Source organism: Magnolia sinica, chromosome 18, assembly GCF_029962835.1.
Source record: "Magnolia sinica isolate HGM2019 chromosome 18, MsV1, whole genome shotgun sequence".
Lineage (NCBI taxonomy): Eukaryota > Viridiplantae > Streptophyta > Magnoliopsida > Magnoliales > Magnoliaceae > Magnolia > Magnolia sinica.
This window is the reverse complement of record NC_080590.1, coordinates 29,910,412-29,982,500: the sequence shown is the minus strand read 5'-3', so window position 1 is coordinate 29,982,500 and position 72,089 is coordinate 29,910,412. Positions and strand designations below refer to the sequence as shown.

Here is a 72,089-nt window from a genome sequence, read left to right as displayed (position 1 = left end):
TTGGAGACTTCATATTCAAACATTGGACTATATCATTCCATATACTCAATCTTGAAGGTGAGCCTCTTATGTACTTTATGCTCTCCCTTACATTATCTATAGTTTGGTCAATTGATTTCAACCCTTCTTGTACAATTTGGTTCAGAATGTGTGCACAACACCGAAATTGAAATATTTTTTCTTCAAAAAATAAATTGTCGGTTGCCTTGGACTGGTTATGTAAGAATGATATTACAGTGTTATTTGTTGATGCATTATCTAAAGTTAATGACGAGACTTTATTTTCAATGCCCCAATCTCGTAGACAGTTGTAAATGCAATCTGAAATAACTAAACTGGAATGGGGAGGTGGAAGGTGGCGAAAGTTCAATATTTTCTTGTAAAATTTCCAATCATTATCAACATAGTGTGAAGTCAATGAAATATATCCATTTCTTTGATTTTGCGTCGTCCACATATCACAAGTCAAACTTATCCTTGAAACCGATGTCAAAACTTCTTTCAACTTCATTTTCTCACTTGGGTACATCTCCATACACTCCCTCTTCACAATAACACGAGACACCTTCTCAACCTGAGGATTAAAGAATTTATTATATCCCATGAACACTTTACTCTCTATCATTTTAAATGGTTGTTTATCAATGATAATAAGCCTTGCATACCACTCCTTCAGCTTCTCTTTTTCAAACTTATGAGTGGTAAGTTTACATTCAAAAGCATCTCCTTCAGACTTTGTAAACGATAACAATTGTTGGCCTGAAGGTGGAATTCTAGGTTTCCTTGAACAACTTTGATTATATCTGTTTAAATGAGTAGTCGACCCCCCGGTATTTTTGTTGTATAGAGTTTTGCAGTGCAGACATCTGATCTTAGCAACATTATTAACTACTATTTCTTCAAAATTATCCCAGATAGCTGACCGTTTCTTTCCTTTACTTACGATTGAAGACCTTTTTCCCTCAACAATAAGAGGTAATGTGGCTGACGCACCAACAATAGAGGTAGTTAGGACTTCATCCTCACTAGTCATCTCTAAATAATTGAATATAAAGATATGAAATAATCTCCTCTAACATTTCAAGAATTTTATAAGTGGTGTGTTATGTGCGTATAAATATCCTTTAAACTTTCAATAATTTTTTAAATATTTAAATCAATCACTCATTCAATGCTAAATAGATTGTAATGCTTTCATTATTCGATTTAAATGCCACGCCAAAATTTCAGCAGCATCTCTCCTTATCTTTTCAGAATATATTAATCTTTTATTTGATTCATACATCAACTATCCACACAAAGCGTGGATATTTGATGAGGAAATAAATGTAAAAATATATCTAGAGAGAATTAGGAGAGATGAACCGAAACAAGCATGTGCATTTAAATTAGAATAAATGAAAATATTATTATCTATCCAACATTGAATTGTCTAAAAATGAACAATTTGATAATTTCTATGCATCCAAGAACACACTGAATCTATGTCTGGTAACATAGAAATCCTCAAATGGACAACTGATTATCCTATACTACAACTACAATAATAAAACAATTAATATCTAGGTAAACAAAAGAGCAGGCTGAAAGGATAATTATGATAGTTGATTTGTGGAGTTGAATATCATCCACGTTGTCATCATCCAACTAACTATTAACAACATTTATAAAAATAAAAGATATCCAATAAACTTTATATAACAACCTGCAACTTAACCTACTAGGAACCGTCATGCACCGTAATATCTTACGGCAGAGCGGGTTCTGAGGAGTTACAAGTTGGGCTTCTAGGAAATCATATAAATGAAGCGACAAAATATAAATTAAGCATACCAAATTCAATATCAAATCCATTAAATTAAGTGTCTTTATGGATATAAATATAAATTAAGACTAGCTAACAAAAAAAATAATATTGCGTCTCTCTTTTAGACTCAACGGGCAAATCCATGCTAGGACCCTTGGGCCGACGTGAAAGTGGGTTCCAAAGGAGCTACTGCTCAGAGAGCATGGCTAAAGGTGTTCCCTCTTCTGCCAAACGGGCTGTTGAGAGTTTTTAGAAAAATAACCATCTATGTAAGTTATTACCCATGCATACAGAATGAATATGATATTAACCTATACATAAAAATACATGAACAAGATATATAACATGTGTCCCATTATAGCAATTAACTAGGCTTATCCTTTTTGGACTACTTATGACCTTTCAAATTAAGTTTACTTTCGACTGTTAGCGCATTAAAGAAAATTTTCAATTTATCTTTTATTAGGATTTTAATTGTAGCCATATAGCATCATCTGTATCACTAGGCTAAAGCAGTCACATCAAGCACAAACACTATTGACATAAGGTGAACCATCTAAACACAACCCAATATCCATGAGATATAATCCTTGAACAGTTTTAACTTCTAATTCGATGAAGTTGGTTTGTTAAAATAGGATAATTGGATGATTTTCATTCTTAACCATTAAAAAAATATCCATACTCCGACCATCAAATAAGCCAAAGCTTTTGTTCATGATATGGTACACGTCAAACCCAAATCATAATTTGGGTAGTTTAATTTAGCTCACATGCTACCTATGCAATTTTCTGGATATTTTTTTAGCGTGTGTGTTAATGCATTGAAATTAGTAATAATTACTTACCATGGGAATTTCAAGCATTCAATAGTTTTGATAGGACAGTTTCATAAAAATGGAGTGGGCAAATGAAATAGATAAAATTTGTAGGGCCATTGATACATCACAGTTTCAACAGTCCACCTGAGCTTATAATCTAAATAAGTTTTGGGTTTATGTCCTAAAGTGAGCCAATAAAACAGATGAATAGCATTGATAAGGAACATACATCACGGTGGGATTCATGATTAGTAATTTATGCCATTAATATATCATAGTTTCAACAGTCCACCTGAGCTTATAATCTAAATAAGTTTTGAGTTTGTCCTAAAGTGAGCTGATAAAACAGATGAATAGCATTGATAAGGAACATACATCAAATTAGTCCATCCAATTTGTGGGCTCCACTGTAAATAGCTAACCACTACTGCTTACATAGAAAGGAGTTACGGCTTACCCGCAGCCGGACTGGCGAGTTGCGACAGGGGTAGGGGCGACTGGGCAGGGCAGGGACCGCCGGACAGTCGAACGGGCGACTGGACAGGGCAATTGCTGCAGTATAGTTGAGCAGGGGGTGCTAGACAGTCGAACAGGCAACTGGACAGGGCAGTGGCCGCAAGCTCATAGCACAGTCGAGCAAGGGGCGCTAGACAGTCGAACGGGTGAGGTGAGCGCTTGAGCGGTGCCGGACCGAGTTGAGAGAGGAGGGAGAGACTAAAGAGAGAGAAAGGGAGGAAAACCGGAAGAGGGGAGCTCAAGCTCGGGTTAGGGTTTAGGGGCGCCGGGTAAGGGAAAGGGATTAACAGAGTATAGGGGTCATGCGGCCGTGCGGGTAAGGGAAAGGGATTAAGGGAGTATAGGGTTTTTTTTTTTTTTGAAGGGCTTATATACCCCTGCACTAAGTCGAGCCAAGTTCAAGTTGGATTCGATTTGAGTCAAGTCGAGTTGGGGCAAGCTCAAACTTTGCTCGAACTCGTTTTTGAGCTAAAAAAATTAGCTCAACTCAATTTAAACTCAGCTTCGAACTGAGTCGACTCAAGTCGAGCGAGCCAATTGAGCTAACTCAGTTCGTGTACACCTCTACTGATGGGGCGTACCAGAGAGTTGTACTGATGGGGTGATCTGAACCAGTAATAGGACAGTTTAGAAATATTCAACCATCAATGAATGTCCATTATGTAAAAGTTCTGCATTCAGCGGAAAGATTATCTAGCCCTTAGAATTTTTGGCATTTGCTTGCCCTGGTCACGGCCCAACAGATGAAGGGCTTGGATCTCCTAGACGTGGGCCAGATGTATGAAATTGAGTTTACTCAATAGTTGAACGGTCCGAATATCGTAAATATATGCAAGTGCGCGGAAGCAGAGATTGCCAGCGGCACCCGCATTCTGTGAGGCCCACCGTGATGTATGTATTTCATCCACGCCATCCATTTGTTATCCACACCATGATCGAAAGCTCAAGACATAAGTTTTCGATCAAAGCTGATATTTGGGTTCTCCGGATATCTGTGACCTTAACAGTAGGGCCCATTTTGATGGGCATGGATTGGGTACTAAATCAAGACCTAGCTAGAGACGGATGGTCCTGTCATGGGATCTGTGGGATCCACTATGATGTATATGTTTTATCCACGCCTTCCATACATTTTGATAGATCATTAGGGCATGAGCACAAAAAGGAGATAGATTGAAAGCTCAAGTGGACCACACCACAGGAAGCAGTGGGGATTGAAAGTTAACTGTTGAAAACTTCTCGAGGGCATAGAAGTTTTGGATCAAGCTCATATTTATGTTATCCCTTCATATAGGTTTATAGGTTTATGTGACCTTATGAACATGTTGGATGGAAAATAAACATCACGGTGGGCCCTAGGAAATTTTCAACGGAAAGCTTTCAATCCCCACTACTTCCTGTGGTGTGGCTCACTCGAGCCTTTAAGCCTTCAATCCACCTCCTTTTTGGGCTCAGGATCTAAATTGAGCCATCAAAATGGATGGACGACGTGGATATAATATATACATCACAGTGGACCCCATAGATCCCTTGACAGAAACATCGTCTCTAGCTAGGTCTCGGTGGTGGTATACCCCATCTACGCCCATTTTGATGTATGCAATCTATATCCACACCGTCCATCTGTTTTTCCAACTTATTTTAGGGCATGGTCCTAAAAATGAAGCAGATACAAATTTCAGGTGGACCACAGTGCAAGAAATAGTGATCACAGATTCCACGGTGTGATAAGCACGTATCATAGATTCGAGGCGCACATCAGGTGCTTAGCACCGTGTGCATGCTATATTCCAAAAGCTGGTATGCTCATCAAGTGAGTAACACGTCTACATTTTTACCATTATACATTTTAACCGTCTAATTTTGATTACACGAGATGACCTGCCTAATCAGTACACCAATATTATTTTTGGTGCATGGCATGTCTGCGGTGTACCCTATTTAATGAATGTCCCGAATCTCTCAAACGTATTTTCCATGTAAGGATCTCTACCACGTTTTCTCCCCGGGGCGTGCAAGAATTGATATAGCTGCTCGATTCGAACCGATCAACTTTGACCCCAAGTGCTAAAATAGGTAGGTATGTAAAACTCTATAGTATTTCATTGAATTAAAGAAATCTGTCCTTTACTTAGCCACTCACAAAATGTCTACAATGATCAAGTGATAATCGAATAATGAGGTTCTTCCTTCGAAGATGAGTTATGATTTACATTTCACAAGAAAAGACTATTCAGTATAGCATTGCAATCAAATAAAAGGAAAAACTTACAATCAATCACTAAGAGCAAATGTAAGAATGTCTATTGAAAGGACTGCTGATATTAGATAAGGATCAAGTACAGTAAGTGAGCATAAATTTGGATTATAACTAAAAAAATTATCACTATTAGATTATCATTACTCCTAAGATTACTCCTGAGATAGATTGAGCTAAGATGAAGTGATAGGGTTGATTTGATTGTTGAATTTTGTTGTTGGTTTTCCTTCTAATATTCCTACAATGTATAGATTTTTCCTGTAACTAATTTTCAAACATTTCTCTTATTTATTAGATACAACATTTTAAATACTGACGATATCAGTCGATATATCCCACGATATATCTTGTATCCCACCGATATGAAACGCACTGGTAGTGCCGATATATCTCACCTATTTGATCTAGTAAGCATTTTCGATTTTTGATCCATGTTTTTGTTGTAAACCACGTTAAACTATTGTTAAATGGTTACAAAAATATGATTCTTCATATTTTTCATAAAAAATTATGCATTTGGAACTTCGATTTCGAGATTTAGGGGAGATGGGTCAAGTTGCGAAAAATTGAGAAAAATTAAAATTTCTCAATTTCCCGTAAATCATTTACAATTTTTGTATCGAAATACAAAATTAAACATGTATGTAACATAATCTAGTGATTCTTCTTTTTCTTTTGAATGTATTGCTTGTGTTTCCATACATGTCTTCTTATGTTTATAAATTATATGAATAGACTTTGAATATACTTGCATCAGTTCATTAGGAAAGCACATATATTAGGACCACATACAAAGGAAACCCCTATTATGTGCACTTTATTTTTTATAATTTTTTTATTTATAAATGTGTATTGATATCTTTTTCAATAATCCTTGAAGTTTTATTGAAAAATTTGACCAATTTTCTAATGTTTTCATGTTTCTTAATAACAACGATAAATTACACGATACAATCGATATATTCCATACAATAACCAATACGTATCCGTATCCCAAGGGTGCGATAAATTACATGATAACAATATTTAAAACATTGATTAGTTGGTTATGACAACTGAAGTGTTACCTTCTAGATCATTCTTTTATTACATTTCTCATTTTGAATGTTCCTCTTTACTCGGCCAAACTCTACTCCTCTCGGTCATGGTTTGCTCTTCGACCGCATTTTACTTCTGGATGCTTCAGCCGCACTACTTTGTTGGTCACCTAATAATGTGTAGCATTAAATATATGCTAGATATAATTCTGTAAAAAGTGCTCTAAATATCTTAGAACATCTTTTCATACATCTTATATCTCTCGTGTGATACCACATGTTGCCTCCCTATTAGCTTTTCTTGGAACGGTCAGAAATAAGGTACAACATTGCCATTCACGTTCTTTCTCATTTTGGGTAAAAGGTGAAAGCAACGTTGTTTGGTTGCTCGATGTAATTAATGTGAACGACTGTTGGTCAATGTGTCAATACCCCATTGATTTACCTGATCAAAGCTAAACCGCATAACGGTCTCTACCTTTTATCTATCAACTGTCCTTGTGACACGTTGCGCATAATCGTTGTGTACTAGGAGCCATGATTGCCCTTTCATTGATGTGCATGTATTATGGCCAATATATAAATACTACACAAGGTCGGTATTTACCTTCTTGCATCTCTTATTTAATCTTTCTTACGTAGACTTTTTCCTTCGTTTGATCTTCCTCTAATCACCATGGCTGCATCTTCCTCCTCTTATGTTCTAGTCTTCCACCAATAAACCTTCATCGAGGATTTAGTTGCACTTTCTTCAGGTGTCATCAATTACCTCCTCTTTAATGCTCTTGTTGAATCGAACAAGGCCTACTTTACATTTGGTTCGGCCTTTCATCCTGAAGTCACTCACGAACAACTTCGGGAAATAGAGCCATGTTTCTCAAGATGTCCTGTTGAGGTTTTGCTCATTCAGTTTACCACTTTTTAGAACTTACCAATGCTTTCAAAGCTTCGAGATTGTGGTAATAAGGCGTGAACAATAATAGAAGCCCAACCGTTGAGAACCAAAAAAAAGTTATAAAGGTTTCTTGGCAATGTTAACTTTATACGATGATTTATTTCTAATTGTGCAACAAAAAACTAATGTGTTTTCTCATTTGCTAAAGCTGAAATATGAAAACGAGTTCAGATGGAAAACAAAACATCAGTTGACTTTTGACAACATTAAAGATTATTTGTCCAGGTCACCAATGTTGATGCCATTAGTAAAGGGTCGACCACTCAGCTATATGTCATAGCCTCTATAGAATCGGTTGGCACTCTGCTAGCACAAGAAGACGATGACCGAAAAGAACACGTGGTCTATTATATTAGCTGAACATTGTTAGATACTGAGAAACAGTATTCCGCCATAGAAAAGTTATATTTATCATTGTACTTTATGGAACTATAAAATTATGACATTATTTGTTGGTCGAAATAGTCAATGTAATTGTAGTAACTGATTTAATAAAATATATGTTAAATCGAACGATTTTGAATGGCTGAATTGGTAAATGAGATGGTAAATGGATTCTCTCATTATCTGAGTTTAACTTAGTATATGTGCTACAAATGTTGTTAAAGGACAAGTCATAGCAAATTTTCTGACCGATTACCCTTTTGATATAGAAAGTCAACTTCCTTTGGAAGTATTAGATTTATATGTAGTCTATTGATCAGCTTGAAAACTAATATTTGACGGTTCAAGGACCAACAAAGGATCAGGAGTAGGGATTATCCTGATCGATTCATCTAGTAGAAAATAAGAATTTGTATTCCATCTTAAGTTTGATTGCACTAATAATCAAGCCGAATATGAAGATTTGATAATTAGTTTAGAAATGTTGACCGATTTAGGAGCAAAAGATGTATTGGTAATGGGCGATTCCTTATTAGTAATAAATTAATTAATTAATTAATTTAATTATACAAATACTGCCTTACAATCATATCATGCTTTGGCGATACAATTGCTAAGTAAAATCGATGAAGTCGAGTTAAAATATATAACTCGAGAAAATAATATTGATTCAAATGAAATTCCACAACATCAGGATTTTAGATCATCTAAGGATTTGAAATTCCATAACATCAGGATTTTAGATCATCTAGGGATTTGAAGGAAGAACAATAACTATTCAGAAAAGATCATTGACTTCGGTCTTCAAACGGGAATTGATCGAGGAGATTTTTCAGGTCCACACAAGCAATAATGATTAGAGAAATCCAATCATAAGTAGTTATGATCACTATAGACAAAGGTTGACCGAGACAGTAGCAGGACGACTATAAATTATATATTGATCAATAATGACCTATATCGAAAAGGGGTTGATGGAGTATTATTGTGATGTCTAAGTAAAAAGGAATTTGTGAAGTACACCGGTCGGAAGAAAAATGAGGCTTACAATTCAATGCTATGGGTATTTTTAGTCAAGCATATTAGCCGATTATAACCAATATGCTAAATGGTATGAAACATGTAAAAAATATGGGACGATATAACATGTGCACGTGACCGAATTGCTTCTTATTTTCAAACCTTGGCCATTTTGAGAATGGGTCATTAATTTGATAGGAAAAATTTATCATCTATCTAAACGGCATAATTTTATTATTATAGTGACCAATTACTTCATGAAATATGTAAAAGCAAAACCTATGTTGAGAACAAATCATCGAGAAATTATTGAGTTTATTAAGACTCATATAATTCATTGGTTTGGAATTCCTGAATTAATTACTATGAACTGAAGAGCAGCATTTTCATCCAAGGAGGTCAAGGCAATGATCGATTGGTATAAAATGAAATTGTAGCATTTATCACCTGATTATGCTCAGGCCAACGGCTATGCCAAAGTTAGTAACAAAGTTATTAAAAATAATTTTCGTAAAATAATTGATGAAAATCTAAAAGAATAGCATATTAAGTTATCAAAAGCTTTTTGGGCTTATGCAACTCGTTTAGAACAAGCATAGGGATGAGTCTATTCAGACTTGTATATGGACATGATGTTGTGTTACCTTTGGAGGTGATTATGCCATCATTATGTGTAATCTATTAGGCTAACTTGACCTTGACTGAGTTTATAAAATCTATGCTGATTGAACTCAAGGATTTATATGAAATATGGTTAAACGTCTTAAATTTCATTATGTCAAATAAGGTCAGGGTTGTTCGAACATACAATAAGAAAGTGACAAAGAAGACTTTTAGAAAAGGCAATATAGTTTGAAAAGTGATATTGCCTCCTGTAACTAAGGATGTTGAGTTTCTTAAATGGTCGCCTACATGGGATGGATCATTTACAGTGATAAAGGTTCTTCATGTATAAGCTTATATCTTTTGTGATATTGATGTAAAGATAATAAAAAATTCGATGAACGCTCGATTTTTAAAAGCATATTATCCCAATTCGTGGGAGATGTGAAAAGATCAAGTTAAATGATGGTTAAAATAGTCACAAATAATATACAGAGACCAAAATTGGTTGAAAGAAATAAGTAAGCAAAAATATATATTCTATTATAAGACCAAGAATAATAACAAAATGCAGCTAAGGCTGATTACATATCTTTATATATAATAAACAAAAAAAATAAAGAGAAAAAGAAGGGCTTGACTGGAATGTAATTAAGGCACAAGCAACCTTCATCTCATCAAATTCCTTAACAGTATGCTTCTTGATGAATTCAGATATTTGCCTTTGAGCCTTTTAGGACTTTCCACTTTACATAACATGGTCGAGAAAACGTAGAACTTAGTTAATACAGCGGCTAATGACATCGTCTTTATGCTCTACCTCTCTCTTCTATTTGCTACTCTTGTGTAACCAAGCTTGATAAAGGTTAATATGAGATTTGATGAAATTCAGAAGAGTTTCAATGTAATTCAAGCACTTTACAGGGTAAATGCACTCAATCTCCTAGAGGTTATCATCAACTTCTTTGTGCTGAACTTGAAGAATTTTTAGCATCACTTTAAAATGAGGTTGTTAAGTTCAGTTATTTGATAACATCGAGCCTAATCGTATTGATCGGAGAGTATATTCGTTTCCCTGTGAATAGTAACATGCTCATTTGCATGAGCATAAAGAGTTTTCAAATCTTTTTTGGTAACGAAATATGCATCGTAGATATGCTGAAGTTTAGTTAGGCATCTAGCAGTTCGTTCAAAGGAATATCATCCCTCATAGTCACCTGGAAGTCACGAACGAAAGGATAAATGTCGTACTAAAAGGTGGAGTGAGCAACAATATCGATGTTAAGGGAAAAGACTTCCCTCAATAAGGTTTGAGCTCGATTGATAGGAGACATATGTACAGCGACCATTAATAAGAGAAAGCAATAGCTTTTGAAGATTGGAAGTAAGGAAGCTTAAGTGTATATGAGAGAAAGCACTAGGGACTCCTTTATATAGACACTCAGATTGGATAATCATGCCTGAAGACAAGGCATTATGATGGTTAAAGCACCCCATTAATGACATGAAATGTTCCCTAGGAAGAGGGAACGAAGGAACTTACATCTTCCCATATGTGTTATGTCATCAATACAATTATGCCATGTACGTAGAAGAGAAAATGAGAAGAAAAATGCTAAGTATTGGAGATAATGCAAGAATAAAAGGGAAGAAAATATTATGACAGATTATATTAAAGATAAGAGGAAGTATAGACTGACAACAAAATAGAAACAAAGCAATTAAAATTCAAAGGAATAAAAAGAGGCTATCGCTTCTTGAAGCTTCGACTGCCTAACCTATAAAGAGCAGTTATGGTTTTAGCTTCTGAGTGTGTTATTTGATTAGTTAATGGAATGTGCTCTTACATATATCACCCAATTTATTGATTTCATCCTTTTGACCATGTCTGCGCTCATCCAAAAATTTCTCTTCTTCTTTCAGTTCTTTCAGTTTGTCCTCTATTATCAAGATTTGAGCCTTCAGATTGATTAGAGTTGCGTCTAACTCCTTCAAGTTATTATATAGAACAGAAAGTTGTTTTCTAGTAGTTGTGATCTCAATCATTCTGAGGAAGACAACTGAATGCTTATATTGAAATTTATCGACTACGACAATTGTGTTTTAATGCTCATGAATCAGACTAAAAAAATTCATAGAGTGCAAGCATTTTGGTTGACAAAGACTCATCAAACCAAGTAAGAGTTTAGTACCAACGAATGAGAAGGTTGGGTCTTTCGATTGATCCCAATGAAATGATGTTTGCGACACCAGTGTAAAAAAGGACTTGTGATTCCTCTTGAAGCTGTTGAATCTCTAATGAAGGTACAGGGGATTTGATTAATAAAATATCACGAGGGAAGGCCTGATCAAAAGAGGATAAAATGTCTTCCATGAGAAGGTCCTTGGAAGAAGAAGATATGGCATGAGAAGTATCGGCCGATGAGGCTAAAGTAGCAGAGGTGTCGATCGCAGAAATCTTTGTAGGTACAACTCGATCAGGAGAGAATTTAATTGGTTGAGATGTTTCCTCTTCTAATACTTCTACTTCCTCCAAATTAAGGAACCACCCTGTGTTCGTCGACCAGGATAGGGATACTTGATCGGTCGATTTTAGGGATGCTACAAGCTGAATGGAATATATAGGAATTACGGAAGAAGAGGTTCTCAACACGACCGATTCCACAACTCCCTGATCCTATGCAAGCGATGAAGTTATAGAGTGTAAAAGGGGACTGAATGACCCCACAGGCTGATACATTATTACCTCTTCTTGAGTTTGTCATTCTGTCTGATTTTTTATTCGATTAACATCGCTCATATATAGTCGCTTCCGAATTGAAAACTTCAAGTCTTTCCGTAGGACACTGAGTAGCATCGACCGAAGTACCTGCGATAAATGTCTCGACTTGAGGAAATCGCACAGAGACTCGCTTTTTAGAGGCTAAGAGCTCTCTAGTTACTGTGAAAAGGAAGTGAAAAAGTAAAAAATGATGGATTGTAAAATAATAAAAAAGAAAGGAATATGAACAACATCTACCTAAATCTGAACAAACAATGACGATGGTAAATCAGTCGACCATCAGTGAAATTTAATGGGATTGACAACCAAAGCCAGAGCTCGGTTGGAACGTGGAAAAGAGGGAGGATTAGGATAATATGACTTGAGAAATCGTTTTAATCTTTCATTTTCTCTTTGCCACTTATAAAATTCTATTGAAGTGAGCATCTTTGTGTCTCTTATATGCCTTTTTCATCTCCCAAGAATATTGTGAAAGGGGGATACTTGGTCAAAACTTGGTTTTGTAATATTTTTCAAAGGCCGCAATAGCCTTGGCTGAAGAAAAAAAATACCTCAAGCAGATTGACCAAAAGTTGTAAGAGATGTAGGACGGTGAGCTAAAAGAGGCCTGATCTCAAAAATCTTCAAAATGGTTGAAGGAGCTGTAGGTGTTGGGATTGAATTAGTTAATGAAATCACTTTAACTAGACTTGTAACTGTGGTATTCTGATGCTTCAGTTCAGGTTGGGTTAGCTCTAATTCTTATTAATACGAAAAAAGAAGGTTCAACCGTCTTTATTTTTGTTGGGGGATAGGACAGTGGATGTGACTGAATTTGTTTTCTTTGATCTTGTCTTCCTTTAGACAGGTGATACGGTCGACTGAGGTGGTGTCAATTTTTTTATACCTTCTTTGGTCGTCTTTTTTTGCCATAGGTTTCTCCAATTTGGATAAAGGAAAAAGTCGTCCAATGATTAATTCACGGGGGACCCACTAACCAAAGTCTCACCCACTAACCAAAGTCTAATAATAGTTTTTCCACTAAGAGTGAAATGAATCTAATTGTTGAGGACAATTAGTAAAGGGGGGAGAATGAAAGAGGATCTTATAGAATCGAACCCTCTGTGGAGAGTCTGAAATGTGTTGACCGAATCTGCAATTGGTCGATGAATTGGAGATTGATTACAAGTTCAGTGAATAAATGGAATAGGAATGCCATGGGCCAAACTAAATTGATGAGCAAGAAGATTAGGGAAATATTGTTCGATTATAGCATTGGCATTAATGCATGTTTCTATTGTGCGGCCATACAGAAGGTCTCTATGGATCAAATAAATTTTTCAAGTAGCATCTCTGAGGCTTGCCATCTCAATATCAGTCGGCTTATATATCTTCTATGAACCAGGTTAGGCTGAAATTATTATTTTTTAATCTTTAAATAAATAGAAAGAATGGTTGGACTTATCAATGTTGAAAGAAATGAAGAAGTTCATACATTCAATGAAGGAATGATTAATCTTGGGGAAGAAGATGTTATGGTAGCTAAAAAGAAGTGAATTCGACATCAGTTCGAACAAATTTAGTGAATTTGCCCCCAAAATATTCATAAAACCACATTTAGACAAGCTAGATAGGTTTGTTCAGAGTGGTGAAAACCCTTCGTAGTTGCCTCAAACTTACTGTAAGACAGGTGGTCGAGCACAAAGGCGGCAAAAGCAAGCTAATGTCCTTGAGCGAGTATCTTGGCCAGATGAATGTATTCCTTGGTAATTTGAAGAGCATGTTTTCAGAGCTGATGCCTTAAATCTTCAAGGCTGCTCGACCGGTCGAGGGAGCTGCTCGATTAGTCGAGGCCGGCTCGACTCAAAGTCCAGCGAGCTTAGTTTTTTGGGTGTCCGTGATGCTCGACCAGTCGAGGGTCAGGCTCGACTGATCAAGCGGGTTGCTCGACCAGTCGAGGCCCTCCTTCGACTAGTCAAGGTTACGCAGATCCTACGCAGACTGTATAAATTTGAGGCGGTTTCCAGACTTTTCCAAAGGAGGTGTGTAAGTGGAGTTTCCTAAACTATAAATAGGGATCCCTAGGGCTATTTTAAGGGATTCTAAGGCTTTCTAAAGGGGTTCCGAACATTCCTAAGAGGGTTTTAGGATTTTTAAAGGATGTAGTAAGGGTGAGATTCGAGGTTGTTCGAATCGGGTAAGTCCTCTCTCTTTGTAATTTCTATTTTTATAGTGGAGATCTGTCGCTTTGTGCCGTGGTTTTTTCCCATAAGGGTTTTTCATGTTAAATCTCTGTGTTCTCTTGTGTGTGCTTGGTGTCATTGGATTGCTATCCTAGATCTAGATCTGTGTGATTCCGTAGTGCAAATCCCCAACAAGTGGTATCAGAGCAATCGTTGGGGCATAGATCTGAATCTGAGGGATTAGTAATAATGGCAAGCACTAGGTATGATATTGAGAAGTACTCAGCGAAAAGTAATTTTGAATTATGGAAGATCAAGATGATCAGTTCCTTAATCAAGTAAGGCAAAGATGATACTCTTAAGGAGCAAAAGTCTACTATGACTGATGATGATTAGAATGCTATTGATAAGAAGGCCTTATCATCGATCCGTTTATGTCTCACACATGAGGTTCTCTATAACGTCATGAGAGAGAAAACTTCGGCTAAGTTATGGGCGAAGTTAGAGGATGTCTATGTGAAAAAATCCTCTGAAAATCGCCTACACTTGAAGCGGCAGTGGTATAACTTCAAGATGGTAAAGGGTGGAGATCTGGAGGCTCACATTAGCAACTTTAATAAATTAGTTTACAAATTACTAGATATGGAGGAAGTGATGAAAGATGAAGAACAAGCATGTATGTTGCTGAATTCTCTCCCAGCGTCGTATGAGTCATTCAAGGACACTATGTGTAGCACGAATAAAATCCTGAGTGTTGACACCGTTATCTCAGCCCTTTAAAGGAAGGTTATGAGAAAGCTAAACAGCGATATGGAGACATCTTATGAGGCACTGTGTACGAGGGATAAAAATTCTGAACAAGGTACTGGTTCTTCAGGTTCTAGATCCAAATCCAAGAGGAAGGGCAAAGAAAAGGTAAAATGATGAAATTGTGGGAAGGAAGGACATGTGAAGAAGGATTGTGAAAATCCTAAATCGAAGAGAGAAGATTTTGAGGCTTCGTACAGGGAGTCCAATGCTGCCACATCATATGGATTGAGTAGATGTGATGGTGATGTTTTGTCTGTGTCTTCATTCAAATGGTCATACGATGATCGTAAAGACGAATGGATGCTAGACACAGGCGCATCTTTTCACATGACTCCTCATCGGAGTTGGTTCACCAACTACATGGAGTGCGATAGTGGACAAGTATTTATGGGCAATGACATTGTCTGTAATGTTGTGACTATTGGTACGGTGTATATTAAGATGTTTGATGAGGTGGAGCGTACCCTGAATGATATGAGGCACGTTCCTGATTTGAAGAAGAATCTGATTTCTCTTGGTGTACTTGAGGTAATGGGCTGCAAGTACACATGTATTGATGGTGCTCTTAAGGTATCTAAGGGGGCACGGGTAATCATGAAAGCGCAATGACTCGGTAACATGTACAGGTTGATGGGCAGCACTTCAAAAGGTAGAGCTGTAGTGGATGTAGCGGATTCCACCTCTGCACGTGTGTGGCATGTTAGGCATAGCCACATGAGCGAGCAGTGTAGGAAGGCTGAGATGCGCGGATAGGGATACAGAGCAGGTGGAGCAGCCACCTGTGAGAAGAATCATACGGCATAATCGCGAGATATCGGTGAGATACATGGATGACTCTAATATCGCAGGGGATTCATCTTCTATTCAGATGGCTCTAGGTAAGCCTAGTGCTGAGAAGTGGAAGGTGACTATGGGAGATGTGATGGACTCGTTGTACCAGACCGACATATGAGAGCTGGAGGAGCTTCTAGTAGGCCGGAAAGCGGTAGGATGCAGGTGGATCTTCAGGAGAATACAATATAGATACAGGGCGAGGTTGATAGCGAAGGGTTATGCTCAGAGGGAAGGGAACGGCTTCTCAAAGATATTCGCACCGACGGTATAACAGGTGTCTATTAGATCTGTGATTGGCGCTGGTTGACCAATGTGATCTTGAGCTGGAAGGATGGATGTGGAATTTGCACTTCTGCAAGGGAAATTGGAAGAGCAGATCCACATGAAGTAACCAAAGCGGTTCAAAGTTAAAAGGGCTGAGAAAAGACTTTGCAGGAGGTCATGATATGACATGTCGCCTAGGCAGTGGTTTGATTCCTTCATGGTGAGTTAGGAATTAATGACATGTAGATAGCCAATTATGACATTTCTGAAATCAATGTACTGAAGACTCGGTTAAGTGGGACATTCAGGATGAAGGATCCGGGGGCTGCAAAGATGGTTCTTGGCATTGAGACTGGAAGAGGAGTAGACTTTGGTTATCTTAGGCAGAATACCTTGGGTAGGTATTGATCAAGGAGGTGATGGATCATGTAAAGCCGGAGAGCGTTCCCTATGCATCTCTCCTCAAAGTTTTCCTCAGGACATGTCCCAAAACAAATGAGGAAAAGCAGGATATCTCATGAGCCTTATTCGAATGCCGTTGGCAGTGTATGTCATGGTCTGGATTAGACCGGTTATTTCACAGGCTATCAGTGTTGTGAGAAAATACCCCGGCAAGCAATATTGGGTAGCGGTGAGATGGTAAGAAGACTGCATCTTTCCTTTTGAGGGGCACGTGGATTCAGATCCGGCAGGCATGTTCACCTAGATCGTTTTTGCAGAAAAGTTCAAGTTATGTGCAACTTCTTCGGGCTTGGTGATGCTGAGAAAGAAAGACAGAGTGTGCACGAGAAGCTTGATGTGATGCAGAGATAAGAGAAGAGGTCAATAAGCTACAAGGTTGAAGATTGAAGGCATGATGGAGATTGTTGTCAGAGCTGATGCCTTAAATCTTCAAGGCTGCTCGACCGGTCGAGGGGACTGCTCGATTGGTCGAGGGAGCTGCTCGACTAGTCGAGGCCGGCTTGACTCAAAGTCTAGCAAGCTTAGTTTTTTGGGTGTCCGTGATGCTCGACTAGTCGAGGGTCAGGCTCGACCGGTCGAGCGAGTTACTCGACCAGTCGAGGCCCTCCTTTGACTAGTCGAGGTTACGCAGATCCTGCGCGGACTACATAAATTTGAGGCAGTTTCCAGACTTTTCCAAAGGAGGTGCTTAAGTGGAGTTTCTTAAACTATAAATAAGGGTCCCTAGGGCTATTCTAAGGGTTTCTAAAGGGGTTCCAAGGGTTCCTAAAAGGGTTTTAGGGTTTCTAAAGGGGGTAGCAAGGGTGAGATTCGAGGTAAGGTAAACACAGACTTAGAGTTGTGTTTATATATTGGCCGCGACACATGCGCATTAATCAAAGGGCAATTATGATTTCTCATATGATACGATTCTATACAACGTGTCACATGAACAACTTAGAAGAAAGAGACAAGACTGTCTTTCGATTCAGCCTCAGTCAGGTAAAATCAATGGGGAGACGACATGTGGACCAACAGCTGATTGCATTAATTGCATTAGGCAACAAAAAAACGTAGCTATCACCTTTTTCCTGGAGGTGAAGCAAGGTGGGGGCAATATTGTACCTTATTTATGATCATTTTGGAAAAAAAAAAGCCAATAAGAAGGCGACATATGGCATTTTATGAGAGATAGGAGATGGATGAAAATATTTTCAAGATACTTGAAGTGCTTTTTACGGAATCATAGCTGGCATAAATCCAATGCTACACGTCATTGGGTGGTTGACGAAGTAACGTGGCCGAATTATTCAAAATTTAATGAGTGAAGAGAAAAACGTGGTTGAGTAGTCTGTGATACAGGAGGTGACGAAAAGATACAAAACTTGACCGACAAAATAGGAACAGTTATAGAAGAGAAGGATATAGAGAGAGGCCCTTTGACTACTATAACCGCTGGAATAATAAAAGAAGCATATGGAAGAATGAGCTATAACATAACTTTATAAATAGCAGAGAAATCCAACAGAGCATGAGGTCTTACACCAATCAAACCAAACAAATCTGTCAATTTACTTTATCTCAATCTATCTTAAGAGTAACAATGATCCAGTAGAAGTAATCCTTAATTGTAATTTAAATATATGCTCATTCGCTGAACTTGATCTTTGTCCAATATCAACAGTTCTTTTAAGAGGCATTCTTTGTTTGATTGCACTGGTACACTGAAAAGTCCTATCAGACAAGGCACAACCCATTCGCTCTCTGACAATGACCTGATCATTATAAATATCCGCAAGGGGCTGAACATGCTACCATGACCTGATCATTATAAATAGGAATTTTGATCGTACTGACCTCGTTGTATGGTTAAATTCCCGAAAGAGGTTTCACCTTCCAAATATTATGAGGGTGGTCTTCTGACAAGCTTTTGAAAATTATTCAGACCAAAATACCCTTGTCCTTAGTTCAATAGTTGTACGTAGAGCCGGGCATGTCTGACCCGATCCGGTGGATCCGACCCAATTCCAACCGAATGGACGGCCTGGATCAGTGCGATTCGAGTAGGGTCAGTCTGATCCAACCGTTCATCAGATCGAGTTCGGTTTAATGCCAATCTGGACCGATCCGATCCGATTTGGTCATATAGTATGAAGTTAAAATAGATTGAGAAATAAAGGGCTGAGGTTAAAATAGAGCCATTGGATGTTTGCATCATCAGTGCTTCTACTTTTTCCGATGGTATAGTCCACTTGAGCTTTGGATATGCATAAATTCTAGGTTCAACCCCTAAAATGATCTAGAAAAACGAATGGACGGTGTGGATCAACCACATGCATTCATGGTGGGCCCACATGCACACCAACTATACTGCCGTGTGTGGCCTAGATAAATTTCAAATTAATTGCTTATATCACACACAAGCTACTGACAAGTGACAAGTTGAGTAGCCAACGAGACTCCCTATTGAAGTGACGTCACCAGGTTCTGTGGGACCCACCATGATGTATGTGTTGTATCCACACCATCCATCAATTTGTAGAGATCATTTAGGCCATGAGACAAAGAATGAGTTAGATCTAGATTTGGAGTGAACCCCACCACAGAAAACAGTGTGAAGAGTTACTCCTACCGTTAAAACCTTCCTAAGGTCCACTATGATGTTTATCTGAGATCCAACATGTTCACAAGTTAAGACAAACATTAAAGAAGGGAAAACACAAATTTTAGTTTGATCGAAAACTTTTGTGTGCCTTAGAAACTTTTAATGGTGGGCATCACTCTCTCCACTATTTTCAATGTGGGGTCCATTTAAGCTTTGGATCTGACTCATTCTTTGGCTCCTGCCCTAAATTGATATGTCCAAATGAATGGATGGTGCGGATATAACACATATATCATGGCGGGTCCCACAGAACTTGGTCTCGTCACTTCGGTAGGGATTTTAGGCTCTAGCCTCTAGCTACTCAACCTGTCAGTAGGCAGTAGCTAATCCACGTCCCATGCAAGCTACACAGGACAGGCTATTGTAGTCTTGTAGATACGTGTCGTGCGAAGACGAGCGCATACACGCCTCGAGCTCCGAGTTGTACGAACGGCTCAAATTAGATCAAAGTTACATGGGCCCCACCATAACATTTATTTTCCATCTAATCTATTAATAATGTTAAAAATAACTCTGGCCTTCTAGCGATGGACGAATCTCTGTGCATTAATGGTCCTGGGCACACGTGGTTGTGTTATCATTAAATTGGAACCGTTAATCTATGTGGCCCCACCAATTTTTTACTAATCTACAAAAAAAATTATCGAAAATAAATATCTTGATGCCCATTTTTCAGTCAGAATATCGAAAAATGAAGAGAGAAATTTTGGATGGTCCAGAATAAAAGGGGAAAAATGATTGTTAACTTAATCGATTGATACTTCAATTTATGTAGATTGTGGAACCTGCGCCGTCTGTTAGTAGGGCCCTACCTTCATCGACTCTGTGATTACTTGCACGTTGGAGTGGAAACAGATCGAGACATGTGAAAGGCACAACATTTTAGAAACTCCTCAATGGATAGGAATTATGTCATTCCTCGTTGGAAATGTGATGGAGACGCATATACTTCTGTCCCACCAATATGGCATGCTTTCTCAGGATCCTCGTCATTCATCGGCCCCAAATAATTGATTGGTCCATTGATCAAGTGGGTGACACAAGTATGAGAAAATGGGTGGCTAAAACAAATCAACTGGTGTTCCATACTCATCATATTTACATAGCCCAATCCGAACGGTACCCAAACCGATCTGATTAAGTTTTCCTAACCGAGTCGGCCTCGGTTCGGGTCAAGCTAGCAGTGCATTGGATCAGATCGAGTCAGATGACCCGAACTCGGTCCCAGATCGAATCGAGTTTGGGTCAAGCCATGTAGAATCCGGACTGAGTCGAGTTGGACTCAATCCGATCCGACTCGGTCCGATGCCCAACTCTAGTTGTACGGTTTTTGTATTTAATGCTAAGAAAGTGATGTGTATGAAAGCCTTTTTTTAGCGTGGGCAAGGCCCAACTCGTGGGGCCCACATTGATGTATGTGTATAATCTATGTTACCCATCCTTTTTATCGTGTCATTTTAGGGCTAGGGCCCAAATATCAGCCTAATCCAGAGCTCATGTGGGCTATATAATAGAAAATAATAGTGACAATAGAACCCACTGTTGAAACTTTTTAGGCTCACTATAATGTTTGTTAGAAGTGGACACTGCCCAAGTCAGGACTTTTTGAGACCACGGCGAGCTAGCCGACAAGATGGATGAAATAGATCACCCCTTTGTAAGCCTCGACTCCTATTATTTAAAAATAATCAAGTTAATAATTACATTAACCTGACAACCACGACCCTTACCACATTACAACCACGACCCTTACCATGTTATATAGAGTCGTGGTCGTAATGTGGTAAGGGTCATGGTTGTCATGTTATATGGGTTGTGGTTGTGGTTGTCATGTTATATGGGTTGTGATTATCATGTTATATAGGTCGTGGTTGTCATGTGACGTGTGAAGTTCATAAGGGTCCAGGTTGTCATGTTATTAGGGTCTTGTTGTAATTCATGTGTTGAATCTAATATGTCCATTGGATTTAGAATTTAATTTAATGTCATGGGCCAAAAAATGAGTTATATCCAAAAACTTTATAGCCTCCAAAAGGTTTTCAATGGTAGGCTTTCAATTTCACTGCTTTCTATGGTGTGGTCCACATGAGCCTTTGATATGCCTCATTTTTGGGCTCATTCTTTTAAAGGATATTTCAAAATGAATGGACGGCGTGGATAAAATATATACATCACAGTGGGCCCAATAAGACCATCCATCTCTACATAGGTCTAGTTACCTTACCTGCGTACCGATTTAGCATTGAAAACCTTTTGAAGGCCATAATTTTTTTGGATGTAACTCATTTTTTGGCTCATGTCATTAAATTAAATTTTAAATCCAATGGATGGATTGGATTTGACACATATATCACGACAGAACCCTTATAATATGACAACCTCGACCCTTATGACCTTTACACGTCGCATGACAACCACAACTCTTATGAACCCCACACGTCGCATGACAACCACGACCCATATAACATAATAACCACGACCCATATAACACGACAACCATGACCCATATAACATAACAACCACAACCCATATAATATGACAACTTTGACCCATGACAACCACGACCCATATAACATGGCAACCACGACCCTTACCACATTACAACCACGACCCCATATAACATGGTAAGGGTCATAGTTGTCAAGTTGATGTAATTAATAACTTGATTATTTTTAAATAATAGGATTCGAGACCCACAATGGAGTGATCCGTTTTGTCCACCTTGTCGGCCAGCTCGCCGTGAGCCCAAAAAGTCCTGACTTGGGCAGTGTCCACTTCTAACAAACATCACAATGAACCTAGAAAGTTTCAACAGTGGGTGCCATTGTCACTATTATTTTCTATTATATGGCCCACACGAGCTCTGGATTAGGCTCATATTTGAGCCCTAGCCCTAAAATGACACGGCTAAATGGATGGGCGGCATGGATTATACACATACATCAATGTGAGTCCCACGAGTTGGGCCTTGCCCATGTTCATGACAACCACGACTGATACTCATATAACATGGTAAAGGTCGTGGTTGTAATGTGGTAAGGGTCATGGTTGTCAGGTTGATGTAATTAATAATTTGATTATTTTAAATAATAAAAGTTGAGGCCGACAATGGAGTGATCTGTTCCGTTCACATTGTCGGCCAGCTCACCGTGGGCCCAAAATGTCTTGACTTGGGCAATGTCCACTTCTAACAAACATCAAAGTGAGCCTGAAAAGTTTCAATAGTGGGTGCCATTATCATCATTATTTTCTATTATATGGCCCACACGAGCTCTGGATCAGGCTGATATTTGAGCCCTAGCCCTAAAATGACACGGCAAAAAGGATGAGCGGCATGTATCATACACATACATCAATGTGGGCCCCATGAGTTGGGCCTTGCCCATGCCAAAAAAGGCTTCCGTGTACATCACTTTCGTGGCATTAAATATGATATAAGTTCTTGTTCACTAAAAAACTATACAACTATGAATCAAGGACAAGAGTATTTTGGTCTGAAAAATTTTCAAAAGCTTGTAAGAAGGCCACCCTTGAAATATTTGAAATGTAGAACCTCTTTTAAGAATTTGACCATACCAAGAGGCCATCCTAATAAAAATCCCTCGTGAATATCCAAAGGGGCTGAACATGCTATCCTTCTTCTCCTATTTTGGTCATGTAAGTTTAATATAAATATAGTTACTTAACACTATATCAATTCGGGCACATCACACATTATATGTGAGCCAAAACAAACCAAGTGCCAACGGAATTATTGTGTGGCCCATGAATGTCTCAACGGTGGATGTGCAATCCTCACTGTTTCATGTCCTGCGGCCCATTTGAGCTGGGAAGCGGATTGGCTGGTGTACCTCGCACCAGCTGTATACATGCTGTATTGACGTCAGCAAATTTGGTAGGTCTAATCATGAGGTATGTGTTATATCCAAACTGCCCATCCATTTAGTGAGCCAGTCTTAAAGCTTGAGACAAAAAATAAGACAGATATAACTATCAAGTGGACCACACTACAAAAGGCAGTGGGAGATTGAACGTGTGCCATTGAAAACCTTTTTGGTCAGAGAAATTTTGGATCAATATGAATTTTGTTTTTCCTCTTCATTCAGGTCTTTGTGACCTTATGAACATATTTGATGGAAAATAAATGTTATGGTGGGCCCTACGAATTTTTTAATGGTGAAAATCATTATCTCCGCTGCTATTTGTGGTGTGGTCAAGATGATCTTTGGATATGATTCATTTTTTAGATAATGCTCTAAAATGATCTCTAAAAATAGATGAACGGTGTAGATATAATAAATACATCACTGTGGGGCCATGTATCTTTGATCTCCTTTGAACCGTTCGTACAACTGGAGCTCGAGGAGCGTCGGTGCTCGTCTTCGCGCGACACGTACCTACAACAGCTATATAGCTGATGTGAGGTACACCAGCCAATCCGCTTCCTTTGAGTTGCAGGTATACCATACGGTTTTGGGCCATTGTCCTGATATGATCCGGCAAAACGGATAGACAGGTGCATTTCTTACAAGAGTCACGGTGGCCCCACCTAGCTTACTGTAGCGGGAGGTTATTGCGAAAGCTTTTTGGCTGGCAATCCGCGTATTACAAGGGGTCGTTTGGAGAGATGCCTCTACAGCGTTCCGATTCTCACGTCCTCCCTGCTGTGTCATCTTCGAGCATAGAAAACTAGAAAATGCCTTTCGACAGATTCCTCAGAGGAAGGACGGGCAACCTGGCATGCATGCAGCCGTCCCCAACCTTCCATTCCCCAGCTCCCTTCACAATCCCATCCGTCCATCCATCCATTCAAGGAACATCCTTCCCTCTCTTTCTGTCCGCATTTTTATAGATCTAAAGCCAATGCCATCACCATTGCCATAAACAAACCCTAACCTAGACAATGAAAGGCAACCCTAAGGATGTGGAGAAGCAGCTCCTCTGGGACCAAATGACATCTCACCCTCGCAGCCCTAAAGTGGGCCCCACCGTCGTCGCCCAAGGCCGAGGTCTCCCAAAGCTCATGATCTGGCTCATCCCCGTCGTCTCCTTCACCTACATCTTCTACACCTTAAAACTCGCCTTTTTCTCTAATCCATGCGATCCCCAAAACGCCCTTGCAGATCTCCGTCCAATCCCCAACGCATCCGTCTCTACTTCGGCGGTCCAGCTCACCATACCGAAAATAATTCCGACACCTGCCACTCCCCCGCCTCGGTCCTCCGCGACGGACATCCATCACATCGTCTTCGGCATCGCAGCGTCGGCCAAGCTCTGGGCTCAGAGGAAGAACTACATCAAGCTCTGGTGGAAGCCCAAGGTGATGAGGGGGGTCGTTTGGCTCGATAAAACCGTCCCAGCCGAGCGCGACGAACGGCTTCCTACGATCAAGATCTCGTCGGACACCTCCACGTTCCGGTACACCCACAGGCACGGTCACCGATCCGCGATCCGGATCTCTCGGATCGTGTCGGAGACGCTCCGGCTCGGTCTCAAGGACGTCCGTTGGTTCGTTATGGGCGACGATGACACCGTCTTCGTGGCGGAGAACCTGGTTCGCGTCCTGTCGAAATTCGATCACACACAGTTCTACTACATTGGGAGCTCGTCGGAAAGCCATCTACAGAACATCTACTTCTCCTACGGAATGGCCTACGGCGGGGGCGGCTTTGCCATCAGCTATCCGCTGGCGAAGGCGCTCGACAAAATTCAGGACAGTTGCATCCAGAGGTACCCTGGATTGTACGGCAGCGATGATCGGATACAGGCGTGCATGGCCGAGCTCGGCGTCCCGCTAACGAAACATGCCGGATTCCACCAGGTTTTTCTACAAACAACTTCCAGTCAATCAATCAATTCCCTTTTTTCTTGCTTGAAAATCTCTGAAATTCGATTACTTTTTCTATAATTCGTTCCAGTATGATGTTTACGGCAATCTTTTCGGGCTCTTGGCCGCCCACCCGGTGGCGCCATTGGTCACGCTCCACCACCTCGATGTGGTAGAGCCCATCTTCCCCAAGGCGAACCGCGTCGACGCCCTCCGTCGATTGTTCATGCCGATCGAGATCGACTCGGCCGGGATCTTGCAGCAGTCCATCTGCTACTATACGTCGAAGAAGTGGACCATATCGGTGTCGTGGGGATATGCGGTCCAGATCTTTCGAGGAGGGTTCTCACCAAGAGAGATGGAAATGCCGTCGAGAACGTTCTTGAATTGGTACCGGAAGGCGGATTATACTGCGTACGCGTTCAATACCCGACCTGTGAGCCGGAATCCTTGCCAGAAGCCGTTCGTGTATCATATTTCAACGGCCAGATATGATCGGGGGACGAAACGAACGGTCACGGAGTACCTTCGGCATCGGGAGAGGATGCCCTCTTGCAAGTGGAAGATGGCAGACCCCACCTCTATCCAGAGAGTGGAGGTTTATAAGAGGCCGGACCCTGCTCTGTGGGACAAGGCAAGGGATCTTCACACACTCTCTCTCTCTCATTAGAAAATCATATATGATACCTGAGCGGTACATCTTGGTGAGCTACACTACCTCATTGGATGGGAGTGATCAGGACCATTCATTTGTTTGGTCGACTAGATCGCCACCCTCTGGGGCCCACATTCTCAGTGTTTCGATGGTCCAAGGAGTCCATGTTGTGCACTCTATGCTATACGGGCCAGATTATGAAATCAATGGTTGGGATCTTCACTCAAGAACAATTATGGAAAAATTGAGTACCGACGGTTCAAATCGTCGGACCACTCAGTGTGTGGGCCCCATCTGATGGATTTATTTGCGACATTTGATGGGAAAGTGCATGGGAAATCAGAAGGGATGGCTGTAGATATAATAAAAATAAAATAAAATAAAATAATTCTTTGTTAATATAGCTTTATTAATGTGGATTGTTTGGAATGTTTTGCAGTCTCCGAGGCGAAATTGCTGCAGAGTATTGCCATCTAAGAAGAAAGGGAGCATGTTAATCGATGTAGGGGTATGTAGGGAAGGTGAGATCGTTCAAGTTTAGATAGAGAGATATTTTTCTTATTTTTTATATTTATTTATTTAAATCATTAGTTAGTAATGATTAAAATTTATTTTTTACCCAATTAATTCTTTTAATATATCTCGTGGCGAATTTCACTTTCTTTAGATGGAGTATCCAAGTGCTAAATGCACAGCATGTAAGTTGTCACGTGCTTAACCTGCGTTCACGTGGTGCACGTGTATAGCATCTGGACCGTTTATGGTTAGGCTCTACGATGGATGGTGCGCAATAGAGTGATTAAGAAAATGTCACTGTTGGCGCCCTGTTTGTTTTCTTTAACGTCTGGTGTGTGGGGGCCCGCGAGAATCAATAGAGCAGTGCCATGTAAACCGATCAACTTCCGACCCAAGCGCTTAAATAAGCAGATATGAAACATATTTAACCAGATTTTGAGAAATCAATCATTTACTCAACGACGTGGATCATTTTGTAATGAAGGGTGAGGTTCTTCCTCTGTGAAACATATCTGATCAGATTTTGAGAAATCAATCACTTGCTCAACCACCTGGAAAATTTTATAACAATGGTCAGAAGGTGAGGCTCTTCCTCCCAAGTGGTTTGTTACTGTCTTCGATGGTAATGGCTTAATTTTCAAAATACAACTAAAAAAAAAAAAAAAAAAGAAAAACTCATAATTAGCTATCACGAGCAGTTTCAAAAATGCATCTCCTAAAAAACTGTGTGATAGTAGATAAAGAATAACCCCAACTAATGAGCATAAATTTGAATTACAACTAAAATTATAGAATCATCGCTATTCTTGGGATGAGTTAAGATGAAGTAAATTTATAGATTTAGTTTGATTATGTGCTCAATTTGTGGATGATTGAGTTTTTTTTGCTCTATTAATTTCCCCTACTATTTGTAGAATTCTTTTGCAACTTATTTTTTCAGATACTTCTTTTATTATTCCAGCAGTTACAATAGTTTAAGGGTCTCTCTTTAGATTATTCTCTTGTTATGTTCTTTTTGTGATTGTTCCTCTTTTGCCGGTCAAATTCTGCATTGCTTGATTGCCTACGATATCTTGAACTGCTTGATTGTGTTTTTCTCTTAGCTCGTTAAATTTTAGATAACTTGGCCGCGTTACTTCATACAAGTTCTGCCATAGTAACCGATATTTGTTTCTCTTCAAGTTTCAGAATTATCAACCTTGATCGCATTTGTGAGAATTCCATACAAGGTTCACCCCATATAGCAGCTGATTATGTTTGTTTCACAGCTTGCTACCACCTTTGCTAACGTATTTTCTAAGTACGCATCATCCCTTTTGCGATTGTTGGAAATTTTGGATGACTTAGTATTTTCCAAACTCCTTCCCGGGTAAGTTATGGTATTACCGTCCTTTGCTTTAGGACAGGCCTAGGGTGATCGCTGACATGTTTAATTCTGTGGGTGAAAGAAATTTCTTTCTTTAAGGCTTTGATTGACCGATTGGCCTGCTTGATAATTCGGTTGGTAAAACTGTCTATTTGGTCGAATTGACCTTGCACATTGCTCACATAAATATTGACAGTTGGAAATTATTGTCTTCATATGTGCTTCGGTCTGTCCAACCATATGATTAGGCCTCATACTCTTGCTAACATCTTGTTCTTTGGCTTAATCCATTTGAGTTCCAATATCATTTTTTTATCGCGGCCGAACCATCCTTTGAAGATTAATAATGCTCGTATTGATCTCTAAATTAGAGGGAAATGGATTAGTATCGATTAGCATCGCTTTCTTTTTCTTTTTTTTTGAAAAACTTTGGCAATTCTTGGTCAATATTGTCTTGGATAATATTCCTGAAAACAACACATTTGTTAGTGAAAGAATGCGATAAAAGAATGCATCAACAAAGACGTGGCAAATTTGTTGGCCCTTGATTTGTTTTCTGTCATGTGAGGTATGTGCGAGCGTATCAGAATCGCGTCTCGATCCAAACCGATCAACGTTCGACCCCAAGTGCCCCAAAATAAGCAGATATGTCCGATGTAAACGTATATGACTAATTCTGAGAAGATTAGTTACTTACTCAACCACCTGTAGAATTTTTTAATGATTAAGTGATAATCGGATGATGAGGTTCTTTCTTTAAAAGTGGTTTGTGTATTGCCTTCCAGAAGAAATGACTTTTCAGAATACCAGTGTAATCAAACAAAATCAATCACTAGGAGTGACGGTAAAAATACTTCTCTTCAAAAAACTACGTGATATTAGATAAAGAACAAATTCAATGTATGAGCATAAATTTAATTTAGAACTAAAATTATAGCTAAGAATTAATGCTATTGGATTATCGCTACTCTTAGGATAAATGGAGATAGAATAAATTGGTAAATTTGGTTTGATCATGTGTTGGATTTGGAGATGATTGGATTTTTTTTACTCTATACATTTTTCCTACTATTTATAGAGTTCTATCGCATCTTATTCTTTCAATGCTTCTTTTATTACTCAACCAATTACAACAGTCGAAGGGCCTCGCTCTAGGTACTTCTCTTGTTAGGTTTTACTTTTATGAGCTTTCTTCTTTTGTGGGCCAGATTCTATCATGCGATATCTTACCTTATCTTGAAATGCTTGGTACCGTTTTTTTCTCAGCTCATTAAATTTTTGATAACTCAATCTCATTACTTCCTCGACCATCTAATTACATACGCACAACACTATATTTATGCCCGCCATAATTCGGTAAAAAAGGCTTAAGGTATCTTCTAATTCTTTTCATTCATCTCCCATCTCTTGTCATGCCACATGTCACTTGTTATTAGCCTCTTCGGTCTAAAATAAAGTACAATTGTCACCGTCCGAAAGTGTGATTCGTATGGCCGGTCCAAGGTGGCCCCCAAAAAGAGTATGAACGCTTATTTGATGTGTGCAATGTGTCCTATCCCCATTTCAACCTTGTTTCTTAGCATACAATGCATGATCCACATCTGGACCATTCATCCCATGGGCAACACCATTGACAATTCGCTAATGCCCAATCAACAGTCAGGTGAGTTAACATGTCCATCCAGTTTCGCCCCGCTGTGTATAGCAAATGGTTCAGTATACACATCTATTTTGATCATCCATCTAATCAATAGCAAATGGTTCAGTATACACATCTATTTTGATCATCCATCTAATCAATGATCGGACATGGATTTCCTGCGCTGGGATGATAGTGGGGCCACCATGATGTTTCTAAAAAATCCACCCTGTTAATCCATTTTTTCAAATCATTCCAGAAGATGATACCAAAAATCAGGTGGATGCAAAACTAAGGACGTACATATGAGAAGGAAAAATGGAGAAAGAGTTTTTCATCATTGAAACCTTAATGGGCTCCATCTTGATGTTTACAGGCCATCCAAACTGTTTATAAGTTCATTCTCACTGGAATGAAGTGAGAACACAAAACTATTTGCATAATACTTAAACTTTTGTGGCCATACAAATGTTTAAATGATAGTCACTGAATCTACACCGTTTCCTCTCGTGTGGCCCACTTGAGTTTTGGATTCACTTTATTTTTGTCCAAACATCCTAAAATGATATGAAAAAAATGGATGGACGAAGTGGATTTTTCGGAAAACATCACGGTTGGCTCACAGAGCATACTCGAGTAGAAAGGGCTACCATGATATTTGCGAAAAATCCACACTGTCCATTTATTTTATGAGCTTATTTTAAGTCATGCGACAAAAAATGAGGTGGATTCAAAACTCAAGATCTACCTTGATGTTTATAAACCATCCCGGCCTTTTATAAAGTCATTTCCATGGGATAAAGTGAAAACATTGAAAACTTAGCATGATATGAAACCTTGGGTCCATACAAATGTTTCAAACGGTAGTAGCGGAATCCAGACTGTTTCCATCCGTGCCGCCCAATTGAATTTTGGATCCACCTTTCTTTCGGTCACATGCCATGAAATTATCGTTTCTCACAAATATCAGTGTGCGCCGCCTAGCATCCCCTCGTAGGAAATTACTGCAAGAGCCTTTAGCAGGAAATCGCATCCCCGTTCACGAGAGCTGTCAATTGCGACGTTTGTGTCCACGTGGTGACTTTGAGAAAGCCGTCTCTGTCGGACGCGGATTGCCCATTACGGACTCGGTTCTGGCGAGAACAGATCGGCTACTCCCCCTGCCACCAGCCCCGGGGCTGTGGTCGGTACTCTGTGGGCCCCACCATGATTATGTGTTTCATCCATTCCGTTCATCCAATTTTAAAGATCATTTTAGGGATAATCCAGAAAATGAGAGGGATATAAATCTCAGGTGGACCACACCACAGGAAAACAATAGTGATTGGATATCCACCATTAAAATACTCCTAAGGCCCACTGTACTGTTTATTTGACATCCAATCTGTTGATTAGGTCATAAAGACCCTGATGAAGGGAAAAAAATCAGCTTGATCTAAAACTTTTATGGCCCCTAAAAGTTTTTTAATGGTTGACATTCATTCATCACTGTTTCCTGTAATGTGGTCCACTTGAGATTGGGATATAACTCATTTTTGGTCTCATACCATAAAATGATATAGAAAAATCGATGGACGGCATGGATGAAACACATACATTATGATGGGGCCCACAGAACACCGACCATCAGCCATTGGCTGGTGGAGGGGGAGTAGCCAATCCGTTTCCGGTCCTGGCAGGGCCTCTGGGGCCCACCGTGATGTATTATGAAAAAGGCGCGGATGCAAGGCTCGAGTGGGCCACGAAAAGGTGGGTATTGCACGTTTACCGTTGAAAACTTCCTGAGGCCGACATGAACATAGCCACTGTTCACATGTAATTCGTCGCAGGTTCCACTGGGTATGCCGTTGAAAGTCTCTCAATGACAAATGAGCTGTCTGTCTTGGTGCCCATCAAGTGGACGCTTGAAATACGAAGAAGTCACGGTAAAGAAAAATAGGGTGGGGAGAGACTTGGGAGCAGTCCAAGACTGCGGTGTATGGGAAGGGGCATGGATTGGGTACTTCCCCCACCGGGACCTAGCTAGAGATGGACGGTCCTGCCAGGCTTAAGGGGCGACCTGTGGACATTGGATCGCAGGTGGATTGTACTCACGAGTTTCTTTTTAGGACTTTCGTCAGTGTATTTGAGGTGCAAGTGATATTATATTTGATGAAATCTCTACTAATCAGCTACTCAAATTTTTATAGTTGGCCGGACTCTTAGAAACAGTAGGAAAAGGAATCTGAGGATCTTTTGTATCCTAAAATGACTCTTAATCTACAATTAGAATTTCTAGGTAAGGAATCATGTTATAAAGATCGAAAGTGTTAAGCATCCTATTTACCTGGACAAGTGTAGTGCATGATGTTTACTTCATGTGAGTAAATAAACTGTCAGGGATTGAGATTAGCTCTTGCACACTAATGATGCATATGTGTGTGTGATGTGGTGTGGCAATATGATGTCTGCAACAAGCGATGGCCTGGATCAAATAAATCTACCTTGACTCACCTGCTTGAAGAATTGGTAGAAGCCTTATCAGTCCAATTTATTTTATTTTTTTTTATGGAAAATGTCCGATATACCGACGAGTTGCAGAGCATACACTTAGACTGACTAGACCAATAAGGGGTTGGAGTGGAGAGAATGATACACGATGCTTATGCAAGTATGAATGAAGCTTGATCAGAGTATGATAGTAGTGTGTGGACGGACTTGTCACAAGATTTGACTAAGACTAGGGGTGTTCACGAATAGAGTTAGCTCGGTTAGCTCACTCGACTCGATTCGAAAAAGCTCGATTCGACTCGGTTCGAAGCTGAGTTCGAGCTGATTTTTTGAACTCGAAAAAATTTCGAACCGAGTTTGAGCTTGCCCAAGCTCGACTTGACTCGAATTGAACCCCAACTCGAATCAAACTCGTTTGGTGACTCGGTTGCTTTGATATTAATGTTGTTCACCAAGTGTTTGATGAAATGACTCAATGAAGTGTCGACTGGTGGCAAGGAAGGTATGTATATGAAACAAATACCATTTTTTCTTGATTTTGATGTTGCCTACAAGGTGTGTGATGAAATACCTGTGAATAGCTGCTGCTGCTATTTTACATACCGTGAAAAATTGAAAGTGCACTGCATGTGTTTATGAAAATGCCGCAGAGGCTGGATCTTGGCTCGAACCGACCCGAGCAACTAACCAAACCGAGCCGAGCTGAGTTCGAGCTGGAGGCAGCTACTGGCCGAGCCGAGTTGTGCGAAGCTCGACTCGGTTCAACTCATGTATACCCCTAACTAAGACAACTTGGGTTAGTCTTCAAGGGAGACTAATGTGGCTAAAGGTTTAGTTGGGTGAGGCTGACTTAAGGCTATATAGGATCCCTTACTAACACTCAGTCTTCCTTGGTAGATGGGTGGGCTAGGTCCTACTCTCTTTTCCTCGCTCTACTGACTTAAGGCTATACGTGTTGGGAGGTTAAGAGATGGATTGTAAATGAAATGAGAGGGGGTATTTATAGGGTCGTGGGCTTCTTCTTCTTCTTCTTCTTTTGTAAATCTTGAGAAGTCCACAAGTGAATGGGGCTTCAAAGGCTTGAATTGCTTGTTGCCACATAGCGCAATTCAAGCAATTGAATCGATGACAAATGGTGTAATTTTGGCCAAGGATAAGGGCAGTGGTATCTTTTCCCTTCCAGTGTGTTTGCCAAAGAACCCAGCTGACATCACCTCCCCACCAAACCTCTTTGCAAAAGTTGGAGAATGTTCCTATGGCAGGTGGCACATGGTGTGCCGCCCACCACATGAATGCCCTTTTTTTTTCACAGGTGGGCCTTTGAGGTGGTGTATTACTTCTGTTCCTCTTAGTTTTACATTATGGTGATCCTCAGTACTAGTGGGCATGGGAATGGGCTTGGACTGGGCATAAATTTAGGCTTGATTTTGAGCTGATTAGGTTGACTAAATTGGCTGAGTTTAACCTGGTTGGACTAAATTGACTGGTTTATGTGACCTTATGAACAGGTTTGATGGCAAATAAACATCACAGTGGGAATGAAACTTAAGGAGAAGTCCTATGAGACAGCTAATAGATTTTTAATAATGTCACACGGAAAAAGCAACAAACAATCGAGAGGCTACACGAGTAAAGGATGTATGCAGCAGAGATGAGGACATCCATCTGAAATATATTGGGTGTAGTCCCAATTGGAGTATGGTTCAAGCTATCAATGGGCTGGGCCGAGGCAAGCAAAATCAAAATTTTAAATGGGTCCAGCCCAAACAGTTCAAAATCTGGGCCAAAGCTAACCCAAAGCCTGGCCTATTGACAGCCCTAGGTTCAACCATATGTTAAGAAAAGATAACAGGAGAAGAAGGGACAAGAGGCAGGCCTAAAAGGACTTGGATAGAGCTTGTGACAAGGGAATGAAGTCTTCTCACTCACAATAGGGACCTAGCAATTTGATGCTAGATAGGACTGGTGATGGTGATGATGATTATCCTTCTAGGAATCAAATATCAGATGATATCTCAGATGTTATGGCCATTGTGGATCATATTTTAGTAAAAAATTAAAAGAAAATATACAGATGATAAATTGATCATTAGTATCAGTGTTTCATGGATTTTTTATTTTTTATTTTTTTTAAAGCCTTAAATAAAAGTAATAAATGTATTTGTTACTTAAAATAAACTTAATTATTCAAATCATTTTATAAACTTAATTATTTAAATAATTTAAGATTAAATATTGGTCATTGTGGACGAATACTTCTTTATTGACCACAACAGCAGGTATCTTACATGCAAATGTAGCATCTACATATGGTATTGGGGGTGCCAAAAAACTGATATAGAACCCACATACATCCGCTGTATGGCTGGCTTGGAAGGCATGAATGCCTTGTTCTTCTTCATTAAATCATGGGAAATCTGCTTGAAAAGTTCAAGCTTGTTACAGACAAGTTGCATAGAAAATGCCACAAATAAGTGGAATAGAAGACAAAATTACTGATTTCTTCCTATACAGATTTACTTGCACATATTTTTAAGAACTAGCAATCCAAACCCAATACCGAGAAATGTTGCAATAGCAATTCCAAATATACCTACAAGAATCCCAGGAACTATCAAAGAAGCCCATCCTTTGGCTGTGGCCATTGCACATGCTGTTGTGGGGCCTCCAATGTTGGCATTCGAAGCCAACAGCACCATCTTCTTGTCCATGTGTAATAGCCTTCCCACTCCAAGGATCACAGCAAGATGGATGGCTACCTGGACGCTAGCAAATGCAAATATACTGGGTGCTGTGTTGATTACATTCCATATGCTCCCGTTCGCTCCCACCACAACAAAAAAGACCTGTTCATATTGGATTCATACTCTTCTAGAATCGGAAAAAAAAAAAGAAGAAGAAGAAGAGGAAATACAGCATTTCTAGAAAGAAGACAATAATCCAAGTTTGCTTCCGATAACTGCATTTCAACATGTAAGGTTTGGTCGGTTTTCTAGCCCCACATGCACCCATCTGCACACACAGCACACTTGCCAACCTGGCAAGCATGTGAGACATCTGAGGGGTGATAGGGCATCCCCTGTTGTGAAGATGACTATACACAAGATCAGAGTGGTCGACCCATTAGGCAAGCCAAACACGTATGTTATGTGCGGATAGTTGGAAAGCTTTTAACACTGTTCATTCTCTTGTGAAGGGGTGGCCACCTGATGCACAAACCAGCCTGATTTTCACTGCAGGTTATCTTCACGGTGGGGGCCACATAATGTACAGCTCAGATGTCACATGATTATTGCCTCATGTGGAGAAGTGCAAGCAGGATGAGTAACTGTCTTTAGCCTTGGACTTTTTAACTTTTCATCTGCCAATATCAATAATCCATACTCAGGAGAAGACCATGGGTACTGTGCAAAGGCTATGTTCACTTAGAAGAGAAGTTTTAAAAAGTTGAATTCAACTAGGAACACAGTCAGTCCCCGAAAAGTACCAATGAGCTGAGGGTCTGAAAATAACGGCGACTCAGTTGAGTCAATAGTCAAAATTTATGAATTAAGATTATAAAATAAAAATAAAAATAAAAAATGACATTTTCTAGAAGCCCACCAACTGGATAGCCAACTCGGCCATTCTTTAGTTCTACTTCTAAGTTGATGATAAACGCAACCAAATTTCTAAGTTCCCTAAAAACTAGGTGATTTTCATATAGACTCGGCCACAGCTAAGTATCATGCCCAGTACTGAATTCCAAATCCTGATTCAAAGTGCCTTTTCCAGGTATTGATAAGCTGCCAATTCCTACTTAGGAAGAAGGCCATACTGGAATAGAATTAGATGTACCATGTCTTTATGTAATGCTTTGTATAAAGAAGACTAACCGTTTGGTGTGAGTTGCTCTGGACCTTCTTTTGATTACTATTAGGCACTCATGGTCAAGGACATTGAACCGTTACATATGCTTGGTCAAAAAACATCAGCCTAGACTCACCGGTCATTATGGATCTAGTGGCATGGTGAGGCGAAGGGGGGAAGCAACTATGAAGCTTCATAGATACTGTTGCAAAATGCTTGACTGTTGCTTTTTTCATATATTTTTTTTTCTAGAATTAATTGCACTTTATTCGAAAAAAGGAGGAGAGATTTCCTCACAGCAACTACAAGAAAGACCAAAAAGACTCAAAATGTGCTACTGGAGATGAGGTGAAAGGGTTTAGGACCCTAGCCCATGAAATAACCTCTAGCTTTGCCCTCCTGAACACCTCATCAGGGCATACCTTTCAAGGGGCATCCCTGACAGTTCCAAAAGCATCTACCCTTGCACTCGGCCCAGATTGACAATAAACTAGTGAGAAGCAATAATCTCCACAGCACTCTACCTTTAGGGCCATCACCACCCGAAGCAAAAATCTCTACATCTAGCTTTGACTGTTGCTGTTGCATAAATCGTACTAAAATACTTGTCAGAAATTCTTGGTTCTAGCTACTCCCAGAGCAAATTTCTTGTTTTTAGATGGGAGAAAAGAAATAATTGAGGTATTCCAGTCTAGTTTACAAGGCTGTGTTGGTTCTCATAGTTAGGTGTAATAAGGCCATGAGGGCATGATTTTCATACCCCTACTTTTTGGACTGCTGTGGTTGATGCTTTTCATCATAATTCAACAACTTGTTGACTTCACTTGAAACTCGGGCGAATAAACTCAACCTGGTGAGATTTCAAGCCGAGTCACTGTAAAACTTGGAACTGGGCATGACTTAGTGTTGACTTGGAAAGACTCTTCAAGTCAATTCGATGACTTGGTCAACTAGACGCAACTTGCAGTGACTAGAATCGAGTCACTCGCCTTGTGAAAAAACTATCCTAAAGAAGAATATAAGGGGGTAGTAAGGTTCAAACCCCAAACCTCTTCAAAGGGAGGCAGTGATCTCTACCAGTGAGAATCTGTTGTATTCTTGTTAAGTTTTCTGTATTATATTACGTCTAGTATACATAACTATTTCAAATATTTATTACATCTCCTACTGTTTTTAATTTAATAAATAAGTAAATACCATATTGAATCACATATTCGAGTCAACCCGACCCAGACGAACACATTGATTTGAGCCGAGTTTTTGCGTTTTGGAACTATGCTTTCCATGGCATCTTTTAAGCCTACCAATGACCATATCCAACAGCAGAATGGTAATCTCATTGACAAATCCCTACAAGCATGTCCCTCCACTTTTCATTATAGTAGCGTAACAGTACAAATGTATGTTACAGGAATTATATGAACCTCGAGCAGAGGATATGCAGATTATCCTCGAGCCTTTAGTTCGGACAAGTGCAGCCCATGGGTAGATGATCAAGAATATTGGTCTGATTGGACCTATGGGTCAATGATCTAGATTAATGGGGATTCCTCATATTTCTTCTTGATTGAACAATGATATCTCTTGGGCCTGCAAATAGACGGTTCAGGTATCAACATCAAAATGACCAGATATCACACATCAGTGAACTTAAAATCCAGGGGAGTTTTGAGGAGTGAGACTCATCAGACCAAGAGTCTGGATCACCAATCCATGGTTCTTACTCATCCTAACGCAAGGCCCAAGGATGCTGTGCATATCCAGCTCAGGGTTCAAGTAATTTCTGTGTAAGGTAAAAAATGCCTTGCAGGGCCACACAAAAACCTTGATGCCTGTATAGCAAGTATATTTTAGTAACTCAGGTTGAAGTGCTTAGGAAAGAAAGAGTTACTGTGTGAACAGAAGTTCCATTTTCAGAAGGATGAAGCAAAAGCATTGTAATGGGGATAAATTATACAGAGCTTGCTGGAAGCCCTGTAGGTTTCCTACTACTCAATGCGTCTAGTTTAAGCAAAGCTCTCAAGAATTAATGCTGTGGTTGGATGCAAAAGTGAAATGCATAGCTAACAGTCAGTTTAAACAAGGGCCTGTTTGATTTTCCAGTTTCCTCTAAAATGCAAATTAGATGAGCCATCATTATCATTTTCAGGTGTTTGTTTAATCAGGAATTATCATAATGATAGTCAAATACACTTAAAGAAGCAGCTTTCCTAGTGTTTCATAGTTTCTATTTTTTAAAAGGAGACGATAATTTAACTTTTGCCATTATTAACAAGCATATGGTTAATGTTCATAATATCGGTGGCTGGGGATATTGATTAAAATTAACTCTTGTAGTTACATATATTGCGGGCTGGGGATATGGAAACATGTTAATGCAAGGGCATTTTCACACCGGACTCGAGTGAGGTTACCTGTGCGATGCAGGGGCACACTCAGAGTGGGCGGAGCCCACGGGGGGAGGTCTCGTGTTCGAGACTCCTCACCGGGGGTGATTAATGTGCATTTCACACCGGGCTCGAGTAGGGTAACCTGTGGGATGAGGGGACACACTCGGGGTGGGTGACCCATGTGATTTGTGGCCCACGGGGGAGGTCTCATGTTTGAGACTCCTCACCGGGGGTGATTAATGCACATTTCACACCGGGCTCGAGTTGGGTAGCCCATGAGATGTGGGGACACACTCAGGATGGACGGCCCATGTGATTTGGAGCCCACGAGGGGGGTTCGGCCAAGGTCCTAACCCATGAGATGTAGGGCCTGGGCTATGAGATAAAGGGATTAATTCGCCATACTCTAATAGTTCAAGCTTTCAGAGCAAGTGGTTAATTGTCCTGCATCAAATTGGTATCAAAGCGGGAGGTCTCGTATTCGAGACTCCTCACCGAGGGTGATTAATGTAGGGGCATTTTCACACCAGGCTCGAGTGGGGTCGCCTGTGGAATGCAGGGGCACACTCGGGGTGAGCGGGGCCCATGGGGGAGGTCTCGTGTTTGAGAGTCCTCACTGGAGATGATTAATGCACATTTCACATCGGGCTCGAGTGGGGTAGCCTGTAGGATGCGGGGACACACTCAGGGTGGGCAGCCCGTGTGAGGCAGTACCCATGTGATTTGGGGTCCACGAGGGGGGTTCGGCCGAGGTCCTAACCCATGAGATGTGGGGCTTGGGCTACGAGATAAAGAGATTAATTCGTCATACTCTAATAGTTCGAGCTTTTAGAGCAAGTGATTAATTGTCCTGCATCACATGTATCGATATCATTGATATTATCGCCAATAGCCAGAAATATATCGCTAACTGAGGGAAACATGGGGAAAATGGTGGAATTTCTCAATGAAATTTCAGGAGATGGTAAAATACACATATTTGCATACTTAGGAATCAAATAATTGCAAAAAGGTGCATACATAATAAGTTTTTCTTTAATGGGGGCCTAAAAGCATGTAATGCTGACTCATGGAAACATTGGGGAGACAAGGGGGAAATGGTGGAATTTCTCAATGATACTTCGGCAAATGCTAAAATGCACAAATTTACATACTTAGGAATCAAATAATTGCAAAAAAGGTGCATACATAATAAGTTTCCCTTTAATAGGGGCCTAAAAGCATGTATCATTAACTCAGGAAAACATTGGGAAAAAAGGGGGAAATGGTGGATCCATTCATCGACCCATTCACACACATACATATGTACAAATGCACATCTATGATCCATCCATCCATCCATCCATCCATGCATACATATATACAATGACACAAGCATATCTACACAGATGCATGATCCATCCATGCACGTATACATACATGCATACATTCATTCATTCAACCATCTATCCATCTATGCATACATACATACATACATGATACAACCATCAATCCATGCATGCATACATATACACACATACATACATGCAATTCATACATACATGATACATACATCAATCCATGCATGCATACATTTACACACATACATACATACGACCATGCACACATAGATTTTTTGAAATGGATTGTTTTTTAATAAATAGATTCTTGGCGATATCGATACATGGGCTATACACTAGCAATATTATTGATAATATCGCCTATATATTGGCGATATAAGCAACATTTGGAATTAATACAGTCAAATATATCGTGATACATTGGCAATACTTTGCGATATATCTACAATATATCCCCAATACCTAGATTTTTTTTATGCTAACAGTGTTATTAGTATCATTGAACTAGCGATATTGATAATATCAGCAATATTATTGATAATATTGCTGATACTTGGAACTATGGTAAAAATATATATTAAAAATTAAAAATTAAAAAAATAAAAATTCAAGGGAATTAAGTGCCTACCAAGGCTCATATAAAAGATTTTTAGCATTGAGGATTTGAAGGTCCTCCATATATATTATCGCCCAATATGTTCCAATATTGCCCACAGATGGTGCATCTTATGGATTTTATTGTAAAACACGATGGAATTTAAAGATTTTGAAAAATCCAATTCTTTTAGTATGATCTCTGTCTAGATCAACCCATGTTTCTTAAAAGAAGATAAAAAAAAATCTATTTTCTAATTATAGCTAAAGTAGACATGTTGATAATTCCCGTTGTTTATCTCCTAACGCAGGGAGTTTCTCCTAGATCCATCTTAGATAAGGAGAGATAAGAGCTTCTGTTTGTATCTTGGTAAGGGCCATATTAGACCAAAGCCATCCATATGGTGGACCCCACATAGGAAATGTGGAAATGTGTGGATCTAAGGGTGTGTGGATTTGGCCCACCTGCTCTCTCTCTCTCTCTCTCTCTCTCTCTCTCTCTCTCTATATATATATATATATATATATATATATATATATATATGTATGTATGTATATATATATATTTGCTCTCTAGGTGACATCCACAAAAGGGGGAAGGTGGGGACGTCCAAGCTCTCACTCCTTTCCCTTTGGGATAAAATCTTATACGAGGGGTTAGAGTTTCTGGAGGAGCATAACATATGGTGCCCTACCACCCTATAGATATCTGTATCTTACTGTGAAGGATGTCTATTTACCTTCATAATCCATGCACCTTAATTGTCCAAATCCATACAACATCTGTCGTCACCATCCCTAAGTAATTCTCATGCCACCTAGGGTATGGATCAAATCGTATCTCAACCGTTGGATATACATTAAGCATGATTTAAACCAAATCAACGGTTAAAAGCAAAAGTTATTGGTTAAAAAATCATGGTTAACCAAGTAGAAGCCTCATAGACGTTAGTTTGTCTTTTAAACACTCAATAGGTGGTCCAAACCTTAAGATCAACCACATATTCATGTCCCGGGTAGACCAAGTGGATCCCATATTAGATCGTGCATATTTCGAGAACCTTAATGAAGATACCTAGCTACACCCACTTTCTTTGGTAATGTACTAACCTAGTAACTTATAAGGAGAGCTAAAGCATGATCAATAAAGCTTTTTCATCCACACATCCTCAAGTCATAGGGATTTGATGGAGTTAGTGCAACCACAAGCATATTCAAGTCTGGAAATGATGGGTTTCCCAGGCTTAATACTTGCAAGTGATCCTTGTCAATGCAAGTGAGTGACTAAAGGCCCTACCAAGGAACCATCCATGCAACACTCACATGGGGTGGGGAAGAAGGCAAATCAACAATAAGTCAGTCCCTATATGCGGAGACTGTCCATCCTAACACCAAACAAGTCCCCTCACATAAGATGGCAATCCAATCATATCACAGGTATGGTCAGGAACTTGTATGGTCATGGCCATGGCAATGAGATCCATAGACCACAACTCTCTTTTGGCTAACAAGTTGTTGTGCCCAAAAGTATCAGAGGCTATACCTCTCAAACCCACTTAAACATATTCCATAAGAATTAACTCAGAAAATGTATCATGTCATCAATTGAGGTCTAATAACATTAGTTTTCTAAGGCACAACCCCAACAATATCGGCCCAATACGGGCCTGAAATGGGTAATACAAGCAATACAGAGCGATTCAACCCTAATTTGGTGGTGAATGATAATAAATGCAAAAACTGATCTTTAAGCCTATGGTTAGCATTTGCATAACAACAAAAGTTACATATGTGAAGCCCTTAAAAGACACCATACTAGTGCATGCAAATTGAGTATGATGGAAGTCTATCAGTAACAATTGAGCTTACCTGCATCAGAATCAAAGCAACAGATTCTCCGGCGGGTGCAAGGTAGCCAAATTGTGATGGAAGCATGGTTGCCAAAATTACTACAATCGCTGTTATACATTGAAGGCTGCCTCCTTGAATTCCTAATAAGTCCGTGAGGTAAGCACCGAGTTTGCAGATAGCAAAAGATAGAGCAAGAGCAGTAGCAGTCTGTAACACAGGGAGCTTGTTGCTGGGCTTGGATTCCACATCCGTTAGACCATCTGATAAAGTTCCAATTTCCTTCAGAGAATGCATCTTATGATACTATAGCCTTCATATACTTATTTTATGTTTAATGCTTTAAGACATCACCAATGCCCTGATATGAATACTTCAGATACTTCTAGATATGTAGTTGGCCTGTCAAAGCCTTATTGGACTATATAAGAATTACAGCCTACCTAATAAACCAAAAATCGTAGAGTGTATCAGAATCATAATTTGCATAACGAGATAAATATCATAGTAACTATGCAATGAAGAGGATGAAGCCTAAGTAGCCATTTTTGAACTGTCGCTTCTTGGTAATCAGCAAGGAAGATAAAGGGTATTAAATTGAGGCTTGCAATTTTCTGGTTGTATAATGTTTTGCAGGAAATCTGTCTAGACAAGATCATGGAGGTGTCCATCAACCATGCTCTTAAAGAGGAAAAATATGCGGATGGTTCCTTCGCTATGGATAGCATTAGGAAGTCTTCCATTTGTATTTCAGGATCATTTGCCCTCCTTTCATTGTTTGCCTATTTAGGTTTTGTTTTTCTGATAATATTTGGTTCTTCATTCAATGAGTTGACATTACACGATAAAACAAGAACATTTTACTTTAAGAGTCTACACATCTAGTGTAGCTATCAACTCTCTCAAAGATAAAAGAAAAGAGTTCATTCTGCAATTCAAATCTCACTACACAAAATACTTTTAAAGTTTCAAATAGACAACAAAATAAATAAATAAATAAACTCCAAATAACTGCTAATAGCTTGAAGTCTTGAGCCAATTTCACTACGATATCAATGATTAACAACATTTCCGTTCGCAAGAACACATTTTTAGCAGTTTCAGAAAGATAGAACACAAGCATATGCACCATTGCTTGATGCTGAGATTATTAAAACGTAGAAAGATACTAAGCTAAGAAGTACGCACCACTGGCCGATGCTGAAGCCTCAGGAGGTATCCTCGATGCTAATGCGAAAAGTGATGTGAAATATATTGCGCATATAACATTGTCTGCAGCTACTCCAGCAGCCAAAACTGATGGAGAAACATTAAGAGCCTTCGAGACAGCAATATAATTGACCGCTAGGGTTTTCCCACAAATCAAGGACAAAACTAATATCAGTAATGACATCGAACATGAGAGAAACAACAAAGCCCTCACAGACTCCACATCATATTAATTCAGAAATAGTGAATGCAAGGTTTTCAAATGCAACATAAAAGAAAAAAAAAAAAAAAATCAGTACTACTTTATTACATTGCTTATTTTAAAACATTATCTCCAGTTCAGTACAATGCTTATGATGTTTTCTCTTATCGTTTTTCCATTATCGACTGTTCTTTCTTACTATTACTCCAACAGGTGGACAACTTGTTAGATGACCTGCAATCAGTAATACTTATGGGAATGTAGTTCTGGTTGGACTTTATGGCTCACTTTTGGGGTTTCTCTGTAGTTTGATATCACATGTTTCAATGTAACTTGAAGCTGTCAAGACAAGCTAAATTTCAACTGTAATTTGCTATCTTGGGAGACTTCTGAGAACCTGACAAACCTTTTCAAGATTATAGTTTTTTGCTCTTAATTCCAACCCAAACAACATGAAAAACTAAAACAGATGTAAGAACTGTTTTTTTTCCCAGTTATCAATTGAATATTTGCATTATGGACTGCTTGGGACTAAACACACAGAATTTAGCCTTAGAATAAAGCATTCCTTTCACTCATAATCTCTCCCATGCAAACCAAGGATTTTAAGTCATAATTACATTGCGCCTGTGGGGAGTTTTGTGCTCGCATTGCCATTCCCAAGCCCAGATAATGGAGATGGATTGCGTCAGGTTGGCATCCAGTGTCAAACTTATGCCATAACTTCCATCATGAACCCAAACATACAATATCTGAAAACTTCTAAGGGATTTCAATGAAAGAAACAATAGAACTTTCACATCAATTGTCACCGTACTCTCCCCACGTCGGTTTATGTTTTAGGGGAATTTGTTGAGGTAAGGTAGCAATTTTCTGAAGGATTAAAAGCAATCCACAATACAGGTATATTCCGTAGAACCTCTGAAGATAAGCATGTGATGCATCTATGTAAAATATCTCCTATTCAAGATGCAGTAGCTACAGGAATGCAAGCACCATAATCTAGAGAGTGACCTCGCATCAGAGAGGATACATAATGCATAATTCTTTTTTAAAAAAATAATAATAAATTAAAAGAGGTATAATCTCTGCACTCGGAATATAATTTTTTTACTGTAGCATTATCTATTAGATGTCATGTCAAACACAGGTGTTTGCAAATTTGAATTCTCTGTTTCGGTGCCCCAAGTCTGTTTTGGCTAGAATGGAAGACTTGAAGCAGGTTAATCGGACGCTCCTTGGCAAATGGGTGTGGAGGTTTGTGACGGAAGAGAACAGCTTATGGCATCAGGTAATATCTTCCAAATATGGAGTTTCTCCCTGGGGTAATGGACCAAAAGTTCCTCTATTTACAGAGCTACTCACCATTGGAAGTCGATCTCCAGGCTGGCTAATGAAGTCTTCTCCCAGATTGGGTATTCTATAGGCAGGGGGGACAGTTCTCTTTTGGGATGACGTTTGGTTGGGAGATTCAAGTCACAGATCTCTATTCCTGCTGGTTGCCCATCTAAGCCCGCGTCACAGCATATCTGTTTCAGATTGCTTCTCTGTCTCTAGCGAGTGGGGGGAACGTAGATTCCTCTGTGTAGATGCAACCTCAATGATGCGGAAGCCGAAGAGATGATTGCATTCCTGGAGGGAGTGCAGCCATCTCCAGTTGAGAGAGACGCTCCCTATTGGCGAGCTGACAAATCAGGACATTTTTCTGTTCGATCTTTCTTCAAGGTGATCGAGCCGGTGGACCTGCGATCAGAGTTTTAGCTTTTTAGCCCCCATTTGGCACATGCAGGCTCCACCCAAGGTCGTAGTTTTCAGCAGGCTGGTAGGCAGGGGTAAAATTCTTACAGTGGATAACCTTTGCAAAAAAAGGTATAATCCTTCCCAACGTTTGCCTCCTATGTTTGCAAGCTGAAGAATCAGGGGACCACATCTTCTTGCACTGTTCTTTTGCTAGGGGGATATGGGGTTACATCCTCCCTCTTGTCAAGGCTGTTTGGGTTATGCTTGGCTCTATAAGAGAGCTGGTTCCTTCTTGGTTAGGGGGGTGTACCTCTGTGAAGGACAGCAAGGTCTGGCAGCAGTCCATGGTGGCAGTTTTCTGGAGCATCTGGTGGGAAAGGAATGATCATTGTTTCAAAGATACTAGTCACCCCTTTCCTTCTCTATCGCCAGAATTTCTTTGTTGTTTAAGAAGTGGGATCCTTGACCAAAGGGCTGGTTTTTTGTATTTTTAGTGTTTCTTTCTGGTTTCAGTTTGTGTTCACTGTTTTTCTTTTGGCTTTTGCCTTTAATAAAAATCATCCTTCATTAAATAATAATAATAATAATAATTAAAAAAAAAAATCACAATGTCAATGAGTTGCATCCGTTTATCTCAGTATATTTGTTAGAAGAAGCTTATGTGCAAAAGCTAACTGCAATCTTTCCTTGAAATTACCTCCACCAATGTAACTACTCATGAGCGCAGCAGCTACCTTCCAACTATCTTGACCAAGTGATCGCATGGGCACAATTAGATATGCTATTACTGTTCCAATCATTGTCGCAACTGTCACAGTGGAAAAGAATTTAAGAATAGGGGACTTGAACTGAAACAAGAAAAAGAAAAGAATTTAACAAATCCAAGTACATATGTATGTGTTTCAAACAAGATTGAGAAAATTTACAAACTGCATACTGTGGATTAAGGTGGTGTGTCGTTGTATGAATAAAAGAGAGAGAGAAATAAATGATAATTAAATTGGGGCTAATATGCTTGACTTTTCATTTGCCAGATCTAAACACCAACCCATGAAAACAAATACTTAGAGAATGGAAAATGATAACCGTTGCAAGCTTACAGCCCCTAATGTGAAATTACTTTTCTTTTATAAGGTGAATTGAATTATGACTCCCTCCGCACCTCATGCACTGGTCCTTAGCCAGGGACACACTGGAGCTACACGCCCATATATATCAACTAAGTGCACACCATTGGGGCCCCAGGCCTGTGGACTTATGCATGAGCCTGTCAATCACACACTCATACATTTCTGCCTAGGATAATACTGCAAGGGTTGGAGCTCTACTCATCCTTGAGCGCACTGGTGCAACTCTTTGGTTCAGCTCAAATTATGTCCACATGTATCTGTGTGCATGCAAAGCCGCAAGCACAACCCTCCTCTCCGCTCTCTGGCATCATCAACAGACATGCACTGATGAGGAGAGGTGCATGCACTAGCACCTTAACCTCCACTGTATCTTCACAGATGGTGGACACACAGGTGTGTTGACCTTCACCCCTATTAAAGGTGTAACAGGTGCACCAGCACTGTTGCCAGAGCTGCTGGAAAGGCCCCGGGCACTACTACATCTCAACATGATGGCAATATCCAATCCATCAATACTAGAGAAACCTACTGGCCTTAGAATTGGTGGATGGCACTACTTCATCGTACATAGAGCCACCAGGAGGGTCATGTCACTTCTAGACCTATAGAAGACCTATTCATCATCAAAACGGGTAGCCCAAGGATTCAATCAGCATTGCTCTACAGCCAAGGAGTTGAAATCAATGCCTACACAAAGCAGCTAACCGTCTATCTAATGCATTTGACTCTCTGGATATATCACATCCATGACGCTACTTGGTTGTATGAAACACCAGATTTGGACCGCAAGTCGTTTTGCTTAAGCTATTCATGCCTCAAGTAGCTAATCTCAGTTTCTACTGATTTAGCACATAAGTATCTTTGATAAACAACATACTTAATCCTGAACAAAATCCACGCATCAAATTTATTTATTTTTTTTTTTAAAAAAAACATCATTCTAACCCTCCCTATCTTCTATGAGCCTGTTTGGATTCATGGAAAGGAAAGGAAAGGAAAGGAAACATCATTTCCCATGAAACTATTTTCTATTGTTTATGAAGACTTTTTTGTGAGAATTGATGAAAATAATCATTTCTCACTTCCTCTTTTTGTTGAAAAATTGACAAACTTATCTTCCCACCTCCCTCTAAGAAAGGCATTTTTCCACAATTGAAGGAAAATGAATTTCTCAAGAGTTAAACATGTATCACTGCCCATCTTGAATCGCCTCGCATGTGTCACATATGCAGGTGTTCCACCATATCTTCTATTTTGTCACACATGTGCCAATGCACCACATGTGCCATCATCCATCTTTACTTGGGCCCCACATGTACAAAGCACCTCAAATGTGCCACATGTGCCAACTTTCCATTTTCCATCTTTTGTTGTGTTGCATGTGTGCCACCATCCATCTTCACTTGGGTCCCACATGTACAAAGCGCCCCACATGTGCCAACTTTGCATTGTCCGTCTTCTGTCGTGGCGTACATGTGTGCTACCATCCATCTTCACTTGGGTCCCACATGTACAAAGCGCCCCACATGTGCAACCATCCATCTTTTGCATACACCTTACATGTGCAAAGCGCCCCACATGTGCCACATCTGCCATTGTCCATCTTCAATCGTTCTATATGTGCATGTGCCAATGAGCCTATGTCACATGAGTCACATGTGCTAATGTGTCACTTGCGTCACATGTGCTAATGTGTCACCAGCGTCACATGTACCATCATACTACTTCAAGTAACCCTCATGTAAAATCAAAATCTCAAGACCCCATCTCAAAATCTCGAGACCCCATTTCAAAATCAATCTCTCTCTCCCTCTCTCCCCTTCCCTTTGCATAAAGCCATAAGCCATTTTAAGGTATTCAACAACGCTTAAATGGCATTTTACCAAACTAATGATTGTCACATAAGCTACTGATTTGTTGCTGTCATCCAAATAAGTAGCTTATCAATGAGTATCCAAACAAACTAATGTTTGTCACATAAGCTACTGATTTGTTGCTGTCATCCAAATAAGTAGCTTATCAATGAGTATCCAAACGTGGCCCTAACGACTAGCAAGCTACAAGATGGCATTTTACCAAACCGACTACATGAACCTTTTATGCACAATGGCTCAAGGCGAAGACTCTCCATGCTCCATGCATTAGTTGACACATGCTAGATATCTTATTGTCACATCCGTGCACACATGTGGCACTTAGGACATGCATCATTTGCATCAGACATCATTTGTATTTGTGATAGTACATTGGTTTCTCCAATTGAATGAAATTAAGAGCTTGTGGTATGTCATGGCCTGGAATGTAGTTTGTCACCAAAATTAATGAAAACCCTTTCTATAAGGATTTTTGGGTGTTAGATGTAAGTTAGATAATTTTTGTAAACATTGGCATTCCAAACTCATGTGAAAAGGATACACATTGGATATTATTAGGCATACAAAAGTATGAAGGCATGAATCAATAGGCTAGTAAGAGGGTAATGAAGAAGAAGAAAACAAAGTAGGCAAAAAAGAAAAATGATTGTAGAGGAGGAAAAAAGAAAAAGAAAGAAAAGAAAAGAAGAAGCTAATTATGCAAACTCAAAGGAACTTACAAGGTTAGTTAGAAATGCAGCCTTGACTCTTGGCTGTGAAAAAGGATTCTTGTGAACCAAACTGCCTAGAATAAAATTCACAAGGAAAAAGTTAACTGGAGAAATTGTTTGAAATAGTGCAACATTGGATGGTTACAAAAAAAAAAAAGGACATCCAGGTACGTCACAAAGTTCGCATGTTTTTCTTTGTAAGGACGACTATCGATATAGGATGGCAATGGCATGCGCAAAACTTCCAACCATGTCCACCATTGACACATAGACTTCACAGCAACTAAACAACTAATTAGACTAAGGGACCCATCAAATGAGTGTTAGAGAACTCAACTTCTTTATCCACAGGTGCTATAAGTTTTACCAAAATACGCATCATCAGCATAATCAAAACCCTGTCCCAACTATTCTGGTCAGCCTTATCAATCCTGTTTTGGCACCCTCGAAATAGGAATCATTCTCATGTTAGTTTGTCAAAAGTTTCATGGCCAACTGCATAGCTGACATCACCCACTTTCTATCCAGGCCGAGCATCACCAAGTGCAATGCTACCAGGCAGAATTCTTTACCTAGTACATATACTGGACTCAAATGTAGGGCATGAACACACAAAGAGACTATGGCTTGAATGCTGGTGCATACCAAAACAAGACAGAAAGAACAGAAATTAATATACCATGCACTGATTGTCAGTCAATATGAAAAGATATATCTAGTAATTCCACTAGCATCATTTGGTAATGTTGCCCTTGCAAGAAAAAAAAATCATGATAAATGTTGCAGCATGTCTTTTAGGGTGAGTTTGGGTATACTGCTGGATTGAACTGCAAAGTGGAAAATGGAAATAACTAAATTATAATTTCTTTATTGGTGAAAGTCTTATGATCCCACAGGAAATTAATCAACCTCTTTTATCCAGGCTTTGAAACAAATCATGGAAAAGGTTTACATCAATGACACTTGCATGACAACAGGGTCCCACCCAATACTAACCCCCAGGCTAACTAAAATATGCACAACCCAAAGAGCAAGCAAGTGACAGAGTGTCTTTGATTGGTACGCCGTGAAGCACGAGAAACAAACACACACATAGGAGTTCCCTCATATAAGGTAAGAAAACACAGGCACCCAAGTCAGCAACAAGGCACACACACATACAACCATGAGATCAGAAGCAGAGAGGACATGCTCTGGTGGTTGGCTGCAAAGAAATAGCAGGGAGACCCCTGACACATGTTTATCAGACACTCAGATGCCAATATGAGCATGACATCACTGCACTTTAGCCTAACTATTGCACTCACCTGAAAAGGGAATTGGCTGCAGTTTAGGTCTAGAGAATCCAATATCAAATGAACTCGCTAACCACGAACTACTGCTAATAGTATACATATTTATAATTATGCAATATTGTATTTACAATTATAGTGTGCATAGTATTGTAGAGCTATGTGGCTGCATAATGTATCTATAGCGGTTCTCTAATTGCAAGTGTTTATAAGGGCCCGTTTGGATGCACTTTCAAGGGTGTTTCCACAAAAGAGGTTCCAAGCCTGCTTTTCGGTCGTTCAACAAAACCAATCAGATTGACATTTTAGAACCTACTTTGTCAAGCAAGTGGCAAAGCGAGCGTTTGCCAGGTGCATAGAAATGCACATTAAAAACCCCAGTTTAGCTCAAAAGGTGGTCTAAACCTCAAATGGCCCTTTGGAGGGTGCACCCAAGCAGGCCCTAAAGCAGCCATTCTCATGCCACCCAACGTGCCAACATGACACTTGTTGCAAGATGCAGGTGGTGTACATGCCCTTGCCTGAAACAAGTCAAGTCTACTGACCACAGTTGACAGAACAATTGATAGCTAAAAGAACTTGGTCAAGCTCCCTCCCTGCCTCCCTGATTTGCAGCATCAGGTACACTTCTCCTTTCTCCTTTTTTTGCACCGACAAAAGGGGGACCAAAGGGTATTGTTGCGTCAAGAAAAGGGAGATGGAATTCATAGCCCTAAGCTCTGTGGGGCCCGCTGTGATGTATGTCTTATATCCACTCCATTCATCTGTTTCACCAGCTCATTTTAAGGTATGAGACCAAACATGAGGCTGATCCAAATCTCAAGTTGGCCGAACCATAGGAAACAGTGGGGATTGAACGACCACCATGAAAAGATTTTTGGGGCCACATAAGTTTTGGATCAAGCTGATATGTGTGTTTTACCTTCATCCAGACCAGTGTAACTTTACGAATGGGTTGGATGGAAAATAAACATCATGATGGACCCTGGGAAAGTTTCAACTGTGAGCATCATTTTTCCCACTGTTTCCCGTGGCGTGTTCCACTTGAGATTTCTGCCTCAATGATTGGGTTCATGCCTTAAAATGAGCTGGTTAAATAGATGGATGCCGTAGCATACGTCATGGTGAGGTCTATTGCCCATCCTAAAAATTATTCTAGCCCATTAATCATGTTGAGCATGCATGTGTGTACCTTGAATGTAGATTGTTGGTCATCATTTTCTTGGATGTGGATTGTGTATTGAGCCACTCACCACCCTTTTCTGTGGTGCGAAGACTCTGTGGAGCCCATCGTGATGTATGTGTTTTCTCCATGCTGTCCATCCATTTTTTCAGCTCATTTTAGGGCATGAGCCCAAAATTGAAGCATATCCAAAGCTCAAGTGGACTACACCACACACACAAAAAAAAAAAAAAAAGGGATAATGATGTCTACCATTGAAACCTTCCTAGGGCCCACAATGATGTTTATTTGTCATCCAACTTGTTCATAAGGTCACACAAACCTGGATGAAGGGAAAACACAAATATCAGCTTGATCTAAAGCTTCTGTGGCCCTTAATAAGTTTTCAATAGTAGGTGTTCAATTCCCATTATTTCCTGTGGTGTGGTCCACTTGAGCTTTGGATATACTTCAATTTTGGTTTCATGCCCTAAAATGAGTTGGAAAAATGGACGGATGGCATGGATAAAACAAATACATCATGGTGGGGCCCCGCAAAGTCTTCACAACACAGTAAAGGGTGGTGAGCACCACACTAGACAATCGCATCCCATTTTCTTAACCATTTATTTTTTCTTGAACATGTGGCCCGCTTGATGAATGGACTATCTGGTCCCCACTTGATGGATGATTTTCCAAACGTCCCCTATCAATGACCTTGTAAAAGCTCTAAAGACCACTGGAAATTTATTTATTTTTAGATGCATTACATAAAAATGCTCATAAAAGAATCAAAATAAATAAAAGTTGTAGTTGTTTGATTGGTGAAGGTGGCACCCACCTATTGTTGGTAATTAGTATGTTCATTATGCCATCATGGACTGGTTCAAATTTAAAGCAAATAATTGGACAGCAAGGATCATCCGATGGAATATTTTTAGCATCTCTCGTCCAATAAACTCAAATTGTGGACCCCAAATGTACGGTATATTGGGCTGAGCAAAGCTCTTGACTGTAGATTGTACTTCTTCACGAGTCCTCCTGCCATGTGCACAGTGAATTTATTGTTACTAGTAATTTGCTTATTTCTTATATGAAGTAGATGCTCTACATTATAGGATTTTGAGTTTGTGGGCCCACTTTTGTGGCCCACCTGATGATTGATTTAGCCTAAGAATCAGCTCAAAGATTCATCTAGGTGGGTTCAACCCAATTAGATATCTTATGGAAAGCTTTTTTTTATGTGATCTGAAGATTTTGGAGCAGTTCCTTACTCCAAGCTTTGTTTGGTGTGCTACTTACCTCTAATTGACTTACAAGTTACCCAAGCACAAAAACTATTTACCTGCAAGTGACTTACAACTTATACCCAAACAGGTAGCATATGTAAGTCACTTACAAAAACTACCACCCCTAAAGGAGTTGAAACTAAAGCTTTGTAGATGAATCAAGATGAAGGGAAAGACAGAGAAATAGTAAAATGGAAGCTACCTGATCCAAGCAAGAATGCCAAGAACAACGTCCCCGTTGACCGCAAGATACGGCGCAAATCTGCTTTGAAGAGCAGCAACGGGATGACCATGGGCAGCAGGTACTCCATGACAACCGAATAAGCTGGAGCTTCATAAGGAATGATCCTAAGATTACTCGCAGCGAGCCCCACCAGAATGCTCACTATAGCCCCACTCAATGTGCTCCCTATCTTTGTCGTCTCAGACCTTCCAATCCCAACCACAAACCATCATACTTCAAGTAAAAACTAAACCAAGTTCAGAACTAATGCCTAGAGCACGTTTGGATGCACTATCGAATCAAATCGCAATTGTTAGGGTCGGGGCTCCAAATTGAGGCTGCTTTGATTTTTGAGACAGAATTTCGAGGGTTAATTCGACTACACAATATAAATTCCTTTGTTTTGTCTTTGAATGGAAGAGAACTGAGCAATTGTGATTTGATTAGCTCGTGCATCCAAACAGAGAAACGAACTACTGTTACTTACCAGATGCCGAAAGTGCCGATGGAGAGAAGAGTGGCCCACATTCCCCATTGATCATGGGCAGAGATGAGCGGTGGGGATGCGATGTTGAATTGGGATATGACTTGCAGCTGTCGACGTTTATTGATTGGAAATGAGGGAGAGGTGGAGATGGGAGGATGAGAGAGATGGAGTTTGTTGGGGAATGAGGGTTTGGAGATGGGAAGAAGGCGGTTAAAAGCAGTTAAGGTAGTTGGAAGATGATGGCGGGAAATGACAGTTGCTGACGTAGGGAAGCTTGGGAATGGAACAAGAGGGATTGAGGAAGACATGAGAAATAGGAGCATGAGTGGCAGTTGAACTTGAAAATGGATATTCGGTCGCACTGCGATGGACGACGATTGCCTGAGAGACCCGCCTTCAAGTATATACCTGTTGACCCATAGACTCTATGGGCCCCGTGATGTATGTATTTTATCCGGGCGCGGCTTCGGTGGATTCCTGATGTGGGGCCCACTTCAATGTATGTGCCTTACATTCATGCTGTCCATACGTTTTGAAAGCTCATTTTAGGGCATGATCCTAGAAAATGAAGCAGATCCAAATCTTAGGTGGACCACACCACAGGAAACAGTGGTGATTCACTATCAAAAACTTCTTGTGGGCCGGTCAAAAATTTTTCTATCAAGCTGATATTTGTTTGGTCACTTCATCCAGGTCTTTGTGACCTTATCAACAGGTTGGATGGTAAATGAACATTTCGGTGGCCCACAAGAAGTTTTTAACGGTGGTTATTCAATCACCACTGTTTCCTTTTCCTGTGGTGCGGTCCACCTGGGATTTGGATCTGGTTCAGTTTTGGTTACATGCCCCAAAATGATATGTCAAAACGCATGGACCGCACTACGAATATTTTTGGCACTGTGCACCATCTACTCAAAATCAAAGCAGCAGGCTCATCAAGCCAGCCAAACATGTCCATAAATTTTGGACCTTTGGACTTCTTTTCTAACTATTATTACCCCACTAATAATATTTTTAACTAAAATCTTAAATATAAAATCAGCTAACCTGAAAATTGTTTTGGCCGATACAACATCTACAATGAGGCCCATCGTATCAACGGCCTAGATCGATTTTATATTATGGGTCCTGAAATCTTAGGCCGCACTTCTACAAAATGAATGCATTACCACATGGTGCATGAGGGCTCGCAGCCAGAGAAATATGCATGGTGTACACGAGTCTTGGATTTGTACAAGTGGGGCCATGATTCTAATCTAGACCATTGGAATGGTGGGGTAGGCTTTGGAGGATAACTCTTCGAATATCTCCAATCAAACTGTCCTAACCTTTCGATTTTGTGGCCTCCAAAAAAAGACGATTACAAAACATAACGTGTGATGGCCCACATTCAGCTGATAAAATGCCCAACGTTGGCATCTAGGATCTTATGATCTGGATAACTTTGGGGCAGGGACAAACATCTCAACAGTCTGGATTGCCGTATCGTCAGCACACTTGTAGGAACTAAAAACCTGACTATGGTCGGCGTCAGGCAAACTGAGTTGATTAAAAATCAATCGTAGGCGACTGGACTGGAAGGATTACTTGCAGACATAAGCTATGTGGGGCCGACCGTGATGTATGTGTTATATCCACTCCTTTCATCAGTTTTTCCATCTCATTTTAGGGGAGAAGTGAAAACATGAGACAGATCCAAATCTAAAGTGGACCACATCACAAGAAAGAGTGAGGATTGAACGTCAACCATTAAAAACCTATGCATAGGTGGGCTTACCGTGTATGATTGATCCTAACCGGACATCAAGTTCTGCCACCAATGTGTGGACTCGCCCGATTTTCACAATGTCGCCCATCCTTTTGTTCGGCCCAGTCATTCCATTGACATGTTAGCATGATTGTTTTTTGTTTTTTTTTTGAAATTCTTGGGGCCGAATTCCAGGAAATAGGTGTGACAATGGGCTGGGCCTGGAAAGCCCGCCAAGCTTGGATTGGGCTTGACCCTGGCATGTACAGGCTGACAAATTTTCAGGCCGACTTAGGTCATTTTAGCACGCCCGAGCTTGCCTTGACTTCATGGCTACATGTTGGGGTCCATGCCGTTTCAGTTTTTTTTTTTTTTTGTTAGGTTGTTAGTACACCCACTGTCAGTTCACACTTCACTGTTAGCCAACCCCACTAGGGAATCGATACCAGGACCTCAGTGTTGAAACGAGGTATCTTTCGCTCAGTGTACCACTTGAGCTATGGATCTGGGTGTCCATGCCGTTTCAGTTAGTCAACACATGCACCTTGTATATTCACCTTGGTTTTCTTTTTTCTAAATGCAATTTAATTAGGCATCTGCGGCCCACCTGATCAAGGAAGGGATTAGGAGCATTCACGGTGGGAAAAAAAAGCAAGGATTTAATCAGTTACCGGGCCAGGTGTGGTCCTGGCCCAACCAAAACCCCAGCCTCACAGGCTTGGGGCTACTGTGCTAGGACCATGCTAGGCTCAGGCCTTGAGCCTTACTGTGATAAGTCAAGCAGGCCGGGCCAAGCCAACCCAAGGAGTCTATTTCGATGGCCATGCTCGAAAGATTTGAGTACTCTCAACCAATGTTTCAAATATCAACGATATCAGCCGATATATACCAAGATATATCTTGTATCACAACTGTGTAATACAAACACACGGATAGTGTCGATATATCTCACATGTTCGATCTGGTGTGCATTTTCAATTTCCGATTCATTTTCTTTTGATTACAAATCCATTGATTATTCATGTTTTAAATTAAAAGATTTGTGGAGTTAACTTTTATTTCAATATCCATTGGTTCTTCATGTTCTACATATATTTTTTTTTTCACTCAACCAACTGCCAATTGAGACTAATTTTGAAGTATTTAGGAGCATTTCATAACATATAATCTAATTTTGAAATTTGAGTATAGGTAGTTCGAATTGGGAAAAACTGAAAAAATAAATAAATAAATTTCCTCAATTTCTCCTAAATTGCTTGCAATGTTGCATTCCAAACATGAAATTAAGTATGTATGAGGGTTGATCGACTGATTTGTTAAGTCTTTGTCAATTTTCAAAAAATAAAAATTATTTTCAATAAAAAAAATTTATGAAAATATTATTATTTTTTTCAAAATTTCACTTGAGCCAGTTGTCAATTGAAACTAATTTCAAAGTATTTATAAGTCTTTGATGAAATGATAATCACATACATACACTCTAAATGTCATGCATCCAATTTGAATATAGTTGCATAACTTAAGCCCCTATATAAACGTAACCTATTATGTGCATTTCCTTTTTAAGATGTTATAATTTAAAACTATGTATTAAAGTTTTTTTAAATAATTCTGAAAGTTTCATTAAAAAATCCAATCATTTTCTCAATGTTTCCCTATATTTCTCTAAAAGTGCGATAAATTTTCTGATACAAACAATGTATCTCTAGCGATATATATATTTGTGTCTTTTTTAGTGTGATACATGTCACGATATGGATATTTCGAACACTGCTCTCAACAACTCATCCAACAGTTTGTATGTTATGCACCCATTCCATGCAACGCATTGTAGGTGAACTGTCGCCAATGTTAGAGGTCATAATCACGGGATGGAACCCAAATAGCTTAATGCTTAGATTCTCTGCACAGTCCCTCTGGTGGGTGTTGAGACTCAAATATTGCATAATTTTCCTCATTTATATCTTGGTTTTATAAACATAAATCATCTTAATATTTTATTTTACTCATGTATGTGTTGCAAGGTGAATTTAAGAGCTTGGATTGAAAAATGGTGCTAAAAAGTAAGAATTTGATGCTAAAAAATCACCAAGGCAAGAGATGAATCTTAGGAGACCAAGATTGAAGAATTCACATATTAAAGATCCAAGAAAACTAAGTGAGGAATGAAGAGAAACGAAGATTTGAAGTGAAGAATCCTGAAATCGTCCTGAAAAAGTGTATTCTAAAACTATGAAGTTTATTTTGAGAAACTATGCAGTAGGAAGTCTGTTTTAAACGAACTATGCAGCAAGAAGTCTATTTTGAAAAAATACGTATATTTTAGACGGTTTCTATGGTTTTTCAACTTTATACGAAAATTGAAGTTCCCTACTTATAAATAAGGCTTCCTAGGGCATTCCTAAACATTATTCAAGGCATTCCAAAGCAAAATTTAGGGTTTTTAAAAAGTTTTTAGTTTTATTAAAGCTTTGTCTGTTGTTTTTTTAAGATATTTTTTATTTACAATTTTTTCTTTATTTCTTGTTGCTTTTTATTTCTGTAATTTAATTATGTTTTTCTAAGTTCCCTCTAGCCCAAGCTAGAAGGGAAGCACATGGGTTTAATATTTCTTTAGGTTATGATGATTGATTGTTTTAATGATGAGAAGAATGGTGTATGCATGTTATCTATTATTTAGGTTTTGTTTTTTATCCTCTTGTGAGATCCATATGTTTCCATCATATGAGATCCACATTGATAGATAGGCTTACCCTAGATCAATCAGATTTCCTAAATAGGAGATGTTCTTAACCCATTATATTTCTTTGATATTCATTATCTTATAGATATTGAATACTTAAAATCACTGGCGCTTGAGAATATATGTCAAAGGTGCAAATCCATCATTTTCTAATCTTTTATATCATTTTTTAAAATATTTGAACTATTTTATTTTCCGATTATGCTGACCATAGTGCTCAGATCCTAGTCGTGTTATCCAAGTCATCATGATTTTGGAACATTAACCTATGTGTGGAACTTTGAAGCTTGGGTGTTATTTTATTCAGTTGAATTACATCCATTCAAAAATCCCAAAATCAAATCATCAGATTAATTTCTGACATCAAGGGTATAAGCCTTTCCATATGCACCCATCAAATCCACCTCAATGATGATGTCAAACCAATTAGACAACATCAAAGGCGTCTCAATCCAAACATAATGGAAGTTGTAAAAAATAAGGTGATTAAATTATTGGATGTGGGAATCATCTACCCAATATCCGATAGTGTCTAAGTGAGTCCAACTCAAGTAGTCCTAAAGAAATCTGGAATAACTATTGTGTAGAATTCTAATAATGAACTCATACCAACACGTGTCATCACTGGTTAGCGTGTTTGCATTGACTATAAAAAATTGAACCAGGTCACAAATAATAACAATTTCTCTCTACCATTCATTGATCAAGTTTTAGAGAGGATAACAGGTCACTTCTTTTATAGTTTTTGAAATGGATATTCTGTATATAACCAAATAGAGATAGCCCTGGAAGACCAAGAGAAAATCACGTTCACTTGTCCATTTGGCACATTTGCTTTCAAACGGATGCCATTTGGATTGTGTAACGCCCCGGCAACTTTCCAACGGTGTATGTTAAGTATTTGTTCAAATATGGTTAGGAAGTTTATTGAGGTTTTCATGGACGACTTCTCTATATTTGGGAGTAGTTTCGAGGAATGCCTCAACAATTTATCTCTTGTCTTGTCTAGGTGTGAAGAGAAACACCTTGTCTTAAATTGGGAGAAATGTCATTACATAGTTCAAAAGAGAATTGTTTTGGGCCATGTTATCTCCAAAAATGGAATCGAGGTAGATCGCTTAAAACTTGACATTATAGCTAATCTACCTATCCCCCGAACTGTTAAAGATATTAGATCACTTATAGGACATGCTGGTTTTTATAGAAGATTCATCAAAGACTTTAGTGTCATTACTAGACCCTTGACAAACCTTCTTCAAAAGGATGTTCTATTTAAGTGGACAGATGAGTGTGCAAATGCTTTTAATAAAATTAAATTATTCCTTACCACTGCACTTATCATGCGTCCACCAGATTGGACATTTCCTTTTGAACTAATGTGCGATGCAAGTGATTATGCCATAGGGGTTGTTTTGGGCCAAAAGAAAGATAAACGGCCCTACGTTATTCATTATACGAGTAGAACTCTAAGCCCAAGTGAACTACTCAACAACTGAAAAAGAGTTACTTGCAGTAGTTTTTGCTTTGGATAAGTTTAGGTCCTACTTGCTGGGATCCAAAGTGGTCATTTTCACGGACCACTCAGCTTTGAAATATTTGCTATCTAAGAAGGATGCAAAGCCGAGACTTTTGAGATGGATCCTCATGCTCCAAGAATTTGACTTAGAGATAAAAGATAAGAAAGAAGTAGAAAACGTAGTGGCCGATCACCTTTCTATATTGGTGTTAAATGATTCCACTGAGGAGATGCATATCTAGGACACTTTCCCTGATGAACAATTATTTGCGATCTCCAAATTGCCTTAGTATGCCGATATAGTGAACTATCTTGTAACGAAAAAAATGCCACATCATTGGAAGTCACAAGATAGGAAGCATTTTGAAACCGAGGTTAGGAACTTCTTCTGGGATAACCCGTATTTATATAAATATGGTGCTGATCAGATTTTTAGACGTTGTGTTCCAGAGGATGAAGTTCAGAGTGTTATTTCCTTTCGTCACATGGAAGCATGTGGTGGCCATTTTTCTGCTAAGAAACCCACTGCAAAAATCCTGTAGTGTGGTTTTTACTGGCCCACCATGTTTAAAGACACATGCTTTTTATGTTGCTTGTGATAGATGTTAAAGGTTGGGAAGAGTGTCCCGGCGTAACATGATGCTTTTATCTCCAATTTTACCATTGGAGATTTTTTATTATTGGGGTATTGATTTTATGGGCCCATTTCTATATTCTTTTGGATTTCTTTATATATTGGTTGGTATAGACTATGTTTCAAAGTGGATTGAGGCAATTCCAAGTAAGACCAATGACAACAAAGTGGTTATACGATTCCTCAAGGAAAGTATTTTTTCTAGATTTGGAACTCCAAAGGCCATCATTAGTGATAACGGGTCTCACTTTTGCAATAGGACATTTGAGGCTTTGATAAATAAATATGGCATCAAGCATAAAGTGAGTACCTCATACCACCCACAAACGAGTGGGCAAGCTGAGATTTCTAATCGGGAAATCAAACACATTTTAGAGAAAACTATAAGGCCAGATAGGAAGGATTGGTCCCTCAGACTATCCGACACTTTATGGGCTTATAGGACTGCTTATAAGACCCCGATTGGAATGTCTCTATATAGATTGGTGTATGGGAAGGCTTGTCACTTGCTAGTGGAATTGGAACATATATCCTACTGGGCACTAAAAAAATTAAACTTTGATATGGATCAAGCAAGTGGACAAAGGAAATTAGAGTTGAATGAATTAGAGGAGCTGAGGAGAGACTCCTATGAAAATTATAAAATCTACAAAGAGAAGATCAAAGCTTTTCATGATAAAAATATCCTGAGGAAGAATTTTAAACCTCAGCAAAAGGTCCTATTGTACAATTCTAGTCTCCAGTTCTTTTCGGAAAAGTTAAGATCAAGATGGACAGGACCCTTCATTGTGAAGAGTGTTTATACTCATGGGGCTATTGAAATTGAGAATCCACGTAATGGCAATGTTTACAAGGTTAATGGTTAGAGATTGAAGCCTTGTATAGAAAACTTTCATTTAGGAGAGAAGTCCGTCCCTCTTCATGAGCCAGAATATTCAGATTGATGCTCCTAGTCTGACGGAGCATTTGTGTAGGATTTGTATCATATTCAATTTTTTTAGTGTCACATAGCTGGTGAGTTTTTCATGGCAGGTACTATCCACCCTTTCTTTTATTTTTATTGTTCTCTGCATTACATTATCATTACATTGAGGACAATGTAGATTTTAGGTTGGGGGTGTGGATAATTATCCATGTGAAGGTTTTTTTTTTTTTAGGTTTCAGTTTATTTTATTATTATTTTTATTATTTTTAGGTTTCAGTTAGGTTTAAGTTTTTTTTCTTTGTTTTTTTAGGTTTATGGAAAAAAAAATTCAACATTTTCAAAATAATATTTTTATATACAAGAATGTGAACATGATATTTTGTGAATTCCAAAGGCAAAGTTAATACTTAGTCTAGGTTGATAGTAGTCAGAATTCTGAAAACTGAAAATTATAGACTTGAGTTCAATTATCTAATCAAGTTTAAAGTAAGTTGTAATTTGATGTACTGAATTCACAATACACCCTAGCTAACTAAGTGAGGAATATGATATGTGAACTAGAATAACAAATTTTGATTCAAACAAGGATGAATGAACTAGTACCATTGATATATGCTTAAAAGAGAGAATATTGAAGAAAAAATGATAGAAAAAGAAAATTTTATTATAAAGTATGAATACAATCAGCATAATAATCGTGTCAGTAATCCGGAGTAAGGATACTTAAGTATCCATTACTGTTACCATTACAAGTATGATACCTTATGTTATGAAGCAAACCCGATGGGAATCTTCATCTAAGGGTGGTCTATAATAATGAGGATATGATGATAACAAAAGAAATGACATAAAGAAAATGAGATAACTAAAGATTTCATATTCTTGGAATGATTGAAAAGAGTTAGGATAGAGAACATGCATATTTCTCAAAATTAGACTAGTGTCACGGAGCACATAAGGATATTGGATTATGACTATTCTAAATTTTAATTAGGTCTCTAAACTCAAGAATTTAATGAATTAGGAAATTGAGATTCTAACTAACTTCAAACTTAGGGTAAGTATTATTTTGCTTTGGAATTCATATGATGAATGAAGGCATAATTGTATAAATTTCTAAGTGTTGAACTATTTTTCATTTTTTCAATGTTTGTGGGTAACATTTCTGGAAACCCTCACGAGACTATAACTCGTCTACTAGGAAAAACCTAGGGGTTTAAAGGCTTGTTGCATATGCTAAATGCAATCGAGATTACCTGCGAAAGTGGTGTAGTTAGAATTTTTTCATTTTAATTTTATTTTTAAAATTAATTTTTATTCTTATTTTTATTTTTCTTCACTTATTTTGCTCGGGACTAGCAAAATGCTGGTTGAGGGGTGTGTTGAGACTCAAATATTGCATAATTTTCCTCATTTATATCTTGGTTTTATGAACATAAATCATCTTAATATTTTATTTTACTCATGTATGTGTTGCAAGGTGAATTTAAGAGCTTGGATTGAAAAATGGTGCTAAAAAGTAAGAATTTGATGCTAAAAAATCACCAAGGCAAGGGATGGATCTTAGGAGACAAAGATTGAAGAATTCACATGTTAAAGATCCAAGAAAACCAAGTGAGGAATGAAGAGAATCGAAGATTTGAAGTGAAGAATCCTGAAATCGTCCTGAAAAAGTATATTTTAAAGTTGTGAAGTTTATTTTGGAAAACTACGCAGCAGAAAGTCTGTTTTAAACGAACTATGCAGCGATAAGTAAATTTTGAAAAAATACGTATATTTTAGACGGTTTTTAGCATTTTTCAACTTTATACGAAAATTGGAGTTCCCTACTTATAAATAGGGCTTCCTAGGACATTCCTAAACATTATTCAAGACATCCCAAAGCAAAATTTAGGGTTTTTAAAGAGTTTTTAGTTTTATTAAAGCTTTGTAAGTTGTTTTTTTTAAATCTTTTCTATTTGCAATTTTTTCTTTATTTCTTGTTGCTTTTTATTTCTGCAATTTAATTATGTTAGCCCAAGCTAGAAGGGAAGCACATGGGTTTAATATTTCTTTAAGTTATGATGATTGATTGTTTTAATGATGAGAAGAATGGTGTATACATGTTATTTATTATTTAGGTTTTGTTTTTTATCCTCTTGTAAGATCCATATGTTTCTATCATATGAGATCCACATTGATGGATAGGTTTACCCTAGATCAATCAGATTTCCTAGATAGGAGATGTTCTCAACCTATTATATTTCTTTGATATTCATTATCCTATAGATATTGAATACTTAAAATCACTGGCGCTTGAGAATATATGCCAATGGTGCAAATCCATCATTTTCTAATCTTTTATATCATTTATTAAAATATTTAAACTATTTTAGTTTCCGATTAGGCTGACCATAGTGCTCAGATCCTAGTGTTATCCAAGTCATCATGATTTTGGAACATTAACCTATGTGTGAAACTTTGAAGCTTAGGTGTTATTTTATTCAGTTGAATTACATCCATTTAAAAATCTCAAAATCAAATCATCAGATTAATTTTTATTACTTAGTTTGTTATGCATTTGATTTTTTTCTTTCTCACAATTCATCTCCCTGTGGGATCGACCCTGTATTCACGAGATACTACTTACGAACCTCTTCACTTGGAGGCAAGCAATTAAGTTTTTGGCGCCGTTACCGGGGAGAGACTGAGATAGATCAGATCTGTGCAAGATAGCTAAGGTAAGTTTTCTTCTAAACCCTCCAGATTTTCTGTAGACTTTTTTTTTTTTTCTTCTCTTTTCTTTTTCTTTGAAAATAAATTCAGTTGGGTCTTTCAAGCACTAACTATGACATAAGGTTGCCCTGCTTGGGATTTTATCACCCATGTGTTATGGTTGTCTTACAGTTGCTGTTTGATCACAAAGATCATCCGCTGAATCTATTTTCCAGATTAGCATAGTTTAATTTCAGCATTAGTTTTACTTTTATTTATTTATTTATTTATTTATTTATTATTTTTTTTGTGGACTGAACCCTCATGGTTGGCCCTACCACCTGGGTTGTTGATTTATCTTGCTTTGTGGATTGAACCCTCATGGTCGGCCCTGCCACCTGGGTTGTTGATTTATTTTGCTTTGTGGACTGAACCCTCATGGTCAGCTCTGCCACCTAAGTTGTTGATTTATTTTACTTTGTGGACTGAACCCTCAGGGTTGGCCCTACTACCTAGGTTGTTGGTTAAGTTTTTATTTTTATTTTAAGTATCATACTTGCTATTAGTGGTATTTGTTGTGTGGTATGGATGGTTTATGTCCCGTTGGAGTAGGGATTAAAACAATCGACTCTCTCTGAAGGGGGACTAGTTTCAAGCCTTGATCATTCACTTAGAAGAGGCACTTAACATCACTTGGATTCCATGACAAACCCCGTTGATAATTCAAATCCAAATCTGCTAGATCCAACTATAAATCAAAATAGAGAAAATCAACATAATCCTCCTCTTGAGGATAAAAATGAAGTTCATAGGAATGTGTTAAACCAACCACGGACTTTACGTGAACATTTACACCCTAAGAGATCAACTTTTCCATCTTGCATAGTGTTCCCTGCTCACATAGGGAACATTAATTTTAAACCAGGTGTGATTCAATTAATTCCTAAATTTCATGGCTTGGATTCTAAAAGCCTCTACTTGCACCTCAAGGACTTTAAGGAAGTAATTGCAACATTATAAGTAAATAATGGCAATAGGGATGTACTTAAGCTTAGGTTATTCTCATTTTCTCTAAAGGATCGGGCCAAAGCATGGCTCAACTCTCTAAAACCTAATACCATCACTTCATGGCAAGCCTTAAGTAGAGAGTTTTTGAAAAAGTTTTTTCCCGAGTACCAAACAAATGCACTAAAACAAGAAATCATGGCATTCTCCCAAAAGGGGAATGAACTATTTTTTCAAGTTTGGGAGCGTTTTAAAGACATTCTAATTACTTGTCCACATCATGGTTATGAACCATGGCACATGATTGATGCTTTCCGAAAGGGGCTCACCATGGATACCCGTCAGTTCATAGAGATGATGTGTGGTGGAACCTTTCTTGACAAAGATCATAATGAGGCTTGGGATTTTTTAGATATGTTAGCAGAGAATACACAGACATGGGATGTCTCTGCTAAATCAGACCAAACTAGACTCATTCCTAGAGAGAAAGTGGGAAGCTTTCCGAAAGGGGCTCACCATGGATACCCGTCAGTTCATAGAGATGATGTATAGTGGAACCTTTCTTGACAAAGATCATAATAAGACTTAGCAGAGAATACGTAGACATGGGATGTCTCTGCTAAATCAGACCAAACTAGACTCATTCCTAGATAGAGCGAGAATGTATGTCCTAAGAGAGGAAGACGACCTTAATGCAAAATTCGCTGCATTAGCTAGAAAGGTCGAAGCCTTGGAAATTATGAAGGTTGATATGGTTAAAGCAAACACTTCCTTAGGTAATTTTTGTAGCATTTGTGGTAGTACAGACCATGACACAAAGGATTGTCCAATAATCTCAGTTGTACAAAATATCACGCATGAGCATGATCAAGCAAATGCTATAAATAATTACCAAAGATCAGTTATACAACCAATGGGAAACACGTACAATCCAAATTGGCGTAACCATCCTAATCTTAGTTAGACGAATGGACCACAAATTAATGTGCCTAATGCACCTCAAATGCCTCCACAAAATAACTTCTTTGGGGCACCTAACAATGTACCATATGTGCCCCCACCAAAGCGATCATCTGTGGAGGATGCATTGACCACATTCATGAACTCTCAAGCTCAAATGAATCAGTCTCTAATCCAATCAAATCAAGAATTAAAGACAGTTGTGGCTAGGATTGAGACTCAACTAAATGCTAGGGAAAAAGACACCCTTCCTTCTCAACCTGTACCAAACCCTAGAAATACACATTTCATTGGAGACTCAAATCCAAGTGAGCTACATTATGAACAAGCTAAGGCCATCATTACCTTGAGAAGTGGAAAAGAGGTCGATTACAAGATAATTCAACCAGTAGAAATACCGGAGGATGAGCCACTATCTCAAGAAAATGATGAACCGGCTATGGTTCAAGAGCCGCAACAACAAAAGGATAAAGAGACTAAGTCATATGAGCCTTCAGTTCCCTTACCATCTAAACTTCGGAATCCAACTATCCCTATGAAATATCAAGAGGTGTTGGATATGCTCCAAAAGGTTACTGTTAATATTCTTCTGCTTGATGTCATTAGATAAATTCCATCATATGCTAAATATCTCAAGGACTTGTGCACTGTAAAGAGGAAATTAAATGTGCACAAAAAGGCCTTCCTTACTGAGAAAGTGAGCGCTATCATTCAACAAAGGGTTGTACCCAAATACAAAGACTCGGGAAGTCCCACTATTCCTTGTATTATTGGGAATTTTCAAATTAAGCATGCTTTACTAGATTTGGGTGCAAGTATCAACTTAATACCTTGTTCAGTTTACAAACAAATGGGGTTAGGTGAGCTTAAACCAACCACGATTACGCTCCAACTCGCTGACCGTTCTATTAAGGTACCAAGGGGAATTTTAGAGGACGTGCTAGTCCAGGTGGAGAAATTCTACTTCCCCGTAGATTTTATTGTACTAGACACTGAACCATGTGTAAATGCTAGCGCTCAAGTTCCCATCATTTTAGGTCGCCCATTCCTAGCAACTTCAAATGCAATTATAAATTGCAGGAATGGAATGATGAACTTGTCTTTTGGTAACATGACTCGAGAGCTAAATATTTTTAATATATGTAAGCAGCCCATTGATAATAATGAGATCCATGAGCTGAATTTCATGAACTGCTTGATAGAAGAATAGGAATTGGAACCTAGTCTGACTGAGGAATTGATTCAAATAATTGGGGACTTGAAAAATTATGATTTAGAAAAAGTGCTTGCTGAAATTTCTGATGATAATGAGAGCACTACCACCCAGGACATTAGTATGTACCAATGGAGACCGCGCACTCAAATCCTATCTATCAAGGACTTACGACCTCTGCCATCACCAACTAATGTTCCAAAGTTTGATTTAAAACCACTACCAAATGAGCTTAAGTATGTATACTTATGTGAAAATAAAACTTATCCTGTGGTAATCTCTTCATTTTTAGACAAAGATCAAGAGATTAAATTGTTGAAAGTTATAAGGAACCACAAAGGAGCCTTGGGCTGGACCATTTCTGACATCAAGAGTATAAGCCCTTCTATATGCACCCATCGGATCCACCTCGATGATGACGCCAAACCGATTAGACAACCTCAAAGGCGTCTCAATCCAAACATGATGGAAGTTGTAAAAAATGAAGTGATTAAATTATTGGATGTGGGAATCATCTACCCAATATCCGATAGTGTCTGGGTGAGTCCAACTGAAGTAGTCCTAAAGAAATCTGGAATAACTATTGTGTAGAATTCTAATAATAAACTCATACCAACACATGTCACAACTGGTTGGTGTATTTGCATTGACTATAGAAAATTGAATCAGGTCACAAAGAATGACCATTTCCCTCTACCATTCATTGATCAAGTTTTAGAGAGGATAGCAGGTCACTCCTTTTATAGTTTTCTAGATGGATATTCTATATATAACCAAATAGAGATAGCCCTGGAAGACCAAGAAAAAACCACTTTCACTTGTCCAATTGGCACGTTTGCTTTCAAACGAATGCCATTTGGATTGTGTAATGCCCCAGCAACTTTCCAACGGTGTATGTTAAGTATTTTTTCAAATATGGTTGAGAAGTTTCTTGAGGTTTTCATGGATGACTTCTCTGTATTTGGGAGTAGTTTTGAGAAATGTTTTAACAATTTATCTCTTATCTTGTCTAGGTGTAAAGAAAAACACTTTGTCATAAATTGGGAGAAATGTCATTTCATGGTTCAAAAGGGAATTGTTTTGGGCCATGTTATCTCCAAAAATAGAATCGAGGTAGATCGCTCAAAACTCGACATTATACTTAATCTACCTATCCCCCGAACTGTTAAAGATATTAGATCACTTATAGGGCATGCTGGTTTTTATAAAAGATTCATCTAAGACTTTAGTGTCATTACTAGACCCTTGACTAACCTTCTTCAAAAGGATGTTCCATGTAAGTGGACAGATGAGTGTGCAAGTACTTTTAATAAAATTAAATCATCTCTTACCACTGCACTTATCATGCATCCACCAGATTGGACACTTCCTTTTGAACTAATGTACGATGTAAGTGATTATGCCATAAGGGCTGTTTTGGGCCAAAAGAAAGATAAACGGCCCTACGTTATTCATTATGCGAGTAGAACTCTAAACCCAACCCAAGTGAACTACTCAATAACTGAAAAAGAGTTACTTGCAGTAGTTTTTGCTTTGGATAAGTTTAGGTCCTACTTGCTGGGATCCAAAGTGGTCATTTTCACGGACCACTCAGCTTTGAAATATTTGCTATCTAAGAAGGATGCAAAGCCGAGACTTTTGAGATGGATCCTCATGCTCCAAAAATTTGACTTAGAGATAAAAGATAAGAAAGGAGTAGAAAACGTAGTGGCCGATCACCTTTCTAAATTGGTGTTAGATAATTCCACTGAAGAGATGTATATCCAGGACACTTTCCCTGATGAACAATTATTTGCGATCTCCAAATTGCCTTGGTATGCGGATATGGTGAACTATCTTATAACGGAAAAAATGTCACATCATTGGAAGTCACAACATAGGAAGCGTTTTGAAACTGAGGTTAGGAACTTCTTCTGGGATGACCTGTATTTATATAAATATAGGGTTGATCAGATTTTTAGACGTTGTGTCCCAGAGGATGAAGTTCAGAATGTTATTTTCTTTTGTCACATGGAAGCATGTGGTGGCCATTTTTCTGCTAAGAAAACCACTGTAAAAAATAAAAATCCTACAGTGTGGTTTTTACTGACCCACCATGTTTAAAGACGCATGCTTTCTGTGTTGCTTGTGATAGATGTCAAAGGTTGGGAAGACTGTCCCGGCGTAACATGATGTTTTTATCTCCAATTTTACCATTGGAGATTTTTTATTATTGGGGTATTGATTTTATGGGCCCATTTCTATCTTCTTTTGGATTTCTTTATATATTGGTTGGTGTGGACTATGTTTCAAAATGGATTGAGGCAGTTCCAAGTAGGACCAATGACAATAAAGTGGTCATACGATTCCTCAAGGAAAACATTTTTTCTAGATTTGGAACTCCAAAGGCCATCATTAGTGATGGCGGGTCTCACTTTTGCAATAAGACATTTGAGGCTTTGATGAATAACTATGGCATCAAGCATAAAGTGAGCACCTCATACCACCCACAAACGAGTGGGCAAGCTGAGATTTTTAATCGGGAAATCAAACACATTTTAGAAAAAACTATAAGCCCAGATAGGAAGGATTGGTCCCTCAGACTATCCGACGCTTTATGGGCTTATAGGACTGCTTATAAGACCCCGATTGGAATGTCTCCATATAGATTGGTGTATGGAAAGGCTTGCCACTTGCTAGTGGAATTGGAACATAGATCCTACTGGGCAATAAAGAAATTAAACTTTGATATGGATCAAGCAAGTGGACAAAGGAAATTAAAGTTGAATGAATTAGAGAAGCTGAAGAGAGACTCCTATGAAAATTTTAAAATCTACAAAGAGAGGATCAAAGCTTTTCATGATAAAAATATCTTGAAGAAGAATTTTGAACCTCAGCAAAAGGTCCTATTGTACAATTCCCGTCTCCTGTTCTTTCTGGGAAAGTTAAGATCAAGATGGACAGGACCTTTCATTGTGAAGAATGTTTATACTCATGGGGCTGTTGAAATTGAAAATCCACGTAATGGCAATGTTTACAAGGTTAATAGTCAAAGATTGAAACCTTATGTGGAAAACTTTCATTTGGAAGAGGAGTCCGTCCCTCTTCATGAGCCAGAATATTCAGATTGATGCTCCTAATCTGATGGAGCATTTGTGTAGGATTTGTATAATATTCAATTTTTTAGTGTCACATAGCTGGTGAGTTTTTCATGGCAGGTACTATCCACCCTTTCTTTTATTTTCATTGTTCTCTGCATTACATTATCATTACATTGGGGACAACGTAGATTTTAGGTTGAGGGGTGTGGATAGTCATCCATGTGAAGGTTTTTTTTTTTTTTTTTTAGGTTTAAGTTTATTTTATTATTATTTTTATTATTTTTAAGTTTCAGTTAGATTTAAGTTTTTTTTTCTTTGTTTTTTTAGGTTTATGGAAAAAAAAATTCAACATTTTCAAAACAATATTTTTATATACAAGAATGTGAACATGATATTTTGTGAATTCCAAAGGCAAAGTTAATACTTAGTCTAGGTTGATAGTAGTCAGAATTCTGATAACTGAAAATTATAGACTTGAGTTCAATTATCTAATCACAAGTTTAAAGTAAGTTGTAATTTGATGTACTAAATTCACAATACACCCTAGCTAACTAAGTGAGAAATATGATATGCGAACTAGAATAACAAATTTTGATTCTTATTGTTCTTTGCATTACATTATCATTACATGAGGATCAATGTAGATTTTAGGTGACCAGTGTGATAGTCATCCATGTAAAAGAGTTGTTTTTTTTATATTAAGGAAAAAAATTGTTTTATATTATAAAATTTTTATTATTTTTAAGATGAATGCAATTGAGGTTTAAGTTTTTATCTTTGTTATTTTAGGTTTAAGGATAACAAGTATCAACATTTTCAAAGCAATATTTTTATATACAAGAATGTGATACATGATATGTTTATGAATTCCAAAGCCAATAGGTTAATACTTCAGTCTAAGGTTGATAGTAGTCTATCGATAATGAGGATTATAGACTTGAGTTCAAATAATCTAATCACAGTTTAAAGTAAGTTGTAATTTGATGTACTACTGGATTCACAATACACCCTATCTAACTGGAAGTGATTGAAATATGAGTATAGGAACTAGAAGAACAGCATATTTGATTCAAACAAGGATAATATGAACTAGTACCATTGATGTATGCTTAAATAGAGAGAATATTGAAGAAAAAAATGATGAAAAATAAATTTTATACAGCATGAGTGCAATGATCATAACAATCGTGTCAAGGATTTAATGGATACCTAAGTATCAATTGTTACCATTACAAGTAATAACCTTTGTTATGAAGCAAACCCGATAGGGTAATCTTCATCTAAGGGTGGATTAATAATGAGGATATGATGATAAAAGAAGAAATGACATGAAGAAAATGAGTTAACTAAAGATTTCATATTCTTGGAATGATTGAAAAGAGTTAGGATAGAGAACAAGCATATTTCTCAAAGTTAGACTAGTGTCACGGTGCACATAAGGATATTGAATTATAACTATTCTAAATTTTAATTAGGTCTCTGAATTCAAATGTATTAAGAAATCGAGATTCTAACTAACTTCAAACTTAGGTTAAGTATTATAGTTTTGTTTTGGAATTCATATATGAATGAAGTCATTATTGTATAAATTTCTATGTTTTGTAGTATTTTTCATGTTTTATGTTTCTGTAACTTATTTTAAGCTCGACGGTATAACTAGCAAGAAACCTAGGGTTTGAAGGCTGTGTTGCAGATCTCAAATATTGCAATCGAGATTTTACCTACGAAGTGGTGTAGTTAGAATTTTCATTTTAATTTTATTTTGAAAATTAATTTTAATCTTTGTATTTTATTTTACTCACTGTATTTTTACTGTTAGCAAAATGGTTGAAGTGTGTTAAGACTCAAATATTAATTTTTTCATTTATATCTTGGTTTTATGAACATAAATCATCTTAAGATTTTATTTTACTCATGTATGCGTTACAAGGTGAATTCAACTTGTGAAAAGTAAAATAGTTAAAAAGTAAGAATTTGATGCTAAAAAATCACCAAGGCAGGGGATGAATCTTAGGAGACCAAGATTGAAGAATTCACATGTTAAAGATTCAAGAAAACCAAGTGATGAATGAAGAGAATCGAAGATTTAAAGTGAAGAATCCTGAAATCGTCCTGAAAAAGTATATTCTAATGCTGTAAAGTTTATTTTGAAAAACTACGCAGCAGAAAGTCTGTTTTAAACGAATTATGCAGTAAGAAGTCTATTTTAAAAAAATACGTATATTTTAGACGGTTTCTAGGGTTTTTCAACTTTATACGAAAATTGGAGTTCCCTACTTATAAATGGGGCTTCCTAAGGCATTCCTAAACATTATTCAAGGCATCCCAAAGCAAAATTTAGGATTTTTAAAAAAAAATTTAATTTTATTAAAGCTTTGT

At 38.6% G+C, this 72,089-nt stretch overlaps 2 protein-coding genes and 1 non-coding gene across 5 annotated transcripts; 1 reads left to right on the top strand and 2 right to left on the bottom strand.

The window, feature by feature from the left end:
* Positions 1-23,835: 23,835 nt before the first annotated feature.
* Positions 23,836-26,500, top strand: LOC131233362 (uncharacterized). Its single transcript, XM_058230052.1, has 3 exons — positions 23,836-25,182; positions 25,280-25,822; positions 26,283-26,500. Exons 1-3 carry the CDS (start codon positions 24,265-24,267, stop codon positions 26,382-26,384), a joined length of 1,563 nt encoding a protein of 520 aa, XP_058086035.1. The 5' UTR covers positions 23,836-24,264; the 3' UTR covers positions 26,385-26,500.
* A 7,720-nt stretch (positions 26,501-34,220) lies between these two features.
* On the bottom strand, positions 34,221-53,585 carry LOC131233198 (uncharacterized). Of its 3 annotated transcripts, XM_058229827.1 has the most exons (7): positions 53,194-53,585; positions 52,686-52,912; positions 48,750-48,814; positions 45,724-45,874; positions 43,064-43,219; positions 41,897-42,138; positions 34,221-34,700 (listed from the first exon to the last, which is right to left on the bottom strand). In XM_058229827.1, the coding sequence occupies exons 1-7, from the start codon at positions 53,514-53,516 to the stop codon at positions 34,371-34,373; spliced, it is 1,494 nt and encodes a 497-aa protein (XP_058085810.1). In that variant the 5' UTR covers positions 53,517-53,585; the 3' UTR covers positions 34,221-34,370. The 3 variants fall into 3 exon arrangements, with proteins under 3 accessions (XP_058085810.1, XP_058085811.1, XP_058085813.1); XM_058229828.1 differs by lacking the exon at positions 48,750-48,814 and having other exon boundaries at positions 45,724-45,834; positions 53,194-53,584; XM_058229830.1 differs by lacking the exons at positions 45,724-45,874; positions 48,750-48,814.
* An 11,052-nt stretch (positions 53,586-64,637) lies between these two features.
* LOC131234164 (small nucleolar RNA R71) lies at positions 64,638-64,744 on the bottom strand. The gene has a single exon (XR_009165572.1). It is a non-coding gene; the product is annotated as a small nucleolar RNA R71 (small nucleolar RNA).
* Between the last annotated feature and the right edge of the window lie 7,345 nt (positions 64,745-72,089).

What these genes read in the sequence shown, in the direction of transcription:
- LOC131233362 (XM_058230052.1), top strand. Translation starts at nt 24,265, where the DNA reads ATGAAAGGCAACCCTAAGGATGTGGAGAAGCAGCTCCTCTGGGACCAA. An exon ending in AACATGCCGGATTCCACCAG is followed by an intron (nt 25,183 to 25,279) that starts GTTTTTCTACAA and finishes AATTCGTTCCAG; the next exon opens with TATGATGTTTACGGCAATCT. An exon ending in ACCCTGCTCTGTGGGACAAG is followed by an intron (nt 25,823 to 26,282) that starts GCAAGGGATCTT and finishes AATGTTTTGCAG; the next exon opens with TCTCCGAGGCGAAATTGCTG.
- LOC131233198 (XM_058229827.1), bottom strand. Translation starts at nt 53,516, where the DNA reads ATGCTCCTATTTCTCATGTCTTCCTCAATCCCTCTTGTTCCATTCCCA. An exon ending in CTGCATTTCTAACTAACCTT is followed by an intron (nt 45,875 to 48,749) that starts GTAAGTTCCTTT and finishes TTCTTGTTTCAG; the next exon opens with TTCAAGTCCCCTATTCTTAA. An exon ending in GGCTTCAGCATCGGCCAGTG is followed by an intron (nt 42,139 to 43,063) that starts GTGCGTACTTCT and finishes GAACTTTATCAG; the next exon opens with ATGGTCTAACGGATGTGGAA.